The sequence below is a fragment of the Triticum urartu genome, chromosome 7A (genome assembly GCF_056163025.1).
Source record: "Triticum urartu cultivar PI428250 chromosome 7A, HENAU_Tu73, whole genome shotgun sequence".
Classification (NCBI taxonomy): domain Eukaryota; kingdom Viridiplantae; phylum Streptophyta; class Magnoliopsida; order Poales; family Poaceae; genus Triticum; species Triticum urartu.
In genome coordinates, this window is record NC_141879.1 from 711,864,863 (window position 1) to 711,936,951 (window position 72,089).

Here is a 72,089-nt window from a genome sequence, read left to right on the forward strand (position 1 = left end):
ATAACTCATCCAGCTTGGAGGGTTGTACATGGAGAGTCCATCCCGTGGCTTGATGTGGATGAACTCCTCTTCCTCTCCCTTGAACAATTCAGACAGAATTTTTGCTAAAGCGGCAGCGTTGTCCGGACCCTTACGCCCGCAACGGGTGACGTCATCTTCCCCGTTAAAACACCACAAGGGGTGCCCTCAATATTGAAGTGGTTGCACTCCCCGCATTATGCATATTGACATAACCTCGATTACTGTCAATCCTGATTGAGCCAGCGCTTTAATCCGGTTCATCAGGTAAAGGAATTCTCCGTTGTTTCCTCCTGGGGGCTCCGTGGGCGCCAACTTCGGCCTTTCTTCAGAGGAGCATTGCTGAACTCAGGAAGACCCCGCCGAACAGGGTCCGGAAGGGGGACGTCCTCCATATAAAACCATTCCGAAGGCCAGTCTTCGGACGTCTTCTTCGGAGTACCGGACAGGTATCCGGTTTCGGCGATGCGCCATATTTCGGCTCCGCCCACTTGATAAAGTGACCCCTTCTATGTGCGAGGGACGAGGAAAAATAACCTTTTCCACAGCTCTAAATGAGCCTCGCAGCCCAGGAATAACTCGCAGAGGGCAACATAGCCGGCGATGTGTAAAATGGAAGCAGGGGTGAAATTATGCAGTTGGAGGCCGTAAAACTCCAGGAGCCCGCGGAGGAACGGATGAATCGGAAATCCGAGTCCCCTCAATAAATAAGGGACAAGGCATACCCGCTTCCCCGTAGAGGGGTTGGGGAAGCTCTCCACTTGCTCCCCGCCATTGTAGGTGGCGAGCCCAGCTCGGACGGGCACCATATACGCTGGAGGGAGAGATCCCTTAGTCTGCAGTTCGACTAATCGACTGTGTGGGACTGAACACCTCTCCAATCATCGGGCTTAGGGCTATGGGGGCGGGAGGAGGACCTGCGAAGGTCGGCCATGCTGGAGTGGATCTTTCCGAAGCGCGCTCCGATGGATTCTCGCTGGGGGAGGATGGTATGGATTGGATCTAAGAATCCCCACCCCTTTAATAGACAATTTATTTATCTGGCTAGGGGGGCGAATGTAAAAACGCCCCGGCGCCTCGCATTCATTCGACGCGTGGAAGATAGCCCTTATTGGGCGCAGAAGCCAAGAGGTTCAACATTTATGGGACCAGTCACTGCTTAAACAAATGTTCGAAATTTGGAGAAGAATCTGCCTTGCAATGCCAAAGACAACATTGCGTGCCAGACTCATCGTCATTGAAGTCTGGTTCGGGGGCTACTGAGGGAGTCCTGGATTAGGGGGTATCCGGATATCCGGATTATATCCTTTGGCCGGACTGTTGGACCATGAAGATACAAGATTGAAGACTTCGTCCCGTGTCCGGATGGGACTCTACTTGACGTGGAAGGCAAGCTAGGCAATACGGATATGTATATCTCCTCCTTTGTAACCGACCTTGTGTAACCCTAGCCCCCTCCGGTGTCTATATAAATCGGAGGGTTTTAGTCCGTAGGACAACATACAATCATACCATAGGCTAGCTTCTAGGGTTTAGCCTTTCCGATCTCGTGGTAGATCAACTCTTGTACTACTCATATTATTAAGAATAAATCAAGCAGGACGTAGGGTTTCACCTCCATCAAGAGGGCCCGAACCTGGGTAAAACATCGTGTCTCCTGCCTCCTGTTACCATCCGCCTTAGACGCACAGTTTAGGACCCCTACCCGAGATCCACCGGTTTTGACACCGACGGGGCCCCTGACAATTTAAGTCGTACCATGGTGTATATGCCAACTTGAACATATAGTGGGAAAACAAAAAAGTGCCAATGCCAAACAAGGCTAGGCGAAGCTATTTCCATTATAATCTGATTGGTACGTCAAAACATTTTTTTTAATATATGATCAACATTTTTTATACACATTTAAGATTTTCCAAATGCTTGGTTAACATTTTTTAATAATTGTTCTACATTTTCTCAAATGCTTGATTAACATATTTATATACATGATAAAAAACTTCATCATTTTTTAATACACGGAGAACATTTTTCTATACACATTTAACATTTTTAAAATGCTTGATTAACATTTTTTATATACTTGTTCGACATTTTTTCAAATGCTTGAGTAACATTTTTATATATACATGATCAAATAACAGCATCATTTTTAATACATGGTCATCATTTTTTTTCTATACATGTTTTAGATTTTGAAATGTTTGATTAAAAAATTTCAAATACTCGTTCAAGATTTTAATTCAAATGCTTGATTAAAACGTTTTAAATACATGATCAATTTTTTCCACAAACATTATTATATATATATTTTTGTATGCGTCGTAAACATTTTCTCTATATGTATTTAATATTTTTCAAATTGTTGGTCAACATTTTCAAATATTGTTTTGTAGAGTGTTTTTTGTAAAATATAAATAGAATATTTTAAAAGAGTCTTTTTTTGAAAAAAAGGCAAAAAACGGAAACATAAAACATAAAAGAGGAAAAAGAAAAAACGAGGCTGTGGCATCCCGCGCGTCTGGGCCGGGCCATCTCTCTCCCCATTGGGTGAGGGTTCCATAGGTTTCGCTTAATGCGAGGCGCCCTGAGGAGACGCCCATTCGCGCTTGGGCCCGGTTGGGACGGACTCGCTCGCGGCCTGCCTGAGACTGACGCCGGAGAGGGGGAGAGCGGAGATGACAGAACTGCCGGAGGTGGAAGCAGCGCGGCGGGCGCTGGAGGCGCACTGCGTGGGCCACCCCATCACGCGCTGCGCCGTCGCGGACGACTCCAAGTCCAAGCTCGTCGTCGCCGCCGCCTGGGTAAGAACCATGGTGGGCAGGACCATCGTGGCCGCGCGCCGGAGGGGCAAGAACCTCTGGCTCTGCCTCGACGCCCCGCCCTTCCCCTCCTTCCAGTTCGGTCATTACCCACTACTTCCACACGACAGTTCCCCCGACCTACCCTGCCTCGTCCTACTTTGCTAATTGCTTGTTCTGCAGCAAATTGCTTGGTTGGCGATGATTTATGCTCGATTGACGCGGAGAATTCGCTTAATTGCTCGTTGATGATATCCCAATGATAATTATTGCTGATTAATATCTTTCCAAGCGATGGAGAGTTTGGAATGGGAACAATTTGTCGGGCTTGGCCAAACACCGACGACTGACAAGAGCATACTCTGGGTTTGCAGCGATGGCAGGTGCGATCTACATAAAGGGCGTTGCCGTCACAAAGTACAAGAGGCAAGTGCTCTTTTCCGTTTGGTATCTCACCTTGGAAGTTGCGAACATATTGTTTCACTAAGATAGTACTACTCCCCCTTCACCACCCCGCTCTGGCCGGCGTGGTCGGCGCAGGCCCTCGCGGCTCCCGCCGTGCCCGTTGCCCCGCTGGAGCAGCCGCTGCAGCTGCCCCGGCGTCACCGCCGCTCAGCTCCAGGCCAGCTCTGGCCGTGCCGGCGGGAGTCTCGATCCACCAGGTCCGGTTCCCGACCTTGCCGTCATCGCTTCCGGCCTGGTTGGCCGGGTCATAGCCGCATCCGGTCTACACGATGGCCTCGGAACAGCCGGCGCCCACCCTGTAGTACGGCGGGCCCTCCGGTTCCGCGGGTTCCTACGCTGGCCTCGACGGGCTGCTGTTCCATGGGGGACCCCCTGTGTCCACCATCCGGCGCCATCCCCCTCGCTGCTCAGTACCGTCGAGCTATACGCGCACGGCGGTCATACTCAGACACCGCCGGTTTCTTCAAGCTCGACTTCGCCACCTACGACGGCATCGAGGACCACCTGGCTCGCCTCATATCACGTTTGAGGCGCCGGACAAACATGGTACTACGCCCTCGAGCAGGACGAGGGCGGCATGCCCCCATGGGAGCGCTTTCGTGAGCTATGCCTCATTCGCTTTGGGCCGTCGGTACGCGGGAGATGGCTGGCGGAACTCTGCCGCCTCCCCTTCTTCTCCATGGTGCAAGACTTCGCCGACCGCTTTCAGGCCCTGGCATGCCACGCGCCCGGCATGACGGCTCGTCAGCGGACCGAGCTCTTCGTCGGCGGTCTGCCAGATCACATCCGCGTGCACGTGGAGCTTCGGGGACCTCAGGACCTCCAGACGGCCATGTACTACGCCTGCGCCTTCAAGTGTCGCACGCAGGCCTTGCAGCAGGCGTCACCGGCTTGGGGTGGCCGCCAGCCAGCCAGGCCGCCCCCGACACCACCTGTGCCGGGCCGTCCGCCCCCGGCCGCTCCAGTAACCACCACTCCGGCCACAACGCGGCCCTTCCGTCGACTCTCTCCGGTCGAGCAGCTCGAGCGCCGTCGCCAGGGGCTTTGCTATAACTGCGACAAGCCCTACGTGCCGGGCCATGTCTGCCCGTGCCTCTTCTACTTGGAAGCGGCCGACTACGTCGAGGAGGACACACCCGCCGACGGGCTCGACGAGTTGCCTCCATCAGTTGCTACGGAGGCTGCCCCGGCGCCCGCACCGGCGAGGACTCCCGTGGTCTCGCTCCTGCACCCGGACGATGTCGCCAAGACGGCGTTTCGGACTCATCACGGCCACTTCGAGTTCTTGGTGATGCCTTGGCCTCTCCAACGCCCCGGCGACCTTCCAGGCCTTGATGAATGATGTCCTCCGCCCCTACTTGCGTCGGTTTGTGCTCGTTTTCTTTGATGACATTCTTATCTACAACGCCTCGTGGGCGGAGCACCTTCAGCACGTCACCATCGTCTTCAATGAGCTTCGAGCGCACCATCTTCATCTTAAGCGCTCGAAGTGCTCATTCGGCACGCCTTCAGTCGCCTACCTCGGCCATGGCATCTCGGCCAAGGGTGTTGCTATGGACGCCGACAAGGTGGCGGCCGTCGCGGCCTAGCCGACACCGCACTCACCGCGAGCTCTCCGCGGCTTCTTGGGCCTCGCGGAGTACTACCGGAAATTTATCCGGGAGTTCGGCCTCATCGCGTCCCCGCACACGCGCTTGCTGCGACGCGACGCCTTCGCCTGGGATGCGGAGGCAACGGAGGCGTTCGAGGCCCTCAAGGGGGCCCTCACGACGGGTCCCATCCTTCAGATGCCCGACTTCGACCGGCCGCTCGTGGTGCACTACGACGCCTCCGGTGTGGGGTTCGGCGTCGTACTTCATCAGGGAGACGGGCCCCTCGCGTTCTTCAGCAGGCCTTTCACCGCGCGCCATCATAAGCTCGCGGTCTATGAGAGGGAGCTCATTGGCTTGGTGCAGACCGTGCGCCACTGACGGCCATATCTTTGGGGACGGTCGTTCCGGATACGCACGGATCACTACAGCCTCAAGTTCTTATTGGACCAGAGGTTGTCTACCGTACCGCGGCACCAGTGGATCAGCAAGCTCTTTGGCTTCGAATTGACCATCAAGTATCGTCTGGGCCGCCATAACACCGTGGCCGACGCCTTGTCTCGCCGTGATGCCGACCACGACGTAGACGTCGGCGACTCCGATGGGCGCCTCTCTGCATCCGCTTGGGGCCCTCCTTCGCCCTCTTTGGCGCCATCCGCAGGGCCATTGCGGACGCGCCAGATGCTCAGCTCCTTCGACAGTGCCTTGATGCCGGCAACCTGGAGGAGCCGTGGCGTTTGGCGGAGGCTTGCTCCTGCATGGGCGCCGTCTCTTCATGCCAGATCACTGCGACCTCAGTCACCAGGTTCTGCTGCTGGCACACTCGGCCAGCCACGAGGGTGTGCAAAAGACCCTCCACCGTCTCCGCGCTGATTTCTACATCCCCGGTGATCGGGTCATGGTCCGGGACTAGGTGCGGTCTTGTGTTACATGCCAGCGTAACAAGACGGAGACGCTGCGGCCGGCTGGTCTGCTATAGCCCTTGGAGGTGCCTTCAGAGGTCTGGGCTGATATCTCCATGGACTTCATCGAGGGCCTCCCCAAGGTGGGCGGCAAGTCCGTCATCCTCATGGTGGTCGACCGCTTCTCCAAGTACGCGCACTTCATCGCGCCCGGCCATCCCTACACTGCCGCCTCCGTGGCCCGGGCCTTCTTCGACAACATCGTCCGCCTCGACAGGTTTCCCTCTTCGATCGTCAGCGACCGGGACCCGGTGTTCACGTGGCATGTCTGGCGCGATCTCTTTCAGATGGCGGGCTTGAAACTCCGCCTTAGCACGACCTTCCATCCTCAGACGGACAGCCAATCCGAGGTGGTCAACAAGGTGATTGGCATGTATTTGCGTTGCATCACATGTGATCGTCCTCGTGCTTGGGTGGAATGGCTCGCCTGGACGGAGTATTGCTACTAAATCTCTTATCACTCCGCCCTGCACGCCATGCCGTTCGAGGTGTTCTATGGCCGACCGCCCCCGCCCATCCCGCCGGTTGACCCGGAGACGGCTCGGACGGAGGCGGCGAGCGACCTTCCTCTCAGCGGGGACGAGATGCTTGCGGAGGTGCGGCAACGCCTCATTCAGGCCCAGCAGCTGGCCAAGCACTACTATGACGGCCACCATCGCGAGGTAGAGTTCGCGGTGGGTGATTGGGTGTGGCTGCGCCTTCTTCACCGCTCTACTCTACGCAGTCACTTGACCCGCGCGTGAAGCGCAAGCTGGGCCCTCGCTACGCCGGGCCATTTTCCGTGCTGGAGCGCATCGGAAAGGTGGCCTACCGCCTTCAGCTTTCGGCCGGTGCTCGCATCCACGACGTCTTCCATGTGGGGCTACTGAAGCCCTTCCGTGGGGAGCCGCCGGTGCTTCCTCCGACCTCCGACGGACGCGTGCTTCCCGGGCCAGCAAAGGTGTTGTAGGCCCAGCTGCATCGCGGGGTGTGGTACTTGTTGATCCAGTGGGACGGCCTTCCGAAGGAGGACACCACGTGGGAGCAGCGTGACGAGTTCCGCCAACACTATCCAGACTTCCAGCTCGAGGACGAGCTATTTGCGCAGGCGGGGAGAGATGTTATGACCGGCACAACTTATAGCCGGAGGAGGCCCAATGGGCGCGTTTAGTTAGGGGCTTAGCCTAAGTTATCTTATTTTTATTAGCATCGAGATTATATAAATAGCTGTAAGACCCTCTTTTGGAAATTAAGCAATAAGACATATTCTATTGCCCGGCTCCTCAACCCTAACCTAGCCGCCGCCTCCTCCATCGCCACCGCCTCTCCTCCCGCGCGAGACGGCGCCTGCACGCCGGCCACCGCGGTCAAGACCTCGCCCGCATTCCGGCCTAGACCCGGTAGGGCCCTAGCTCCTACCAGTATGGATGGTTTCAGATCAGCTGTCAACTCCGAGGACGAGTGGCCGTACAAGTACTCCAAGTTTTTCGTCGAGGTCAGGAGGCCAAGCACAATGTGCAGATTCTTTTAGGTTTTGTTTTGATGCGGAATTATCGGTGGTTATGTGTTGCTTTTGTGACCGTGCTTGAAGAGACTCCTGAACTTATGATATTATTAGTTCCTAAGTTGAAAGCTAAATAGGATCCCGGCTCTTGTCATATCTTTCTTGGTGAATTGTAGGATCGCTGTGATTGTGATAAGCAGGAATTGTCCTATTCCAGTAGCACAGACCGAGCTTAATGAACACACTGTCAGCCGCACAAACAAACTACTCACTTAATAAAATCCCGGATCAGTGAATTTTAGGATCCGGGGAATGGCAGCAAATCGGATATGGAGGTCCTGGCTCACTCGCCCGGACTATAGTTAGCACCTTGAGGCCCGGGGAGTGGCTAGCACAAATAAGTTCCATGATATCAACGAATTAAGCAGTTACCTCCCTATGATAAAACAAAGTATCTCATCGATAGGTAGCTAGGCCTAGAATTTTCCTACTGGTTAGTCTGTCCTCAATGTGGCTAGGAAGGAGCTCCATGGCTTGGATCTATTGTTGATGTGTTTAAGCTAATTAAATTTTAAGCCATGGCACACTGGCCAGGACTAGAGTTAGCTCCTGAGGGCCTCATGGAGTTGCAGGTAAAAAAAGGTCTGCGATATATCAATGGATAACAGCCAACTCCCTTGTAATAAAACAGTATCTCATCAATTGTTGGCCAGGTCTGGAATTTCCCCACTAGTTAGTCCGTCCTGAAGATTTCTGGGAAGGAGCTCCACGGCTTGGAGTTATTATTGATGTCTCTAACCTGTTAACACTGGGAGCCAAGGCTCATCTGAAGTTGATTTTGAACTTTGATGTGCCTAACCTTTTAAAATTTACGCATTTTACAGCTTGATGATGGCTTGGAGTTTTCCTTCACTGATAAGAGGCGCTTTGCAAGAGTTCGGTTATTTGATTATGTATGTGCAAGTTTCTTTGTAAATTATCTAGAGATACTTGTCCTTTAAATTTTGTACAAGTTCGCTCACTCAATTGTTGTTGGCATCCTGAAACTGTACCTCCAATTTCTGAGCTAGGTCCGGATGCTCTCTTTGAGCCGATGTCCGTTGACAATTTTGTGGACTCACTGACCAAGAAGAAGATTGGAATAAAAGCTCTTTTACACTATCAGGTGATTTTTTTTTGAGGGAAACAGCAGGACTCTGCTGCGTATTTTTATTATTTTTAAAAAATATATAGTACAAAGAATAAGGTCTGAAAAAATAAAAAAATACTATACATCGAAGATACAAACAAAACTAAGGAAAGAAAGAAGAGACGGTAAACAACAAATACAACAGCAGCATAGCAAGTTATCTAAAGGATTTGATCCAAGCCTCAAATCCACTGTATTCCTTCCTCTTGACTCTGTAGATGATCCATTTGAGTTCTTCTTTTAGCTTCTTTCTGCATCTGTATATGCTTGGCTGAATGTGTTGGAATATGTGATCATTCCTAGTTGTCCAGATTGCCCAGCAGGTTAGGATGATGATCTCCATCGCATATGGTACACTCAGCAGTTGCTTTAGGTTGCTAATTTCCTCCTGAATGCCTGTATGTGCTGGCTGCCAGTTGGTGCAAATGTAGCTCCAGCATAATTGTGCAAATTGACAATGAAAGAAAAGGTGATCTCCAGCATACTATCAGGTGATCGCTATCGAACCGATTGCAATTCTTGCCTCTACATTCTATAATAATATTTTCCGATGATATACAGAATTAACTCGTACTATTTTCTTATGATACCATACCATACCTGACATCCTGCCTTTTTTAATGAGCAGAGCTTCATACAAGGCATTGGTAATTGGATTGCACACGAGGTGCTTTACCAGGTACTGGTACAAAAATGTGTGAGGCTTGCACCAAGTGCAGCACTTGAACTCTGAATTTGTTATGGGGATGTACGGGTCCTAGACTTCTGTCAGATTAGATTTGGCACCGCGACTCTGGGGCAACCCTAGCGCTGCCACCGCGGTTCCCCCTCCCCCTCCCTCCTGCTAGAGGGGCGCTCGGCGTTGGCACGCGACCCTGATGGAGGTGGTGGTGGGGATCTGACGCTTCCTCCTCGGATGGAGGGCTACGGCCCCGGTCGGTGGCGCACGGCTCGGCCTGGGCGGCGCGCGGCCTCCCACGACTATGTGGGCAGCGTGGAGGTCGCGGTCGACGGCGCAGCGGTGGCTCATCGCAGTTCGCCGAGCACCATGGTAGAGCTTTGGTGCCGGCCCGATCTGCTCCGATACGTGCCGGCATTGGTCCCTGGTGGCAGCGTTCGTCGTCCCATGGTGCCAGATGGCCGGATCTGGCGTTTGGGTGTGGTTCCGGGGGAAACCCCTAGCCGGCGCGGTGGCCCCCCAAAGTCGACGTCTTTGGCGCCAATCCCCTCCTTGGAGGCTTTGGGGGTGGACCCTCCCCCTCCCGCCTCCTCACTGAGCTCCGTCGAAAGCTGGTTCTCCCTTGGTCTGGGCGTCGACAGCATCTCGGTGGCGTGCTCCTTCTTGAAGGCGGCGGTCGGGATTTGCTCTTAGTGGTGGAGCAGTCGGTGTCTCGGTTCCGAAGCATGACGGCCTGGTTTTCCTGCTACATCCTGCTCGGCCTCGCCCATGCGTTGTGATGCTTCTTCTGTCTTCTTCATGGTTGCGCGCCTTCGTCCGACAGCTCACGTCCCGTGCTCCGTGCTACCTCTGCCGACTTTGGTTCTCGTCTGGTTGGTCTTCCGTTGCTTGTGGGTCAGCGATGTCTGCTTCTCCTATGGTGCTCGGTCACCTTGAGCTGGGCTATGTGGCAGCCACTCTGCTGGGCGCCAGTGCGGCACCCGTCGAGCCTGGGTGAAAATGTAGTGGCCCTTTGCAATGGTGGAGACAGCTCAAGTGTTGCCCAAGTATGACCGTGGATGTAGCCGGCGCTCAATGCTTGCAAGGCGTGTCCCTCCTCCCGAGCACTTAGTTGGCTACTTGGTGTAGGTGTAGTGCTGGTCGTTGGTAACGGTGCTCTGCTGTTGCCATTGTGCTGTTTTGCCTAGCACCTTGTATCTTCTTTCCGCTTTGCTTTGCATTCACCCCCTTTGTAATGTGGTGCCCTTGTAATCCTGGCCGGTTGATGGCTTTGTTAATTCAAAGACAGGCTAGGTTCGAGCTCTCCTCGGGTTCAGCCGGCGCCTTTTCTCTAAAAAATGTACGGGTCCTAGGACCAATGGTTGGACAGTCGCACTTGATTGTTGAGGCCTGATTGTACAAGATGGGAAAGGACTAGGAATTTATTTTGTTATTCTTCGCTTATCTCCAACTAATATTCAAAAGGTATTAATAGCCATGCCATGGACCTGTAGCAATCTGATCTTATCCCTAACAATTTTGCCTAATTAACACACCTAATAGATAAAGCTGCTACTGTTCAATAGATAGAACTGCTGCATCTTCTGCACTTGTGTTTCAGTGCTGCTTGGTCGTAACAGAGTTCATGTTATTCTTTGTAATCGAAAACCCATCCATTGCAGATTGCTTCAAGCCTAACAAGGGAGAGTTGTGAAGCAATACACCAAAGCAGCCAAGAGGTTACTCTAACTTTTTATTGTTTTGAGTAACTGTACTTTACTGTACTACTGTATTTACCTTGCAGAATTGTTGTGTCTTGACCCAAGAAATTATTAGGTTGTGAAATATGCTGTTGATGTTGATGCTGATTGTGATCCCTTTCCTGTGGAATGGTTGTTTCATCACCGCTGGGGCAAGAAGCCTGGTGAAGTCGATGGCGAGTTTCTAAAAAAAACGGGGTAGTCTTGAACAACGTCTCAGCCGTTATTTGAGAAAAAATGGTCACCACCGGAACTCATCGTAGTTTTGCATTTCGTATGATGAACTGTGACAATTATGTTGGATTTATCGGAATTTCAGTAATTATTTGGTCCAGTTTGTTGTCCTTTGGTCCTCGTTAGATTTATCCAATTTCTGGTTATTGCAGGAAAGAACATTGAATTCATAACAGCTGGTGGCAGGTTGAGCAACAGTACTTCACTACCATGCCTTCTACCATCCTAAATCTATCTGACCCTCTGATTTGTTCTCTCTCTATTAGACTACAGCCTATATATGTGCCACAACTACAGAAGCTGTCTGGGACCCAATCTAACAAAAAGGTAGTGGCTAGCCCAGGGCAAGTGAGTGAGGATGGTGATGCCAAGGAAGCAAGGGTAGAAGGAGAAGATGATGACAATTTGAAGCCAAGAAAGAGGGTGGCAACATTCCGGGCTGTCAGGGGACAGCAAAACAAGGATACCATAAGTGCCCCCTCCAAAAAAAAAACAAGGAAAATCTGGTGGCTAGAAGAAACCAAGCATTAAACATGGCGGCAAAGATGATGTCGAGACTATGGAACCAAACAAAACTGTTGCCGATAGCAATGATGAGCATGATTTGGACGGGCCAACTGCACCGTATCAGGCCGAGGTACAGGAAATTTGTCCAAGAATAAATTGAAAACTACCAAATGATTCATCTGGAAGAAGATGAAAGAAATTCAGTGTATGTTGGTTCAACGTTGTCAAACGTCAATTTAGTGTACAGTATGTTGGTTATGTGTTTTACACCATATTACATTCCAGTGGGAATGAAACCATTTGAAATCTTCGGAATTTCATAACCTTGTGTCGATTTCCTGAACTGCAGAAATTAATATCATATTACCGTATGAACAGAAAATGCATCTGTCTGAACTTTCCATCTATGTTTACTATGAAATCCAAATGGTCAGATTCTCCTCTTGAGTTAGGCCATAAATGTGTTGAAAAAATTGGACAGTCTTCATTATAGTTTTTTGTGATATTTGATATATGATGTTGTATCAAATATGAAAATGTTCCAAACAAAATACACTAGAACTGGTCCTATCTAAAGAATATGGTTACCCTTCCTTCTCTACAAAATCACCATCAAAACCAATGCTCTTTTTTTTTAAGAAGAACGACACCCAAGGGCATCTTAAATCTGATAATTATTGAGAAAAACAATAACGAGTACAATGGAAAGACAATTGGATGCTTCACAACCATAAAAAGTTACATTTAAAATCATACTACCCTTCTTCCTCCAATTGTACGCCACACACCAGAGATTAAAAATTGCACTGAACCAACGGTAAATGAAAGGGACACATGCATGTGCTCTCGCCATACCAGGCTTTAAAGACCATAATAGCCACTCCTCATTCAAGACGAGATCTAGAACTCGTTGAAGAAACTTTGGTTTGGAGCATCACCTCATGCACTACAATCTTGCAATCCATCACCACCGGACCATAGAATGGGAGAAAACCAAACCACCTAGCAGAAAAATATGGAAGAAGAGGTCGAAGTTGTTGCACCAATAGCCAGCAAAACTGCACTCATTGATAGAAACACCAACTGTCAAGATTCGAAGACAACCAACAAATCTAATGACACAAACTCTCACATACCCTTCGCCAGTTTTTGATCAAGCATCATCGAGTAGGGAGAGGACAAAGAGTCCTTATTCCACATGCCAACGCCACCATCACCTTGCCAATGACGTCTGGGAAATAAAACCTAAAGAAAAGAAAAATGAAACATGCAGGGTCCCCACTCTTCTTACCGCCGACGAGACCGCTAGACAGGGGAGATGAGGGGGACCAAGGGGGCGTCGTGAAGGTGACCTATGACGGCGGCTGGGATTTGTGGTCATAGGTGACCTATGACAGCCGCTTCAGCTGACTCCACATCCGCGATGTGTTCAAATTTCGCCATGGCAGCTGCTACTGTTGGCAATAAGCCATGCTCCAACGATGACGACTGGCGTCGGGTGCGGCATATGCGGTCTATGCAGGGCGTGGGCATAGGGATCAGTTGGTCCGGCTGTGTTGAGCGCGTACGAGTGCGTGCCATACGCGCGGCCGGGCTATACGGATCACAGTGTGGCGCGGTTGCGTGGTAGCTAGCTTTGCGTGTGATGTGCACATGCATAGAATTAGTTGTGTGCATGCATAGTTTGTTAGTCAGGCCGTGGGTTAGTGGCCCGTGTGGCGTTCTAGTTGGTTAGTGCGTGGGTGGCTCTGATGTGTGTGGCCGTGTGTTATTTAAGCAGCTGTTAGTCACCGTGAAGATGGTGTGGAGCCGAGTGTAGCAATGTAGCCACTGTAAAAAGAAAAGGATTGGGGCGTTTGTGCGCCCGTGGCGGCGTTCGTGCGCCGGCCCGGAATTTCTTATGCCTTGTGTCTTCTTCTACCTCTAGCCGAGAGTGAGAGAGGGCTGCGGTTCCAACATTTGATATCATGAGCTTGGTGTCTTGGGCGTGCTTGCCGTGCCGGAGGCATGGCAGCCATGGCGGCGCTCGCCGGCAGCTGCGCGATGGAGCTCCAGGCCGTGTGTCGGCCCATGGAGGTGGGCGGCGCGGTGGCTGTCATGGCGCGTGGCGCAGGCGGCGGGCGGTGACGTCGTACGTGCGGCGAGCGCGGAGGCCGCCGAAGCGCTACGTGGTGGCGCGGCGGCGCAGCACGGCGTGGAGGCATGGAGGCACTGCATGGCGGCATGGAGGCCGCGGCGGTGCAGGGCAATAAGCCGCGGCGACGAGCAGGGCGCGACCGATTCGTGTTATGGGTGCACACTGGACGCGCCGGGCGCGTCGAGACCGCGAGCGCGCGTACGAGCGTGCGGTTGACGTTGGGAGGAGGCGTATGTCGCCGTTGTGCTCAAGTCCGTGCTCGAGTTCGGCTACATCCTTCCGGCGTTTGTCGCTGGTGGCTGCCATGGCGGACGCGGAGGGCGGCACGCGGTGAGCGTCTGGTGCAGCCGGGCTCGTCGGGCACGTCGGATGCGCGCGGGACGGGCGGGACGCACTGGTGTGGTCGGGCTCGTCGGGCGCGTCTGGTGCGCGCAGGACGTACTGGGGCGTCGGACGCATCGGGTGCGCACGAGACGTGCAGGGCGCAGAGGGACGCCAGACGTGTGTCGCCGGAGTCATGCGTGGCGGTGCGACCGGCATCGTTGCACCAGGTCGGATCCGCGGGCTGGGCCACGCTCGTGACGACGACAACGACAGGAGTTGCAACAACTTCAGCGATGGCAAGGTCATGGCTTAATGAGTGAGTGTTGGCAATAAGCCATGCTCCAGCGATGACGTCGGGTGCGGCATTTGCGGTCTATGCAGGGCGTGGGCATAGGGATCAGTTGGTCCGGCTGTGTTGAGCGCGTACGAGTGCGTGCCATACGCGCGGCCGGGCTATATGGATCACAGTGTGGCGCGCGCGGTTGCGTGGTAGCTAGCTTTGGCGTGTGATGTGCACATGCATAGAATTAGTTGTGTGCATGCATAGTTTGTTAGCCAGGCCGTGGGTTAGTGGCCCGTGTGGCGTTCTAGTTGGTTAGTGCGTGGGTGGCTCTGATGTGTGTGGCCGTGTGTTATTTAAGCAGCTGTTAGTCACTGTAAAGATGGTGTGGAGCCGAGTGTAGCAATATAGCCACTGTAAAAAGAAAAGGATTGGGACGTTCGCGCGCCCGTGGTGGCGTTCGTGCGCCCGCCCGAAATTTCTTATGTCTTGTGTCTTCTTCTACCTCTAGCCGAGAGTGAAAGAGGGTTGCGGTTCCAACAGCTACGAAAAGGCCGCTACTGTCACGAATAATTGCTCCACCTGCACCGGTGTTGTCCTCATCCGACAAAGCAGCATCGACATTAAGCGCCAACTGACCCACCAGGGGCCTCCTCCAATGATTCAGTCTTGGTGTCGCTCTAGGCTTACTGGCCGCACGCGAAAAATTCAGACAGAGTGCCCCTGATGGATTGGCATGACCGCACCGGTGTTTGGACCTCTTCATGCTTAACAATTTGTCTTTGCTGCCATCATAGATACCAGCTCGTCACCGCCACCAGCTCTGGTAGTTCAACAATGCTCATATATTGCTTCTTATGTTCTGGGTCACAGAGAAAGATTTCCATGATTTCTACTCCTGTACGTCCAAGTGCAGCTACTGTAGCCATTATTTCATGTACGCCAAGGCACCTCCATACATCCTTTGCTCTGTTGCATTTGAATGCCATATGAGCTATATCCTCAGCATGCGTGGAGCAAATCCGACATTGAGCTGAGCGAGATATGTGCCTATTTGCTAAAAGACAACAGCAAGGGAGTGCATCATGAAGACATCTCCAAAGATTTTTTTTTTAATTTTGCCTAGTATCTTCAAACTCCAAAGTTTCCTCCAAACTGGATGTGCCAAGGAGCCACTTATGCCGTGAGGTTTTTTTTGAGGGATATGCCGTGAGGGTTTATATTACTTGATTCATAATATTCCTCCCATTGCTTATAATAAGCTGAGTGTACTGAAAAAATACCCGACTTGGTAAGATGCCAAGCAACAAAGTCCTCCGTTTCATGCTGGAAGATCGGGATTCGCAAAATCCTGTCTGCGCCTATACTCCAAAAATTGTCTCGTATCAGCTCCTCGTCCCAGTCCCCAGTGACTGGGTTTATGAGTTCATTCACCGTTGTGAGCACACAGTTGCCCCTCACAGTTATTATCTTCCTTGAATTACTACTAGGGATCCAACAATCTTCCCATATATTAATTTTCATGCCATTGCCAACCCTCCAAATGCATCCTTTCTTGAATGTTTGAATCCCTACCCAAATACTCTACCAAACATATGATCATCCCTTCTTTAGTCCACAGTCCAACAAATCACCTCAGGGGTAGTATTTGACTATGAGAACGCGTGCACATAAGGAATCATAATTATCAATGAGGCGCCAACATTGTTTGGCTAACATGGCCAAATTAAAACTATGGATATCATGAAATCCCATACCTCCCCAACTCTTCGGGACACACATTTTCCACCAAGCAAACCAATGCATTTTCCACTGGTCCTCTCCGTCACCCCACCAAAAATGATATAGCATCAGTGATTCCCTTACATAATTTCTTTGGAAATTTGAATACTCCCATCGCATAGGTCGGGATGGCTTGAGCCACCGTTTTGATTAAGGCCTCTTTCCCTCCATATGATAAGGTTCTTTCCTTCCAGCCATTAACAAGTTTCTGTATTCTTTCTATAAGGTGTTTAAAGCAATCAACTCTATCAACACCAATCATAGACGACAACCCCAAGTATTTATCTGATATTGATTCAGTCATAACATCCAGGATCTGATAAACATCTACCTTATCATCCACACTTGTATTACGACTGAAATACATAGAAGATTTTGCAGAGCTAACCATTTGTCCTGAAGCATCACAGTAGTCATCTAGAATTCTCTTCAGAGTAGTAGCATTCATATCATTTGCTTTCATGAGGATCAAAGAATCATGAGTGAAAAGTAAGTGGGATATAACAGGGGAGTCACAACACACCTGGACCCCTTTGAGCTGCCCAGCTTCCTCCTCATGAGCAATTAATGCGGGCATTCATGGATTTACCACGACCTCGGTTGCGACTCCATAGATAAAAATGGGAAATTCACTCTTCGAGACCATTGAAAAAGGGCATTGAACGAGAAAGAAATCGTCCACAGATAATAAAACTATCATATGACTTGGAAAGTGATATGAGGTGCTCGAAAATGGTTGAAGTAATTGAAGCCTTCTGCACAGAAGAGAAATAGGTAGGGGGAGAGAGGATCCCCTTGCCTAAGGCCCCTAGAAGGAGCAAAAACATCTGTTTCATCAGAATTGATTCTGACCTTGTATTGAAAGGATTTGACACATCCCATAATCAATTGAACCCACCGCATGTCAAAACGAAGTTTTTTGCAATACCGCCTCCAGAAAGACCCACTCAATGCAGTCATACGCCTTGTGCATGTCCAACTTGACAACACATGATCCAACTTTTCCTTTCTTCTTCTTCTTCTTCTTCTTCTTCTTCTTCTTCTTCTTCTTCTTCTTCTTCTTCTTCTTCTTCTTCTTCTTCTTCTTCTTCTTCTTCTTCTTCTTCTTCTTCTTCTTCTTCTTCATGGTATGTAAACACTTGTAAGCCACAATTACATTATTAGTAATTATACGCCCTCGAACAAAAACGCTCTGTGTCTAACTAATAATATCAGGAAGAAAAATCTTTAGCCTAGCTGCCAGCATCTTCGCTATTACTTTGTAAACAACATTACAGAGGCTTATTGGCCTAAACTGTGAGACGTTCTCCGGCGTATCAACTTTGGGAATCGGCACTATCATGGTTGTGTTCCATCCCTCTGGGATGACCCCACTATTCACAACATACAGTACTTCTTTGTAAGATCATCACCGTTTAAACGCCAAAACTTTTTATAAAATATTGTGTGTAAGCCATCTGGCCCAGGAGCCTCTAGATCACCAATGCCAAACAATGCTTTCTTCACTTCCTCGTCAGTGTATGGTGCCAATAAAGCTTCATTCATGTATGGTGTTACTCTTGGTTTAACCTTCTCAAGTACTTCCTGGTTCGCCACATGTACCTCTGCCGTGAACAAGTTCTGGAAGTAGCTGTCAATCAGAGCTCTCATAGCCTCGTTATCCTCCTTCCAATCACCGTTTGCATCCATAAGACACCCGATGAGGTTTCTCTTTTTTCTGGCTATTGCATAATTATTGAAAAAAATGTATTGTGATCACCGAATTTAAGTCGCGCGAGCTCTTTGCACCCAATATATTTCCTCTTTTTCCATTGTTTCCTGAATCTCAATTAGTAGATGTCTCTGCCGATCTGCCGACTCGTCAATAAGTGGGCCCGATCATAGTTTTTCCAACTCCTCCTTCAAGCTTTTCAGTCAGCACTGTGGTGACTTGAGTACTGTTTGATCCCAGTCATGCAAATCCTTGTGTACCTCTGCAGTACGTACAGCAAACGGCATAGTACCTGATGTACGTGACCATGATTCAGTTACCCAGTCCATCATCTCTCCTTCTTGCAATCACCGCACTTCAAACTAGTTATGCTTCCATGTGAGTGATCTATCCTCCACTTCTCATCGGATGAAGTTCCCATCCTTACATCAATGAAATTCTTTGTTTTTCCCATTACTTCCAACACAACAGGATTGCACCAAAGGACTAAAAGACTGCCACTTGCCTCAACACTTTCCACCACTTCCACATGGTCCATCTTAAGTTTTCTCATCAATTTTTCTGCCATCGCTGTGTTCAAATATGTTTTGGATAGAAAAAACACATCCGGCCCCCATTGATTCTGGATGTCCAGAAGCACCCTTACTGCCGCGGTACTGCCCATACCTTGAAAGTTCCAACAAATGGTTTTCATTGGTTCTGGCGATCACCCTCGAGGGGAGTCACCGATGTGTCATTTGTTCCTTGACCCGAGTTGCTGGTTTCAGATCTCAACCTCTTCTGATCTTGAACTTTCTATGGAGTACTAAGTAGACTCTTGTCCACTGGTTTCGTGGTAATGTTCTCCAACAAAGTAAACTTTGTCATTAACAAAGCCAGCTGGTGTATTTGAGGAGACACCGACGCCGAAGCAACCATGCCATCCTGCGATATGAGCCTTTTTCGGGCAGTGGTTACGATCTCACCGTTGGGGTTGTGAGCATCTATGTCCATGGCCAGCCCTTCGTGTGGGTTAGGGTCACCGGGGTTCCCTCTCCCTCTGCCAAAGCCGTCGCCCCTGCCAGCACCATCACCACTCTGCCCCATTCCTCTTCCAGCTCCTTGTCTGCCTCCTGGTCTGTCAAAGTTAACAAGTAACCAGCTGCCCCACTCACAGTCCTCCGGTTTATGTATTCCATCCCCGCATTCAGTCACAACACATGTCCAACAAGTCCACAGAAATCAGAAAAATCTGGCAGTTTCTCGTATTCCACGGGGTACTTCTTTTTCACTTTCAATGTTAGTGGCGCAAAATGTACGAGCGGAGTATCCAGCAAGATGAACACCCTGGCTCGTAGATATTTAGTAGGGTTTATCCGACCCTCATTAACAATTACTTTTATGGGCGGGATCCCTACTTTCCTCGCTATCTTTATCGCCAGCTCAGTGTTCTTCATGAGCCCCTTTGGGATACCCATGATGCGAGCCCACATCGGAATTCGATCCAATTTATAGTCTGTGACGTTGGATATGCCATCATATTCCTCGATCACTACTGGCGCACCACGGAAATCCCATGGGCCTTTGTTCATCACCCGACCCCAGTTGGCCCAAACACAAAAACTGGGACAAGAACAGATAGCTGCCCCTAATTTTGAAGGTAACACCATGAGCAGACAACATTGCGCATCGATTCGAATAAGGCCACATGGCTGAAGGGTTTTTGGGTGTGAACCCTAAAGATCCTGATCCAGCGTGTTTCCTCAATCAGTCCTTCTATTTCTCCTGACAGATCCAGCTCTTCTTCCTCTTCTCCATGTAGATTCAGACCCACGAATCGATCTTCCAAGGAAGAATCATGGTGGTAATCCTCGCTGTACATGCTACTGCCAGTAGCAGTCTCAGGCTGGGCCGATCCCCGATCCCGTCTCCGCCATGTCGCCTAGGACTCGCGTTCGTGGGCTCGGCCACAATCCAATCTCACTGGGATTGGGGAATCACCGGAGATTGGCGATCTTGGTGGACTCAGGCGTTCACCGCCAGAGGGTATAGGGAACCCTAGGAGACCTAGGGGAAGCGGGGTACATGAAAAAAGAGAGGTAGAAACCTACTCCGCTCCGCTCTTTGGTTAATGGAATGAGCAGATTTTCAGTGGAGTTTTTTTTGCCAGTTGCCATCTTCCTTTTATACATGGAGTGAGATTGGCATAATGAGAGTTAGGTGTCAACCCAAAGGATCGCCATTCGATTTTGACCCAAGGGCTCAGAAAAATGGTTGCGTATTTAAAAAGGGCGCCACGCCAATGTGAGGACAAACTCCAGTCTTAGGATGCAATGCCGTGCAGCTTTTCGTCTTCCTCCGACTCCTTGACGCGTCCTCCCTCCTCATCCCGTGACCTCCTTTGTTGCCAAGTTTGCCAACGTCCTTAGATTCATCGCCGTCTAGTCCAGATAAGGTGTTCTTCTAATGTTGTTGGGACACTCATTAACCATCTAGCACCTGTGAAATCTCATCGCCGCGGGGCGTCGGTGCCAACCTTTGCCCTCGTCGCCTCGTCGTTTGCCCCTCATCTTCTTCCTAGCACACACCAGACGCCGAGTCGAGACGGCGAGCTTCATACAACACTTTTTTTCCTTTTAAGAAAATCAGACATAGCAGACATACATTCTGGGCCGGGCTTATTCTAAAACCAAAAGGACCATAAGTGGAATGTTGGTGGAACCCTCGTACTGGCCTAGAGTAGTGGTCGTCCGCCAGTCTACAGCATTAGTTCAGTCCCCACCTGGTAGCAAAATTCTAGGGTTTTATCGTTCCGTCCCGTCGGAGAGACAGCGCCGGCGTCCCCATCAACTCGCTGCTCCGCGCTGCCGCGCGGCTCGATCCGGAGAAGCTCGACTTCCGCCTCCCCTCCGGCTTAATCGACCGTACACTCGCTGTCGATCTGCCTTGCTTCCAGCGCCGCCACCTCCATCACGCTGGACCTTTCCCCCATCACCCTGGCCGTGCCGGCCGGCGCCAATTTCCCCGCACTCGAGACGCTGTCCCTGGCGCGTTGCAGTACCGACCTCGACGCCTTGCTCTCCTTCTGCCCGAGCTTGCACATGCTCCGCCTCAGCACGGCCCGCGACATTAGGGTCAACTCGCCGTCGCTCCAGGAGCTTGTCGTCTGCTGTGAGATCAGTGCGACACGACATGTCGACATCGTTGCTCCAGCGCTTAAGCAGTTGGCCATCTCATTGACGGCGGTGGACCACAGCATCTCCGTCTTGGCACCAATGGTGGAGAAGGTCTCGTGGCACTGCCAATACTTGGGGCCGCGTATTGTGTTTGGTGTTTGGAGCCTCAACAAGGTGCAGCTACAGTCGGCGGAGATACAAGGAGAGCCATCGTCGCTGTGTATTTATGCCTGTGCGGTGCGTCCCTTTTACTGTTCAATCTGCTCCAAGGCTCTGACTAAACTTCTTTTGTGAATGATATCTAACTATCGTGGCAAATTGTTTTTTCAGTACTCTGCATTTTTTCGCGCTCAAGCGAGCGACTTTAAGCAGGAGATCGAGAAACATATGGTTGCTGCTTTCTCTTGTTTAGAGCTTCATCTCATGACGACGGGGCATGCTTTTGGAGCTTTAGTGTTTCATCTTCTTGGAATGAATCGAATTCGTACTGCTACGCGGAGGCTTAAGGTCGTCCTACAGAGATCAGCGGTAATTCTCAGCTCTGATTATATAACCCAATAATACATTGTGTATTTGTGTGGTTATTCATATATGTACATTTTTTGTTTTATTAGTTGAAAGAAGTATGCACGCCATACTGTCCTTGTGAGTCGAACTGGAGGTCCCAGACTATATCCTTGGATGCTCTCGAAGAAGTGGAGTTCAATGGATTCGACGGAGCGGATCATGAGTTTGATTTATTGAAATTGATACTTGGATGTGCATCAACACTAAAAAGAATGATTGTCAAGCTGTCCGATGAGACCTCGGCAAGTAATGATGGATGCGCAAAGATAGTCAACATCTTAAAGGCATGTTCTTCCGTGGAATGTGATGTTTATCACAGCTCGGGTGAGTATATATTTGGCATGCATTATTAGTATCTTCCTAATGAAACACAGATATACTTCCCCCCGTTTCCGAAAACAAGTCTTATACATTTCCTCCTAAGACAAACCGTGCAAAGTTTGACCAAGTTTGTAAAAAGGCCATAGTCATACTAATTTTGTGTTGTGGTTGTTGATATTTTTTCTTATATAAGTTTGTTCAAATTTTTCACGATTTGACTTGAGACAAAATTATAGTCCTTTTAGGAGACGGAGGAAGTAACTGTTAATCGTTGTGTAAGATTTGACTGATTTGTCGAATACATGGAGTTGACATGCCAATTATATAGTTTTGCTGTGGACGTCTAATTTATTAGCTAATTAAACATTTTATATTTCTGCCAAATTTGTGTGCTCAGATGCTCATGTTTTTTTTTATAGAAACTGAAATTGGATGATAAGAAAAATTAAGTATTTTTACTCAGGCTTCCTTACCTGAATTGCTCTTTTGCATTTCACAATCTTCTTCATTGATCTTGCCCATTTGTTTTACACCTGCATTTGGGTTTCTTATTTAGGTTATCCCATCTGAATTCATCGGCCTTGGGGTTTGGTACAAATTTTAGTTTGATTTAAACATTGTTCAGCAATTACTTTTATTTCTTTCTGCTGTCAGCATGTATTCCGTTATATTTCTGGTTTTGCATCTGTATTCAGTAGCAAAAATACAGTTCCCAGATAACTTAAAGTTTGTTGTCCCATCTAGGTTTTTCATTGGCCTTCGGGTTTCTTTCTGCTTTCATCATATTGTGTTTTATTTGACAGCATATAAGAATAATAAAGGGGGAGTGTCCCCTCTGTTTTCATTCTTTTTTGATACTGACTTGAGCTTGTTTTTATTTGTCTCCTCTTCAGGGTTAATGCACGGCAGCCAAAATTGCCCGTCGACATGATTCTCATCCTTGGGTCTCTTGATCCTGTGGTGCGCATTGACAAGATCATCCTTAGGTCTGTGGATTCCTGGTGCAGATTGACAAGGTCTCAGGACTTTGCTTGGTTGCTTGAACTGATCATGTGGCGTGTTTTTTTGCAAGTGTACTGTACTGGTTATATATAAGGTGCTTAGTTGTATCTTGTGGTTCCAATGCCGTTTGACTATTGAATTAATGCACTCTACCTATGTTGTGAGTCAATTACTCAAAGTCGACTATCATGTTAAGCCTATGGTTTCAGTTCTCATTTTGCGCTGTTTCATTGTGATGACGACATTGCATGTTTTCAGCGGTAGTAAAATTATCTGCAGTGAATGCTCCCCTTACTGCTCTTAGTGCTTATACAGCTGTGGTTGGATGAACCAGACGGCTCTGTGAGATAGCTCAGTACCTTAAACGTGGAATCATCCTCTCTTTTCTAACTGCTGCACTGCACCCTATATGATGGATTGAAGATGCATCTTTGTGTCACTTTTGTTTTAGCAGAATCTGCGTCATCTTGTGTAGATATGCAAGGTGCAAGTTGATTCCTGGCAATACTAGTTGATTGAGTGCATATATGGCAAGAAGTATCTGGGCTCTTGTTAGTTCTGAACTTTGTGAAGCTCTGATTTTGCTGAAACAATGCCCGTGGCAAAGGCTTGGCTGTCTGGCTTGAGTGAGGAACTACAGCAAGATGAGTTCGTCATAGCAATTGTAATTAACAATGTGGGCAGTCTAGTTGTGCCTCGTTTTGTGAAGGGATACATGTATGGCTTTCGGATCCTTCAGATCCTTTGTGTATCCCCATGAACATCATTAGGCAATGAAGCTCTCTAATGAGAGTATGGTTTATTTTATCTAATGAATGGTTGGATGTTTCATCTTTTTTGAGATTTTCCAGTGCCTTATTCTTTTGTTTTCTTGTAGCTCATCATCTTCTTAGGGCGTCTCTAACCAGACCCTTATCCTGTAACTCCTCAAATGATCTGTCAAACTTTAATGCCTGAAATATAAGGCGTTAAAATGTGGCTGGAACCTAACCGAACTTGTATATTTAACTCTCCATTTTTTTAAACTAATTCTTCCATCCTTTGTGACATACACATTTCAAACAATTGCATGGTGTTTCACCAATTTTTTGAATAGTTCAAGTTTGTCTAATCGAACAATTCAAATTATAACATGCATATACTTCATTGAAAAGACACAAAATCAATCAAGTCTACCCAAAGAATCGGTGGAGCCGGTAGGCAGCAGTCGGTGGGGCAACCTGGGAAGCAGTCGGTGGGGCAGTTGGTGTCGCAATAGATGGTGGGAGTTCAAAAAAAAAAAGAAATCTTCTAAGGGGGCCGCAGGCGCTGCCCCGAGGTTCTCTCTCTCTCTCCATGGACGGGACATGGTCTACATCCATGTGCTGGGGTGGGACTTCTTCGTGGGCATGTGTCTTTGGTTGCCGGCTCCCTCCGGTGCAATAGAGTCGACAGCCTAGGGAGCCGTGGAAGCAACCCGCATAGCCGGTTCAGCCAATGGGGCCGGCTGAGCAGAAGGCGGGGTCTTGCTGATGGTCTTTTTGGTATTCGTGAAGATAGATCTCTGCTTGCCGGATCCAATAAAAAAAGACAACTGTCAGGCCTTCAGCCAAATTCAACAAATCAAGTACAAGCAAATATCGAAGTTGTAACTAGAACTACCGTGATAATTAAAGTAATGAATATTACTGCAATTTCGGACGCATGGAGGCATGCGGACAGTGCGGACACATCCGACTGTATCCCTAGAAAAGAGGACCAGTTAGGGTTTCCCTAGGTGAGCAGCACATCCCTGAATCTACCAGGGATTCAGGGCATTGGACATATTTCTGTTGGAGTAATTTTCCTTTTATTTTCTGTTATTCTGTTGTGTTAACCCTTATTTTGCCATGCTCTTTTTAGCTGGACCAGAAAAGTGATGGCACCTGGTTTTGTTTCGACCACGATACTAGAGACTCCGAGGGGTTTTGCCTACTTCAGTGTGTACGGACCTGCAACTTCTGGACCAGAGGTTTGTATACAACCATTTCCAAACCGTCCTTGCATGCATACCAGTCACTTCCATTCTGCTTCTTATGATGCTTCACTTTGTTATTACAGAGTATATGGTCATTTTTTTTATCAAGAAGAGCTTTGCTACAAAAGTTAGTTCTGATTCTATCTACCATGCTTTCATTAGCGTTTGCTTTGGTTGTGCTCTATTATTTAATTTGCACTCAGGACTCAGGATTGATCATAATCTATATATTATCACCATTATTAAAGAGTTAGGCAGCTTGCAACTAAAAAGTACATCCAAAATATCTTGCACAACAAAATAATCTGTTGGAGAAATGCAGGGTTACTGTGCTTCATTTGTAAGTTTTCTCTCTAATAATAACACTCTGTTACTTTCTTACCAGGTTATGAGTTTGCGTGAGTTTGTAAAGGTCGATAAGAAGTCTGTTGCGCTTGCGCTTAAGGATGGTATTGGTAAGAGGCTTGCTGATACAACCAGGAAGTGTTGTTCTGATGGAGGACAGTTAGTTGTTGAGAATGAGGATCTTAGAGATGCCATCAAGTCCAAACTGGCCAGTAGATATCTTTTTAGTAGTTTGTCTGTGCCTTTCTCTTTCCATGAATTACTGGTCACTGCAAATGTATCAGTAAAATATTTTTTGGTAGAAATTGATTGCTTTGACGACAAGGAAGTTACTCATGAAATGATGTGGGCGTTAAGGAATGTGCTGTATGATTGTGTATGCCGAGAAAGATGCAACATCATTTGTCAGTATCTTCTCCCTTTATCCAAAGTATTGATAGATTGCATGGAAAAATATGGAATCGTTATTCCTATAGAAGCAGTAAGAACTGAATTGTACCCTTCGTTTTTTTCTGCTTTTGCTCTTACTGTTGTGCTTTGTTGTTATGCCTTTGTGTACAGATGCTAGTGCTGACACTAATGGGTAATATTGGGTCATTTAGCTAGTTATATATACTAACCACTCTCCTTGCTTCAAACCCAAACTTGTTCAATGGGTTTTTGGTTGCCCCCTCGACCGGATCTCCACTTCTGCCTCACTCACTACAATACCATCTAGGATTTTAATTTGTAATGCTTGTTTATTTTGCATTTTTCTCTTTGTTGTTTCTGCTTTGAATTATCCTTTGCAGCTTGACCAAGTTGATGTTATGCTTTGTTCATGTCGAAAATAAAAAGTTGATGCAATGCTTGTCTATTGACCATGTTCTTGTTGATCCCATGCAGGTTGATAGAAACATCATAATCCTTGTTGGTTTAGTGGATCGATGCGGTACAAGGTTCAAGCATTCTGCCAAGACGATACGTGAGATATGTGACAAGCTGGTTCCTGATATTGGTTGAGTTATCAAGGATGATAGGCTCTATGCAGAAGCTGTGTCAAAGATTCTGACCCCTGAATTTGTCAAAGAATGGCATCACACACAGGTTATTAAAGCTCATTACTAAATAAGCTATTGTTTCCAATAAAATATTTTTGAATATACCAGTTATTGGTGTCGATAAACTGAATGTTCATCTGTGTTTTCGTACAGTGGTTTCCGGATGATGTGGTGAAGAAGAAAGATGCAGCAGCTTCTGCAGCAGATGATGCACGAAACACGATTGATTTTAAAATGTATTCCCTAATATATGACTGCCTTGTTAAACTTAGGCTTTTACCTGGAGTGAAATCTCGATTTCTTAAGGAGGTCAAGTGTTTGGCAGATGAAATTTCTAGAGCTCCAAAAGAGGAGCTACACTGAGGTAGCTCAAGGGACAACCGAGAATTGCGATGATGCTTGCCTGCCTGCTGGGAAGAAAATGAGGTATTTCGGTGGTGGTGAAGCACTCGTTTAGAAAATTTATGTATTATCTTGTACGCTGCCAGTTGTATTGCTAGTTTCTTATAGCATCTCTAGCGGATGCGTCAAAAGTTATATTCAAGAAGAAACTTTTTGTTGCTTTATAATCTAAAGCAGGGGAAACCCTGTTTTGTCAGAAGAAAGTTTTTGTTTTGAGGCCTCCAAAGTCACATATTTGAGAAGAAACTTTTTGTTTTAAGGGATTAGACCCTATCTAGTAGACCCCCCTGAATGATTAGTGCATCAAAAACATGATTTCTACCCCCCAGAAGCTGCCTCCACTTGACTAAATTTAGTTTTAAGAACTTTTTGCACTAGAAGCTATGTTTCACCTGACACTGTCATGGTATGTTGTAACTGCAACCTATATATGTACTTTCTTAATGTTGTGTAAGTCTATTGCTGTCCAGACTGTCTTAGTGAAATTTTTGTAGCAGCCATACCTCTTGTTTTCATCATGGTAGGACTCAACTTTATCAAATGGCCCGTTGCATTCATGATGCAAAGCCAAATAGAACCAAGAAGCTAGCCAAACTATACATCACATGTTATATGTATTATCCGCAAAGTACGATCATATTTTTTTTATTTATAACCCTATATTTTTTTGAGGGATCGCCATCATGGCTTACTTTATGATCTCAAATGACATTTAAATCGTTTAAGAGAGAGTTAAGGATAAATCAAGGGGCTCATCGATTATTACAAGAAATCTTAATCTCAAAACAAAATCTAGCAATCTCTTGAGTAGTACAAGTTGTTTCATGTAAACAATGCTTGAAATGGATGTTCCCACTCCACAATATATAAGATCCATTTTTTTTAGAATAACAAGGAGGTCTCTCCCCGGTTCCAGAGTGAAATGCGCCATTAGTCTATTAACTCAAATAGAATGCACACTTTAGGCCACCAACTCGAAAAGTGACCAGATTTAGTCCATAAACTCATTTATTTGATCAAATCAGGCCAAACGAAAATGTTGCTTGGGACCATGGTCCACCCGAACCCATGCTCAGAACCATTCATCTCAGGACACCGCGTATGGAGATATGTGCATGGTGAGTAAACTATTGCATGGCGGGAACAATTTAGTGTGATGGCGGGAACAATTTAGAGGGTTAGAAGCCATGCATGTGCCAAATATGATCATATTTGATGCTATACCATAGCTAATAAAATAGTCATGTTGCATTGGGCAATGAAATGTTGTCTCTTATGCACACTGTTCACTATTGTTTATTGCCTCATTATGCTCGTCGAGCTCTGTCCCCAACACATGCATGAAGTAGGCTGGCAAGGAATGCTATGCAATTGAAACTTGAAAGTACGCTCAAGATAATTCGTGCATAGATAATTTTTCATAGATATTTCCGCAACTCTTTTTCCTTCAATTTTGTATCCCATGAAACCTACAATCTTCTTGTGCATGATTGATGACCTGCTGTTCAGACATATAGCAAAGCCAATAATATCTAGAATTTTTAGTTGCTGAACAGATAAATTTTCGTAGTTGATGTGTCTACATCTCTTTTTCCAAAATATCAGTACTAATTTCCTACTTAATATTGTATTGAAAGTATTATGGGTACATGCTAAATTCCTCTCACCTGACATAAGCTTATCAAAGACTTTAAAGTTGTCTCCATGCAGCCGCACTGTTCACAATTGTTTAATGCACGCCAATTCTGCCCCCAGGACATGCATGCCAACATAAAATTCAATTTTTCTTTGTTTTTCAAAAAATCATGAAAAAATTCACACATGTAGTAACCTGAATAATCAGTGAACTAATTTTTTAAACATTTTTTCCAAATGGATGCGATCTGTGGAAGAATATTTTTTCCATAACCATATGAAACAATAATAATAGATAAAAAAACAGATTGCTTCAGGTGTTGCTACAGTAACATAGAGGCGTGTGCCAGCCCTTCCCTTAAAAAATGCAAGCCTACGCAGGCCTAGACCAAGCTGACAAGAGAAGGATTAAGCTAATCAAAGAAATTTGAATGCTAACCAGGCCCAAATCCACATGGAGACCATTACTAGATCTAACGGCATTGACTATAGGTTCGGCTGGACCATGGTCCTAAATATCTCCTCTCTCAGGCCAAAACCGATTTAAAAGGGAAAATAGAATAAACGGCCACGTGATGTGTGGAACTTGAACCTACGACCTGAGGGAAAAACGAACTCTCAGTGACCAGAAGCTACTAAATAGCTTCTTATGTTTACTAATTGGATGCACCTTACGAGCCTCCACGTTAATCCTCACAAACTAAGCAAACTAGCCGTCTGATCTTGAAATTAATTATCTCTAACCATCGAATGTGATGCCTTATGGAGTCCTCCGCTGTTGTCCCACTTCAGCGAAAAAACCCATCTCTAGGACTCTCCTTCCTCCGCAGATGCAACACCCACCACCTAAAAAAACACCAAGGCAGAGCCCTAGCGCCCTAGCGCTGCTCCTTTCCTCCTATCCAATCTTCCATCTTCAGCTCAACCCCAATCACACAGCAACACATCGTGGCTAAGGAGAAGGTCCTTTCAATCCCCTCAGATATCATGCCCGGACCACCCCCTTCTCCATGTCCCCTTCCTTCGTCACGTTGTCTGTGAAGCCTCACATAGTCCATATTAGAATCTCTAAAAAGACTTATATTTAGGAATGGAGGAAGTATATGTACAACTGCTTATCCTTTTATTTCATTTGAATTATAATATCAGTCAACCATGCCTCATATGCACTTTCAAATGAAGTGAGTAAAATGACCTGTCAGATTGAGCTACCATGAGCTATTTGTATGCCAGTGTCAACAGAACGAAGGTTCTGCATTTGAACTAATTAACTAAAAAAATTTAGTACACTGTCAGTTGCGCTCTAGCGAACCAAATACGTTATTGGTAATGTAACGGAATGTCTTCAGAAAATACTCCTATATATGCATGAGTCCTGGATGATGGAATGGTTAAGAGTTTTGTAGTGTAATGCTTAATACAATGAGTGAATTCCCTAGGTTACAAGAGGATGGTCTAAAGAAAGCAGGACCAATTGTTAACGTTGATCATAATTTACTCAACCATTTTTAGATGAGTGTGTTGCAGACTAGTCATATTGAAGCTGCGAGTTAACATGGTCCACTTCATTTATTATCTCCCCTCAAATTTGTTGTGTATGGTTGCAGATTGCCACCTTTTAATTTTCAACCAATTATTTGTATGCGAGTGTTCTGTACTATTTTATGTTATCTTGCGCTAAATAAGCCAATTATTTTATAACTACCAAATCCACTTCTCAAGAGTGGATCTTCTCCTGAGTGCACTACACCTGAGTTTGCAAAAAAAAAGAGAAAACATGATTAAAGAAAATTGAAAAATCTGAAATTTTGAGACATCAAAATTTATCAAATGTCCGAGCATCTTGCAAATTTTCGGCCAAAATAACATCTGAGGAGCTCTCATGAACAAAAAATCAATGTTCAAAGTTTTGCTCACTTTTTAAGCATTGATTTTTTTTTGCGAGAGCTCCTCGGATGTTATTTTTGACGGACAATTTGCAAGAAGCTCGAACATTTGATTAGGTTTGCTGTCTCAACTTTTTAGATGTTGTTTGATCATGTTTTTTTTTAAAAAAAATGCACTTCTGGCTCCCTTATATAGGAGTATTTATGATCATGCTTTTCGTTTTTAGATTTTGTTTGATTATGTTTTTCATTTTTAGATTTTTTGGATATTGTTTGATCACGCTTTTTCAATTACAGATTTTTTCGGAGGGAACACTTGATGGACTTAACTGTCTACGTGTGTAACCATTTTCCGAACATGATTTATGATAATTCATTATTTGAAGTGTCAAATTTCCTGAAAGACATCTAATCATTTGTATATAGTATATTTGAGTCAATGTTTTGACCTGTGTGCAGTTTCACATGGTATTCCTAAAATAATTAATGCATGAATTTTTTTTAATATCCAAGTACAATAAAGGCTTGCATTTTACTCATGTGCTTTGCAGAATCAAAATGTTGGCCGACCTAGAGGTTGTAATTAAACAATTATGTGGGCAAGTATGTTTTTCTTGCTCATCAGCATGAGCATTGTTTTACATATGCAGTTCTTCTTCCAAAAAATAAAAGAATTCTCTGCTTTAACTTTCGAAGCAGTTGAATGAATGAGTATATGCAGTTGAAATGGACTGATTAATGTAATGAATAAGCTTTGGTTATGATGCTAAAATGTTTTATATCAACAGAAACATGCAAACATGATTACCTTTCCTTTATTTATCTTCTCATAGATCTCTAATCAAAACTTACCATCAATTCCAATTTTGTTAAAGGCAAGGGATAATTGGTCACAATATACCAAGTTGACATCTAGATACTGATTTAATACATTAACAATGCTCAGTCGGAAGCAGTGTTGCAGAGATGGGTGAGTAGCGATTCCAAGGAAACTTTCATGGTAGCAAAAAGAAGATAATAGGGTGGCCACTGGTGATACAACAAAGATGCAATAAACTCTGTACGTCAGGCTATGCTTACAAGCTACTTCTCTAAAATATATGTTATGGTCTAAAATAGTTGTAACAGAATGGGTATTTATTTGGACCTCTCATACAATTGACTAATTTGTGACCCAAAAGGTGCATTATGATTTTTATGTTTGCTACACCATCATCCACTGGTGAAACACCATTTTCGATGATACATTTACATAAATGTATTAGTCTCTTGATTTGGAAATGTAAGCGCGCATGCTTCTCATTATTTATCTTAATTATTCAACAATATGTGTTGATCACGTGATACAAAACTGATATTTTCCTTTCATATCAAAATAAGTTTTAACAGTATTAATTTAGTACCAAATTCTATAGATACGTTTCTAATAATTAAATGCTGAAAACACATGTGCCTTATATATTTATACTGGAAGAACGTATGCTTTTATGGTATACAATATGTGGTATCTTTTCCGTGAAGGTTCTGTGTCTTATTTTATTTATTTGAATGGATGTCGTATTTGTTATTTTTTGTTTATCGCCATATTTATAAATGCAGCGACATTTCTCACTCCTATATATAAAATGAAATTAGCAATATGAATTATATTGTTTCTATAATTATTGGACATATGTACTTATTCTATTCAAGACTTATATTTTAAAAATTAGATATATGTGAAAGAGATTTTAATTTATTTGTTATGGAATATCTAGCCCTTGATGACTAGTTTGTATTAAATAAGTTACATCTATACATTTGTATTTGGCACATCAACCTGGACCGATTTTGAAAAAAAAAGTTAAAAGGCCACTCGTATTATGTAGGACTTGAACGGGCTTTGTGTATTGATTAAGTTATATAGTTCTGTATATATATTTTTATGTGACACCACTAAGCATAAACGTAATGAGCAATATTAAGCGCAATATATCTCAAAAAGGCTAAGTGTGTTCAAAATCATGTTTCATGTATGCACGCTCTGTTGGAAAAGGCAGTGCCTAGGAGTCGCTTAGGCACGCTTAGACGTTAGGCAATGGCCAAACGCCTCTCCTAGGGCATAAGCGGAAGTCTAGGCAGGGCAAGCAATAAATTGTTTACCCAAACAAGAAATGGTGCCATATTGCACTAATATGCCAAATGGGAATATATTCCAATGGCAGTAGCAGGTAGTTAAGTTATGTATATGCCTTGAATTAATATAATACACATATGATAACCATGGACACATCCTGGTAGTAAAAACTACATTACCGCCTAGGCCGCTCCTAGGGGGCACGAGGCAAATACCAATTGCCGCTTTTTACAACCTTGTACGCACGTAGTTATACATGAATCTCGCTAGGTACATCCAACCTCTAAGCGTATGATCGTGTTTTATCTTCACTAGATGACCCGTTTCGCCGATGGCGCAAAGGGTGAGAGCGAACCGAGCTTTAAAACCATGCAAGTAAGAATATTTAGAGACTGATCATAAAATCCTTGAAGCATAAGGAAATAGATATCTAGGTATGATGTTCATACATACGTTATATATTACATTGCATTGTAGGTTTATAAGCCAAAAGAAAGGCATGAGATCAGTTCATGATAAACTTTGCTCATTCAGCTTATGGTAACTAAGATATGCAGTCATTTACATGAGGTAGTCATCATTGCATGTGCCATCGGTATCGAAAATGACGTCATTGTCTAAGCAGCTCTTCATGGTGGGTGTGTTTGGTTGGTTGTCATTGGGAACAGCAAAAATGTCTTCCATATCATCGTTCAATCCACAATAATGCTTGTTTGTTTTTTGTTTATTATTTGTTGAAATGATGCAACGTGAGATAAGAATTAGGACATCATAAATAAGGTGAGTAATAACCTTTCTTGATATGAGATATAAAAAAGGAAGCTAGCAAAGAATAAGTAGACAACAAGTGATGTTTGATGGACCAAGCCGTACCAATATCATAGAACCATAACGGTTGCATCTAACTATCATGATGTTGCCTATTTCTATTGTTTTACTGAACTGTACCAAAAGGAAAATCGTAATTATTTTTCAAACGCAAGCCGATAGATAAATCATGGTAACCAGTTCTGGTTAGATCAAACAAAACCACGTGCTGAAAACAAATGCAAAAGAATTACGACAGGTTTCCCTCTTCGATCGTCAGCGACCGGGACCCGGTGTTCACGTGGCATGTCTGGCGCGATCTCTTTCAGATGGCGGGCTTGAAACTCCGCCTTAGCACGACCTTCCATCCTCAGACGGACAGCCAATCCGAGGTGGTCAACAAGGTGATTGGCATGTATTTGCGTTGCATCACATGTGATCGTCCTCGTGCTTGGGTGGAATGGCTCGCCTGGACGGAGTATTGCTACTAAATCTCTTATCACTCCGCCCTGCACGCCATGCCGTTCGAGGTGTTCTATGGCCGACCGCCCCCGCCCATCCCGCCGGTTGACCCGGAGACGGCTCGGACGGAGGCGGCGAGCGACCTTCCTCTCAGCGGGGACGAGATGCTTGCGGAGGTGCGGCAACGCCTCATTCAGGCCCAGCAGCTGGCCAAGCACTACTATGACGGCCACCATCGCGAGGTAGAGTTCGCGGTGGGTGATTGGGTGTGGCTGCGCCTTCTTCACCGCTCTACTCTACGCAGTCACTTGACCCGCGCGTGAAGCGCAAGCTGGGCCCTCGCTACGCCGGGCCATTTTCCGTGCTGGAGCGCATCGGAAAGGTGGCCTACCGCCTTCAGCTTTCGGCCGGTGCTCGCATCCACGACGTCTTCCATGTGGGGCTACTGAAGCCCTTCCGTGGGGAGCCGCCGGTGCTTCCTCCGACCTCCGACGGACGCGTGCTTCCCGGGCCAGCAAAGGTGTTGTAGGCCCAGCTGCATCGCGGGGTGTGGTACTTGTTGATCCAGTGGGACGGCCTTCCGAAGGAGGACACCACGTGGGAGCAGCGTGACGAGTTCCGCCAACACTATCCAGACTTCCAGCTCGAGGACGAGCTATTTGCGCAGGCGGGGAGAGATGTTATGACCGGCACAACTTATAGCCGGAGGAGGCCCAATGGGCGCGTTTAGTTAGGGGCTTAGCCTAAGTTATCTTATTTTTATTAGCATCGAGATTATATAAATAGCTGTAAGACCCTCTTTTGGAAATTAAGCAATAAGACATATTCTATTGCCCGGCTCCTCAACCCTAACCTAGCCGCCGCCTCCTCCATCGCCACCGCCTCTCCTCCCGCGCGAGACGGCGCCTGCACGCCGGCCACCGCGGTCAAGACCTCGCCCGCATTCCGGCCTAGACCCGGTAGGGCCCTAGCTCCTACCAGTATGGATGGTTTCAGATCAGCTGTCAACTCCGAGGACGAGTGGCCGTACAAGTACTCCAAGTTTTTCGTCGAGGTCAGGAGGCCAAGCACAATGTGCAGATTCTTTTAGGTTTTGTTTTGATGCGGAATTATCGGTGGTTATGTGTTGCTTTTGTGACCGTGCTTGAAGAGACTCCTGAACTTATGATATTATTAGTTCCTAAGTTGAAAGCTAAATAGGATCCCGGCTCTTGTCATATCTTTCTTGGTGAATTGTAGGATCGCTGTGATTGTGATAAGCAGGAATTGTCCTATTCCAGTAGCACAGACCGAGCTTAATGAACACACTGTCAGCCGCACAAACAAACTACTCACTTAATAAAATCCCGGATCAGTGAATTTTAGGATCCGGGGAATGGCAGCAAATCGGATATGGAGGTCCTGGCTCACTCGCCCGGACTATAGTTAGCACCTTGAGGCCCGGGGAGTGGCTAGCACAAATAAGTTCCATGATATCAACGAATTAAGCAGTTACCTCCCTATGATAAAACAAAGTATCTCATCGATAGGTAGCTAGGCCTAGAATTTTCCTACTGGTTAGTCTGTCCTCAATGTGGCTAGGAAGGAGCTCCATGGCTTGGATCTATTGTTGATGTGTTTAAGCTAATTAAATTTTAAGCCATGGCACACTGGCCAGGACTAGAGTTAGCTCCTGAGGGCCTCATGGAGTTGCAGGTAAAAAAAGGTCTGCGATATATCAATGGATAACAGCCAACTCCCTTGTAATAAAACAGTATCTCATCAATTGTTGGCCAGGTCTGGAATTTCCCCACTAGTTAGTCCGTCCTGAAGATTTCTGGGAAGGAGCTCCACGGCTTGGAGTTATTATTGATGTCTCTAACCTGTTAACACTGGGAGCCAAGGCTCATCTGAAGTTGATTTTGAACTTTGATGTGCCTAACCTTTTAAAATTTACGCATTTTACAGCTTGATGATGGCTTGGAGTTTTCCTTCACTGATAAGAGGCGCTTTGCAAGAGTTCGGTTATTTGATTATGTATGTGCAAGTTTCTTTGTAAATTATCTAGAGATACTTGTCCTTTAAATTTTGTACAAGTTCGCTCACTCAATTGTTGTTGGCATCCTGAAACTGTACCTCCAATTTCTGAGCTAGGTCCGGATGCTCTCTTTGAGCCGATGTCCGTTGACAATTTTGTGGACTCACTGACCAAGAAGAAGATTGGAATAAAAGCTCTTTTACACTATCAGGTGATTTTTTTTTTGAGGGAAACAGCAGGACTCTGCTGCGTATTTTTATTATTTTTAAAAAATATATAGTACAAAGAATAAGGTCTGAAAAAATAAAAAAATACTATACATCGAAGATACAAACAAAACTAAGGAAAGAAAGAAGAGACGGTAAACAACAAATACAACAGCAGCATAGCAAGTTATCTAAAGGATTTGATCCAAGCCTCAAATCCACTGTATTCCTTCCTCTTGACTCTGTAGATGATCCATTTGAGTTCTTCTTTTAGCTTCTTTCTGCATCTGTATATGCTTGGCTGAATGTGTTGGAATATGTGATCATTCCTAGTTGTCCAGATTGCCCAGCAGGTTAGGATGATGATCTCCATCGCATATGGTACACTCAGCAGTTGCTTTAGGTTGCTAATTTCCTCCTGAATGCCTGTATGTGCTGGCTGCCAGTTGGTGCAAATGTAGCTCCAGCATAATTGTGCAAATTGACAATGAAAGAAAAGGTGATCTCCAGCATACTATCAGGTGATCGCTATCGAACCGATTGCAATTCTTGCCTCTACATTCTATAATAATATTTTCCGATGATATACAGAATTAACTCGTACTATTTTCTTATGATACCATACCATACCTGACATCCTGCCTTTTTTAATGAGCAGAGCTTCATACAAGGCATTGGTAATTGGATTGCACACGAGGTGCTTTACCAGGTACTGGTACAAAAATGTGTGAGGCTTGCACCAAGTGCAGCACTTGAACTCTGAATTTGTTATGGGGATGTACGGGTCCTAGACTTCTGTCAGATTAGATTTGGCACCGCGACTCTGGGGCAACCCTAGCGCTGCCACCGCGGTTCCCCCTCCCCCTCCCTCCTGCTAGAGGGGCGCTCGGCGTTGGCACGCGACCCTGATGGAGGTGGTGGTGGGGATCTGACGCTTCCTCCTCGGATGGAGGGCTACGGCCCCGGTCGGTGGCGCACGGCTCGGCCTGGGCGGCGCGCGGCCTCCCACGACTATGTGGGCAGCGTGGAGGTCGCGGTCGACGGCGCAGCGGTGGCTCATCGCAGTTCGCCGAGCACCATGGTAGAGCTTTGGTGCCGGCCCGATCTGCTCCGATACGTGCCGGCATTGGTCCCTGGTGGCAGCGTTCGTCGTCCCATGGTGCCAGATGGCCGGATCTGGCGTTTGGGTGTGGTTCCGGGGGAAACCCCTAGCCGGCGCGGTGGCCCCCCAAAGTCGACGTCTTTGGCGCCAATCCCCTCCTTGGAGGCTTTGGGGGTGGACCCTCCCCCTCCCGCCTCCTCACTGAGCTCCGTCGAAAGCTGGTTCTCCCTTGGTCTGGGCGTCGACAGCATCTCGGTGGCGTGCTCCTTCTTGAAGGCGGCGGTCGGGATTTGCTCTTAGTGGTGGAGCAGTCGGTGTCTCGGTTCCGAAGCATGACGGCCTGGTTTTCCTGCTACATCCTGCTCGGCCTCGCCCATGCGTTGTGATGCTTCTTCTGTCTTCTTCATGGTTGCGCGCCTTCGTCCGACAGCTCACGTCCCGTGCTCCGTGCTACCTCTGCCGACTTTGGTTCTCGTCTGGTTGGTCTTCCGTTGCTTGTGGGTCAGCGATGTCTGCTTCTCCTATGGTGCTCGGTCACCTTGAGCTGGGCTATGTGGCAGCCACTCTGCTGGGCGCCAGTGCGGCACCCGTCGAGCCTGGGTGAAAATGTAGTGGCCCTTTGCAATGGTGGAGACAGCTCAAGTGTTGCCCAAGTATGACCGTGGATGTAGCCGGCGCTCAATGCTTGCAAGGCGTGTCCCTCCTCCCGAGCACTTAGTTGGCTACTTGGTGTAGGTGTAGTGCTGGTCGTTGGTAACGGTGGTCTGCTGTTGCCATTGTGCTGTTTTGCCTAGCACCTTGTATCTTCTTTCCGCTTTGCTTTGCATTCACCCCCTTTGTAATGTGGTGCCCTTGTAATCCTGGCCGGTTGATGGCTTTGTTAATTCAAAGACAGGCTAGGTTCGAGCTCTCCTCGGGTTCAGCCGGCGCCTTTTCTCTAAAAAATGTACGGGTCCTAGGACCAATGGTTGGACAGTCGCACTTGATTGTTGAGGCCTGATTGTACAAGATGGGAAAGGACTAGGAATTTATTTTGTTATTCTTCGCTTATCTCCAACTAATATTCAAAAGGTATTAATAGCCATGCCATGGACCTGTAGCAATCTGATCTTATCCCTAACAATTTTGCCTAATTAACACACCTAATAGATAAAGCTGCTACTGTTCAATAGATAGAACTGCTGCATCTTCTGCACTTGTGTTTCAGTGCTGCTTGGTCGTAACAGAGTTCATGTTATTCTTTGTAATCGAAAACCCATCCATTGCAGATTGCTTCAAGCCTAACAAGGGAGAGTTGTGAAGCAATACACCAAAGCAGCCAAGAGGTTACTCTAACTTTTTATTGTTTTGAGTAACTGTACTTTACTGTACTACTGTATTTACCTTGCAGAATTGTTGTGTCTTGACCCAAGAAATTATTAGGTTGTGAAATATGCTGTTGATGTTGATGCTGATTGTGATCCCTTTCCTGTGGAATGGTTGTTTCATCACCGCTGGGGCAAGAAGCCTGGTGAAGTCGATGGCGAGTTTCTAAAAAAAACGGGGTAGTCTTGAACAACGTCTCAGCCGTTATTTGAGAAAAAATGGTCACCACCGGAACTCATCGTAGTTTTGCATTTCGTATGATGAACTGTGACAATTATGTTGGATTTATCGGAATTTCAGTAATTATTTGGTCCAGTTTGTTGTCCTTTGGTCCTCGTTAGATTTATCCAATTTCTGGTTATTGCAGGAAAGAACATTGAATTCATAACAGCTGGTGGCAGGTTGAGCAACAGTACTTCACTACCATGCCTTCTACCATCCTAAATCTATCTGACCCTCTGATTTGTTCTCTCTCTATTAGACTACAGCCTATATATGTGCCACAACTACAGAAGCTGTCTGGGACCCAATCTAACAAAAAGGTAGTGGCTAGCCCAGGGCAAGTGAGTGAGGATGGTGATGCCAAGGAAGCAAGGGTAGAAGGAGAAGATGATGACAATTTGAAGCCAAGAAAGAGGGTGGCAACATTCCGGGCTGTCAGGGGACAGCAAAACAAGGATACCATAAGTGCCCCCTCCAAAAAAAAAACAAGGAAAATCTGGTGGCTAGAAGAAACCAAGCATTAAACATGGCGGCAAAGATGATGTCGAGACTATGGAACCAAACAAAACTGTTGCCGATAGCAATGATGAGCATGATTTGGACGGGCCAACTGCACCGTATCAGGCCGAGGTACAGGAAATTTGTCCAAGAATAAATTGAAAACTACCAAATGATTCATCTGGAAGAAGATGAAAGAAATTCAGTGTATGTTGGTTCAACGTTGTCAAACGTCAATTTAGTGTACAGTATGTTGGTTATGTGTTTTACACCATATTACATTCCAGTGGGAATGAAACCATTTGAAATCTTCGGAATTTCATAACCTTGTGTCGATTTCCTGAACTGCAGAAATTAATATCATATTACCGTATGAACAGAAAATGCATCTGTCTGAACTTTCCATCTATGTTTACTATGAAATCCAAATGGTCAGATTCTCCTCTTGAGTTAGGCCATAAATGTGTTGAAAAAATTGGACAGTCTTCATTATAGTTTTTTGTGATATTTGATATATGATGTTGTATCAAATATGAAAATGTTCCAAACAAAATACACTAGAACTGGTCCTATCTAAAGAATATGGTTACCCTTCCTTCTCTACAAAATCACCATCAAAACCAATGCTCTTTTTTTTTAAGAAGAACGACACCCAAGGGCATCTTAAATCTGATAATTATTGAGAAAAACAATAACGAGTACAATGGAAAGACAATTGGATGCTTCACAACCATAAAAAGTTACATTTAAAATCATACTACCCTTCTTCCTCCAATTGTACGCCACACACCAGAGATTAAAAATTGCACTGAACCAACGGTAAATGAAAGGGACACATGCATGTGCTCTCGCCATACCAGGCTTTAAAGACCATAATAGCCACTCCTCATTCAAGACGAGATCTAGAACTCGTTGAAGAAACTTTGGTTTGGAGCATCACCTCATGCACTACAATCTTGCAATCCATCACCACCGGACCATAGAATGGGAGAAAACCAAACCACCTAGCAGAAAAATATGGAAGAAGAGGTCGAAGTTGTTGCACCAATAGCCAGCAAAACTGCACTCATTGATAGAAACACCAACTGTCAAGATTCGAAGACAACCAACAAATCTAATGACACAAACTCTCACATACCCTTCGCCAGTTTTTGATCAAGCATCATCGAGTAGGGAGAGGACAAAGAGTCCTTATTCCACATGCCAACGCCACCATCACCTTGCCAATGACGTCTGGGAAATAAAACCTAAAGAAAAGAAAAATGAAACATGCAGGGTCCCCACTCTTCTTACCGCCGACGAGACCGCTAGACAGGGGAGATGAGGGGGACCAAGGGGGCGTCGTGAAGGTGACCTATGACGGCGGCTGGGATTTGTGGTCATAGGTGACCTATGACAGCCGCTTCAGCTGACTCCACATCCGCGATGTGTTCAAATTTCGCCATGGCAGCTGCTACTGTTGGCAATAAGCCATGCTCCAACGATGACGACTGGCGTCGGGTGCGGCATATGCGGTCTATGCAGGGCGTGGGCATAGGGATCAGTTGGTCCGGCTGTGTTGAGCGCGTACGAGTGCGTGCCATACGCGCGGCCGGGCTATACGGATCACAGTGTGGCGCGGTTGCGTGGTAGCTAGCTTTGCGTGTGATGTGCACATGCATAGAATTAGTTGTGTGCATGCATAGTTTGTTAGTCAGGCCGTGGGTTAGTGGCCCGTGTGGCGTTCTAGTTGGTTAGTGCGTGGGTGGCTCTGATGTGTGTGGCCGTGTGTTATTTAAGCAGCTGTTAGTCACCGTGAAGATGGTGTGGAGCCGAGTGTAGCAATGTAGCCACTGTAAAAAGAAAAGGATTGGGGCGTTTGTGCGCCCGTGGCGGCGTTCGTGCGCCGGCCCGGAATTTCTTATGCCTTGTGTCTTCTTCTACCTCTAGCCGAGAGTGAGAGAGGGCTGCGGTTCCAACATTTGATATCATGAGCTTGGTGTCTTGGGCGTGCTTGCCGTGCCGGAGGCATGGCAGCCATGGCGGCGCTCGCCGGCAGCTGCGCGATGGAGCTCCGGGCCGTGTGTCGGCCCATGGAGGTGGGCGGCGCGGTGGCTGTCATGGCGCGTGGCGCAGGCGGCGGGCGGTGACGTCGTACGTGCGGCGAGCGCGGAGGCCGCCGAAGCGCTACGTGGTGGCGCGGCGGCGCAGCACGGCGTGGAGGCATGGAGGCACTGCATGGCGGCATGGAGGCCGCGGCGGTGCAGGGCAATAAGCCGCGGCGACGAGCAGGGCGCGACCGATTCGTGTTATGGGTGCACACTGGACGCGCCGGGCGCGTCGAGACCGCGAGCGCGCGTACGAGCGTGCGGTTGACGTTGGGAGGAGGCGTATGTCGCCGTTGTGCTCAAGTCCGTGCTCGAGTTCGGCTACATCCTTCCGGCGTTTGTCGCTGGTGGCTGCCATGGCGGACGCGGAGGGCGGCACGCGGTGAGCGTCTGGTGCAGCCGGGCTCGTCGGGCACGTCGGATGCGCGCGGGACGGGCGGGACGCACTGGTGTGGTCGGGCTCGTCGGGCGCGTCTGGTGCGCGCAGGACGTACTGGGGCGTCGGACGCATCGGGTGCGCACGAGACGTGCAGGGCGCAGAGGGACGCCAGACGTGTGTCGCCGGAGTCATGCGTGGCGGTGCGACCGGCATCGTTGCACCAGGTCGGATCCGCGGGCTGGGCCACGCTCGTGACGACGACAACGACAGGAGTTGCAACAACTTCAGCGATGGCAAGGTCATGGCTTAATGAGTGAGTGTTGGCAATAAGCCATGCTCCAGCGATGACGTCGGGTGCGGCATTTGCGGTCTATGCAGGGCGTGGGCATAGGGATCAGTTGGTCCGGCTGTGTTGAGCGCGTACGAGTGCGTGCCATACGCGCGGCCGGGCTATATGGATCACAGTGTGGCGCGCGCGGTTGCGTGGTAGCTAGCTTTGGCGTGTGATGTGCACATGCATAGAATTAGTTGTGTGCATGCATAGTTTGTTAGCCAGGCCGTGGGTTAGTGGCCCGTGTGGCGTTCTAGTTGGTTAGTGCGTGGGTGGCTCTGATGTGTATGGCCGTGTGTTATTTAAGCAGCTGTTAGTCACTGTAAAGATGGTGTGGAGCCGAGTGTAGCAATATAGCCACTGTAAAAAGAAAAGGATTGGGACGTTCGCGCGCCCGTGGTGGCGTTCGTGCGCCCGCCCGAAATTTCTTATGTCTTGTGTCTTCTTCTACCTCTAGCCGAGAGTGAAAGAGGGTTGCGGTTCCAACAGCTACGAAAAGGCCGCTACTGTCACGAATAATTGCTCCACCTGCACCGGTGTTGTCCTCATCCGAGAAAGCAGCATCGACATTAAGCGCCAACTGACCCACCAGGGGCCTCCTCCAATGATTCAGTCTTGGTGTCGCTCTAGGCTTACTGGCCGCACGCGAAAAATTCAGACAGAGTGCCCCTGATGGATTGGCATGACCGCACCGGTGTTTGGACCTCTTCATGCTTAACAATTTGTCTTTGCTGCCATCATAGATACCAGCTCGTCACCGCCACCAGCTCTGGTAGTTCAACAATGCTCATATATTGCTTCTTATGTTCTGGGTCACAGAGAAAGATTTCCATGATTTCTACTCCTGTACGTCCAAGTGCAGCTACTGTAGCCATTATTTCATGTACGCCAAGGCACCTCCATACATCCTTTGCTCTGTTGCATTTGAATGCCATATGAGCTATATCCTCAGCATGCGTGGAGCAAATCCGACATTGAGCTGAGCGAGATATGTGCCTATTTGCTAAAAGACAACAGCAAGGGAGTGCATCATGAAGACATCTCCAAAGATTTTTTTTTTAATTTTGCCTAGTATCTTCAAACTCCAAAGTTTCCTCCAAACTGGATGTGCCAAGGAGCCACTTATGCCGTGAGGTTTTTTTTGAGGGATATGCCGTGAGGGTTTATATTACTTGATTCATAATATTCCTCCCATTGCTTATAATAAGCTGAGTGTACTGAAAAAATACCCGACTTGGTAAGATGCCAAGCAACAAAGTCCTCCGTTTCATGCTGGAAGATCGGGATTCGCAAAATCCTGTCTGCGCCTATACTCCAAAAATTGTCTCGTATCAGCTCCTCGTCCCAGTCCCCAGTGACTGGGTTTATGAGTTCATTCACCGTTGTGAGCACACAGTTGCCCCTCACAGTTATTATCTTCCTTGAATTACTACTAGGGATCCAACAATCTTCCCATATATTAATTTTCATGCCATTGCCAACCCTCCAAATGCATCCTTTCTTGAATGTTTGAATCCCTACCCAAATACTCTACCAAACATATGATCATCCCTTCTTTAGTCCACAGTCCAACAAATCACCTCAGGGGTAGTATTTGACTATGAGAACGCGTGCACATAAGGAATCATAATTATCAATGAGGCGCCAACATTGTTTGGCTAACATGGCCAAATTAAAACTATGGATATCATGAAATCCCATACCTCCCCAACTCTTCGGGACACACATTTTCCACCAAGCAAACCAATGCATTTTCCACTGGTCCTCTCCGTCACCCCACCAAAAATGATATAGCATCAGTGATTCCCTTACATAATTTCTTTGGAAATTTGAATACTCCCATCGCATAGGTCGGGATGGCTTGAGCCACCGTTTTGATTAAGGCCTCTTTCCCTCCATATGATAAGGTTCTTTCCTTCCAGCCATTAACAAGTTTCTGTATTCTTTCTATAAGGTGTTTAAAGCAATCAACTCTATCAACACCAATCATAGACGACAACCCCAAGTATTTATCTGATATTGATTCAGTCATAACATCCAGGATCTGATAAACATCTACCTTATCATCCACACTTGTATTACGACTGAAATACATAGAAGATTTTGCAGAGCTAACCATTTGTCCTGAAGCATCACAGTAGTCATCTAGAATTCTCTTCAGAGTAGTAGCATTCATATCATTTGCTTTCATGAGGATCAAAGAATCATGAGTGAAAAGTAAGTGGGATATAACAGGGGAGTCACAACACACCTGGACCCCTTTGAGCTGCCCAGCTTCCTCCTCATGAGCAATTAATGCGGGCATTCATGGATTTACCACGACCTCGGTTGCGACTCCATAGATAAAAATGGGAAATTCACTCTTCGAGACCATTGAAAAAGGGCATTGAACGAGAAAGAAATCGTCCACAGATAATAAAACTATCATATGACTTGGAAAGTGATATGAGGTGCTCGAAAATGGTTGAAGTAATTGAAGCCTTCTGCACAGAAGAGAAATAGGTAGGGGGAGAGAGGATCCCCTTGCCTAAGGCCCCTAGAAGGAGCAAAAACATCTGTTTCATCAGAATTGATTCTGACCTTGTATTGAAAGGATTTGACACATCCCATAATCAATTGAACCCACCGCATGTCAAAACGAAGTTTTTTGCAATACCGCCTCCAGAAAGACCCACTCAATGCAGTCATACGCCTTGTGCATGTCCAACTTGACAACACATGATCCAACTTTTCCTTTCTTCTTCTTCTTCTTCTTCTTCTTCTTCTTCTTCTTCTTCTTCTTCTTCTTCTTCTTCTTCTTCTTCTTCTTCTTCTTCTTCTTCATGGTATGTAAACACTTGTAAGCCACAATTACATTATTAGTAATTATACGCCCTCGAACAAAAACGCTCTGTGTCTAACTAATAATATCAGGAAGAAAAATCTTTAGCCTAGCTGCCAGCATCTTCGCTATTACTTTGTAAACAACATTACAGAGGCTTATTGGCCTAAACTGTGAGACGTTCTCCGGCGTATCAACTTTGGGAATCGGCACTATCATGGTTGTGTTCCATCCCTCTGGGATGACCCCACTATTCACAACATACAGTACTTCTTTGTAAGATCATCACCGTTTAAACGCCAAAACTTTTTATAAAATATTGTGTGTAAGCCATCTGGCCCAGGAGCCTCTAGATCACCAATGCCAAACAATGCTTTCTTCACTTCCTCGTCAGTGTATGGTGCCAATAAAGCTTCATTCATGTATGGTGTTACTCTTGGTTTAACCTTCTCAAGTACTTCCTGGTTCGCCACATGTACCTCTGCCGTGAACAAGTTCTGGAAGTAGCTGTCAATCAGAGCTCTCATAGCCTCGTTATCCTCCTTCCAATCACCGTTTGCATCCATAAGACACCCGATGAGGTTTCTCTTTTTTCTGGCTATTGCATAATTATTGAAAAAAATGTATTGTGATCACCGAATTTAAGTCGCGCGAGCTCTTTGCACCCAATATATTTCCTCTTTTTCCATTGTTTCCTGAATCTCAATTAGTAGATGTCTCTGCCGATCTGCCGACTCGTCAATAAGTGGGCCCGATCATAGTTTTTCCAACTCCTCCTTCAAGCTTTTCAGTCAGCACTGTGGTGACTTGAGTACTGTTTGATCCCAGTCATGCAAATCCTTGTGTACCTCTGCAGTACGTACAGCAAACGGCATAGTACCTGATGTACGTGACCATGATTCAGTTACCCAGTCCATCATCTCTCCTTCTTGCAATCACCGCACTTCAAACTAGTTATGCTTCCATGTGAGTGATCTATCCTCCACTTCTCATCGGATGAAGTTCCCATCCTTACATCAATGAAATTCTTTGTTTTTCCCATTACTTCCAACACAACAGGATTGCACCAAAGGACTAAAAGACTGCCACTTGCCTCAACACTTTCCACCACTTCCACATGGTCCATCTTAAGTTTTCTCATCAATTTTTCTGCCATCGCTGTGTTCAAATATGTTTTGGATAGAAAAAACACATCCGGCCCCCATTGATTCTGGATGTCCAGAAGCACCCTTACTGCCGCGGTACTGCCCATACCTTGAAAGTTCCAACAAATGGTTTTCATTGGTTCTGGCGATCACCCTCGAGGGGAGTCACCGATGTGTCATTTGTTCCTTGACCCGAGTTGCTGGTTTCAGATCTCAACCTCTTCTGATCTTGAACTTTCTATGGAGTACTAAGTAGACTCTTGTCCACTGGTTTCGTGGTAATGTTCTCCAACAAAGTAAACTTTGTCATTAACAAAGCCAGCTGGTGTATTTGAGGAGACACCGACGCCGAAGCAACCATGCCATCCTGCGATATGAGCCTTTTTCGGGCAGTGGTTACGATCTCACCGTTGGGGTTGTGAGCATCTATGTCCATGGCCAGCCCTTCGTGTGGGTTAGGGTCACCGGGGTTCCCTCTCCCTCTGCCAAAGCCGTCGCCCCTGCCAGCACCATCACCACTCTGCCCCATTCCTCTTCCAGCTCCTTGTCTGCCTCCTGGTCTGTCAAAGTTAACAAGTAACCAGCTGCCCCACTCACAGTCCTCCGGTTTATGTATTCCATCCCCGCATTCAGTCACAACACATGTCCAACAAGTCCACAGAAATCAGAAAAATCTGGCAGTTTCTCGTATTCCACGGGGTACTTCTTTTTCACTTTCAATGTTAGTGGCGCAAAATGTACGAGCGGAGTATCCAGCAAGATGAACACCCTGGCTCGTAGATATTTAGTAGGGTTTATCCGACCCTCATTAACAATTACTTTTATGGGCGGGATCCCTACTTTCCTCGCTATCTTTATCGCCAGCTCAGTGTTCTTCATGAGCCCCTTTGGGATACCCATGATGCGAGCCCACATCGGAATTCGATCCAATTTATAGTCTGTGACGTTGGATATGCCATCATATTCCTCGATCACTACTGGCGCACCACGGAAATCCCATGGGCCTTTGTTCATCACCCGACCCCAGTTGGCCCAAACACAAAAACTGGGACAAGAACAGATAGCTGCCCCTAATTTTGAAGGTAACACCATGAGCAGACAACATTGCGCATCGATTCGAATAAGGCCACATGGCTGAAGGGTTTTTGGGTGTGAACCCTAAAGATCCTGATCCAGCGTGTTTCCTCAATCAGTCCTTCTATTTCTCCTGACAGATCCAGCTCTTCTTCCTCTTCTCCATGTAGATTCAGACCCACGAATCGATCTTCCAAGGAAGAATCATGGTGGTAATCCTCGCTGTACATGCTACTGCCAGTAGCAGTCTCAGGCTGGGCCGATCCCCGATCCCGTCTCCGCCATGTCGCCTAGGACTCGCGTTCGTGGGCTCGGCCACAATCCAATCTCACTGGGATTGGGGAATCACCGGAGATTGGCGATCTTGGTGGACTCAGGCGTTCACCGCCAGAGGGTATAGGGAACCCTAGGAGACCTAGGGGAAGCGGGGTACATGAAAAAAGAGAGGTAGAAACCTACTCCGCTCCGCTCTTTGGTTAATGGAATGAGCAGATTTTCAGTGGAGTTTTTTTTGCCAGTTGCCATCTTCCTTTTATACATGGAGTGAGATTGGCATAATGAGAGTTAGGTGTCAACCCAAAGGATCGCCATTCGATTTTGACCCAAGGGCTCAGAAAAATGGTTGCGTATTTAAAAAGGGCGCCACGCCAATGTGAGGACAAACTCCAGTCTTAGGATGCAATGCCGTGCAGCTTTTCGTCTTCCTCCGACTCCTTGACGCGTCCTCCCTCCTCATCCCGTGACCTCCTTTGTTGCCAAGTTTGCCAACGTCCTTAGATTCATCGCCGTCTAGTCCAGATAAGGTGTTCTTCTAATGTTGTTGGGACACTCATTAACCATCTAGCACCTGTGAAATCTCATCGCCGCGGGGCGTCGGTGCCAACCTTTGCCCTCGTCGCCTCGTCGTTTGCCCCTCATCTTCTTCCTAGCACACACCAGACGCCGAGTCGAGACGGCGAGCTTCATACAACACTTTTTTTCCTTTTAAGAAAATCAGACATAGCAGACATACATTCTGGGCCGGGCTTATTCTAAAACCAAAAGGACCATAAGTGGAATGTTGGTGGAACCCTCGTACTGGCCTAGAGTAGTGGTCGTCCGCCAGTCTACAGCATTAGTTCAGTCCCCACCTGGTAGCAAAATTCTAGGGTTTTATCGTTCCGTCCCGTCGGAGAGACAGCGCCGGCGTCCCCATCAACTCGCTGCTCCGCGCTGCCGCGCGGCTCGATCCGGAGAAGCTCGACTTCCGCCTCCCCTCCGGCTTAATCGACCGTACACTCGCTGTCGATCTGCCTTGCTTCCAGCGCCGCCACCTCCATCACGCTGGACCTTTCCCCCATCACCCTGGCCGTGCCGGCCGGCGCCAATTTCCCCGCACTCGAGACGCTGTCCCTGGCGCGTTGCAGTACCGACCTCGACGCCTTGCTCTCCTTCTGCCCGAGCTTGCACATGCTCCGCCTCAGCACGGCCCGCGACATTAGGGTCAACTCGCCGTCGCTCCAGGAGCTTGTCGTCTGCTGTGAGATCAGTGCGACACGACATGTCGACATCGTTGCTCCAGCGCTTAAGCAGTTGGCCATCTCATTGACGGCGGTGGACCACAGCATCTCCGTCTTGGCACCAATGGTGGAGAAGGTCTCGTGGCACTGCCAATACTTGGGGCCGCGTATTGTGTTTGGTGTTTGGAGCCTCAACAAGGTGCAGCTACAGTCGGCGGAGATACAAGGAGAGCCATCGTCGCTGTGTATTTATGCCTGTGCGGTGCGTCCCTTTTACTGTTCAATCTGCTCCAAGGCTCTGACTAAACTTCTTTTGTGAATGATATCTAACTATCGTGGCAAATTGTTTTTTCAGTACTCTGCATTTTTTCGCGCTCAAGCGAGCCACTTTAAGCAGGAGATCGAGAAACATATGGTTGCTGCTTTCTCTTGTTTAGAGCTTCATCTCATGACGACGGGGCATGCTTTTGGAGCTTTAGTGTTTCATCTTCTTGGAATGAATCGAATTCGTACTGCTACGCGGAGGCTTAAGGTCGTCCTACAGAGATCAGCGGTAATTCTCAGCTCTGATTATATAACCCAATAATACATTGTGTATTTGTGTGGTTATTCATATATGTACATTTTTTGTTTTATTAGTTGAAAGAAGTATGCACGCCATACTGTCCTTGTGAGTCGAACTGGAGGTCCCAGACTATATCCTTGGATGCTCTCGAAGAAGTGGAGTTCAATGGATTCGACGGAGCGGATCATGAGTTTGATTTATTGAAATTGATACTTGGATGTGCATCAACACTAAAAAGAATGATTGTCAAGCTGTCCGATGAGACCTCGGCAAGTAATGATGGATGCGCAAAGATAGTCAACATCTTAAAGGCATGTTCTTCCGTGGAATGTGATGTTTATCACAGCTCGGGTGAGTATATATTTGGCATGCATTATTAGTATCTTCCTAATGAAACACAGATATACTTCCCCCCGTTTCCGAAAACAAGTCTTATACATTTCCTCCTAAGACAAACCGTGCAAAGTTTGACCAAGTTTGTAAAAAGGCCATAGTCATACTAATTTTGTGTTGTGGTTGTTGATATTTTTTCTTATATAAGTTTGTTCAAATTTTTCACGATTTGACTTGAGACAAAATTATAGTCCTTTTAGGAGACGGAGGAAGTAACTGTTAATCGTTGTGTAAGATTTGACTGATTTGTCGAATACATGGAGTTGACATGCCAATTATATAGTTTTGCTGTGGACGTCTAATTTATTAGCTAATTAAACATTTTATATTTCTGCCAAATTTGTGTGCTCAGATGCTCATGTTTTTTTTTATAGAAACTGAAATTGGATGATAAGAAAAATTAAGTATTTTTACTCAGGCTTCCTTACCTGAATTGCTCTTTTGCATTTCACAATCTTCTTCATTGATCTTGCCCATTTGTTTTACACCTGCATTTGGGTTTCTTATTTAGGTTATCCCATCTGAATTCATCGGCCTTGGGGTTTGGTACAAATTTTAGTTTGATTTAAACATTGTTCAGCAATTACTTTTATTTCTTTCTGCTGTCAGCATGTATTCCGTTATATTTCTGGTTTTGCATCTGTATTCAGTAGCAAAAATACAGTTCCCAGATAACTTAAAGTTTGTTGTCCCATCTAGGTTTTTCATTGGCCTTCGGGTTTCTTTCTGCTTTCATCATATTGTGTTTTATTTGACAGCATATAAGAATAATAAAGGGGGAGTGTCCCCTCTGTTTTCATTCTTTTTTGATACTGACTTGAGCTTGTTTTTATTTGTCTCCTCTTCAGGGTTAATGCACGGCAGCCAAAATTGCCCGTCGACATGATTCTCATCCTTGGGTCTCTTGATCCTGTGGTGCGCATTGACAAGATCATCCTTAGGTCTGTGGATTCCTGGTGCAGATTGACAAGGTCTCAGGACTTTGCTTGGTTGCTTGAACTGATCATGTGGCGTGTTTTTTTGCAAGTGTACTGTACTGGTTATATATAAGGTGCTTAGTTGTATCTTGTGGTTCCAATGCCGTTTGACTATTGAATTAATGCACTCTACCTATGTTGTGAGTCAATTACTCAAAGTCGACTATCATGTTAAGCCTATGGTTTCAGTTCTCATTTTGCGCTGTTTCATTGTGATGACGACATTGCATGTTTTCAGCGGTAGTAAAATTATCTGCAGTGAATGCTCCCCTTACTGCTCTTAGTGCTTATACAGCTGTGGTTGGATGAACCAGACGGCTCTGTGAGATAGCTCAGTACCTTAAACGTGGAATCATCCTCTCTTTTCTAACTGCTGCACTGCACCCTATATGATGGATTGAAGATGCATCTTTGTGTCACTTTTGTTTTAGCAGAATCTGCGTCATCTTGTGTAGATATGCAAGGTGCAAGTTGATTCCTGGCAATACTAGTTGATTGAGTGCATATATGGCAAGAAGTATCTGGGCTCTTGTTAGTTCTGAACTTTGTGAAGCTCTGATTTTGCTGAAACAATGCCCGTGGCAAAGGCTTGGCTGTCTGGCTTGAGTGAGGAACTACAGCAAGATGAGTTCGTCATAGCAATTGTAATTAACAATGTGGGCAGTCTAGTTGTGCCTCGTTTTGTGAAGGGATACATGTATGGCTTTCGGATCCTTCAGATCCTTTGTGTATCCCCATGAACATCATTAGGCAATGAAGCTCTCTAATGAGAGTATGGTTTATTTTATCTAATGAATGGTTGGATGTTTCATCTTTTTTGAGATTTTCCAGTGCCTTATTCTTTTGTTTTCTTGTAGCTCATCATCTTCTTAGGGCGTCTCTAACCAGACCCTTATCCTGTAACTCCTCAAATGATCTGTCAAACTTTAATGCCTGAAATATAAGGCGTTAAAATGTGGCTGGAACCTAACCGAACTTGTATATTTAACTCTCCATTTTTTTAAACTAATTCTTCCATCCTTTGTGACATACACATTTCAAACAATTGCATGGTGTTTCACCAATTTTTTGAATAGTTCAAGTTTGTCTAATCGAACAATTCAAATTATAACATGCATATACTTCATTGAAAAGACACAAAATCAATCAAGTCTACCCAAAGAATCGGTGGAGCCGGTAGGCAGCAGTCGGTGGGGCAACCTGGGAAGCAGTCGGTGGGGCAGTTGGTGTCGCAATAGATGGTGGGAGTTCAAAAAAAAAAGAAATCTTCTAAGGGGGCCGCAGGCGCTGCCCCGAGGTTCTCTCTCTCTCTCCATGGACGGGACATGGTCTACATCCATGTGCTGGGGTGGGACTTCTTCGTGGGCATGTGTCTTTGGTTGCCGGCTCCCTCCGGTGCAATAGAGTCGACAGCCTAGGGAGCCGTGGAAGCAACCCGCATAGCCGGTTCAGCCAATGGGGCCGGCTGAGCAGAAGGCGGGGTCTTGCTGATGGTCTTTTTGGTATTCGTGAAGATAGATCTCTGCTTGCCGGATCCAATAAAAAAAGACAACTGTCAGGCCTTCAGCCAAATTCAACAAATCAAGTACAAGCAAATATCGAAGTTGTAACTAGAACTACCGTGATAATTAAAGTAATGAATATTACTGCAATTTCGGACGCATGGAGGCATGCGGACAGTGCGGACGCATCCGACTGTATCCCTAGAAAAGAGGACCAGTTAGGGTTTCCCTAGGTGAGCAGCACATCCCTGAATCTACCAGGGATTCAGGGCATTGGACATATTTCTGTTGGAGTAATTTTCCTTTTATTTTCTGTTATTCTGTTGTGTTAACCCTTATTTTGCCATGCTCTTTTTAGCTGGACCAGAAAAGTGATGGCACCTGGTTTTGTTTCGACCACGATACTAGAGACTCCGAGGGGTTTTGCCTACTTCAGTGTGTATGGACCTGCAACTTCTGGACCAGAGGTTTGTATACAACCATTTCCAAACCGTCCTTGCATGCATACCAGTCACTTCCATTCTGCTTCTTATGATGCTTCACTTTGTTATTACAGAGTATATGGTCATTTTTTTATCAAGAAGAGCTTTGCTACAAAAGTTAGTTCTGATTCTATCTACCATGCTTTCATTAGCGTTTGCTTTGGTTGTGCTCTATTATTTAATTTGCACTCAGGACTCAGGATTGATCATAATCTATATATTATCACCATTATTAAAGAGTTAGGCAGCTTGCAACTAAAAAGTACATCCAAAATATCTTGCACAACAAAATAATCTGTTGGAGAAATGCAGGGTTACTGTGCTTCATTTGTAAGTTTTCTCTCTAATAATAACACTCTGTTACTTTCTTACCAGGTTATGAGTTTGCGTGAGTTTGTAAAGGTCGATAAGAAGTCTGTTGCGCTTGCGCTTAAGGATGGTATTGGTAAGAGGCTTGCTGATACAACCAGGAAGTGTTGTTCTGATGGAGGACAGTTAGTTGTTGAGAATGAGGATCTTAGAGATGCCATCAAGTCCAAACTGGCCAGTAGATATCTTTTTAGTAGTTTGTCTGTGCCTTTCTCTTTCCATGAATTACTGGTCACTGCAAATGTATCAGTAAAATATTTTTTGGTAGAAATTGATTGCTTTGACGACAAGGAAGTTACTCATGAAATGATGTGGGCGTTAAGGAATGTGCTGTATGATTGTGTATGCCGAGAAAGATGCAACATCATTTGTCAGTATCTTCTCCCTTTATCCAAAGTATTGATAGATTGCATGGAAAAATATGGAATCGTTATTCCTATAGAAGCAGTAAGAACTGAATTGTACCCTTCGTTTTTTTCTGCTTTTGCTCTTACTGTTGTGCTTTGTTGTTATGCCTTTGTGTACAGATGCTAGTGCTGACACTAATGGGTAATATTGGGTCATTTAGCTAGTTATATATACTAACCACTCTCCTTGCTTCAAACCCAAACTTGTTCAATGGGTTTTTGGTTGCCCCCTCGACCGGATCTCCACTTCTGCCTCACTCACTACAATACCATCTAGGATTTTAATTTGTAATGCTTGTTTATTTTGCATTTTTCTCTTTGTTGTTTCTGCTTTGAATTATCCTTTGCAGCTTGACCAAGTTGATGTTATGCTTTGTTCATGTCGAAAATAAAAAGTTGATGCAATGCTTGTCTATTGACCATGTTCTTGTTGATCCCATGCAGGTTGATAGAAACATCATAATCCTTGTTGGTTTAGTGGATCGATGCGGTACAAGGTTCAAGCATTCTGCCAAGACGATACGTGAGATATGTGACAAGCTGGTTCCTGATATTGGTTGAGTTATCAAGGATGATAGGCTCTATGCAGAAGCTGTGTCAAAGATTCTGACCCCTGAATTTGTCAAAGAATGGCATCACACACAGGTTATTAAAGCTCATTACTAAATAAGCTATTGTTTCCAATAAAATATTTTTGAATATACCAGTTATTGGTGTCGATAAACTGAATGTTCATCTGTGTTTTCGTACAGTGGTTTCCGGATGATGTGGTGAAGAAGAAAGATGCAGCAGCTTCTGCAGCAGATGATGCACGAAACACGATTGATTTTAAAATGTATTCCCTAATATATGACTGCCTTGTTAAACTTAGGCTTTTACCTGGAGTGAAATCTCGATTTCTTAAGGAGGTCAAGTGTTTGGCAGATGAAATTTCTAGAGCTCCAAAAGAGGAGCTACACTGAGGTAGCTCAAGGGACAACCGAGAATTGCGATGATGCTTGCCTGCCTGCTGGGAAGAAAATGAGGTATTTCGGTGGTGGTGAAGCACTCGTTTAGAAAATTTATGTATTATCTTGTACGCTGCCAGTTGTATTGCTAGTTTCTTATAGCATCTCTAGCGGATGCGTCAAAAGTTATATTCAAGAAGAAACTTTTTGTTGCTTTATAATCTAAAGCAGGGGAAACCCTGTTTTGTCAGAAGAAAGTTTTTGTTTTGAGGCCTCCAAAGTCACATATTTGAGAAGAAACTTTTTGTTTTAAGGGATTAGACCCTATCTAGTAGACCCCCCTGAATGATTAGTGCATCAAAAACATGATTTCTACCCCCCAGAAGCTGCCTCCACTTGACTAAATTTAGTTTTAAGAACTTTTTGCACTAGAAGCTATGTTTCACCTGACACTGTCATGGTATGTTGTAACTGCAACCTATATATGTACTTTCTTAATGTTGTGTAAGTCTATTGCTGTCCAGACTGTCTTAGTGAAATTTTTGTAGCAGCCATACCTCTTGTTTTCATCATGGTAGGACTCAACTTTATCAAATGGCCCGTTGCATTCATGATGCAAAGCCAAATAGAACCAAGAAGCTAGCCAAACTATACATCACATGTTATATGTATTATCCGCAAAGTACGATCATATTTTTTTTATTTATAACCCTATATTTTTTTGAGGGATCGCCATCATGGCTTACTTTATGATCTCAAATGACATTTAAATCGTTTAAGAGAGAGTTAAGGATAAATCAAGGGGCTCATCGATTATTACAAGAAATCTTAATCTCAAAACAAAATCTAGCAATCTCTTGAGTAGTACAAGTTGTTTCATGTAAACAATGCTTGAAATGGATGTTCCCACTCCACAATATATAAGATCCATTTTTTTTAGAATAACAAGGAGGTCTCTCCCCGGTTCCAGAGTGAAATGCGCCATTAGTCTATTAACTCAAATAGAATGCACACTTTAGGCCACCAACTCGAAAAGTGACCAGATTTAGTCCATAAACTCATTTATTTGATCAAATCAGGCCAAACGAAAATGTTGCTTGGGACCATGGTCCACCCGAACCCATGCTCAGAACCATTCATCTCAGGACACCGCGTATGGAGATATGTGCATGGTGAGTAAACTATTGCATGGCGGGAACAATTTAGTGTGATGGCGGGAACAATTTAGAGGGTTAGAAGCCATGCATGTGCCAAATATGATCATATTTGATGCTATACCATAGCTAATAAAATAGTCATGTTGCATTGGGCAATGAAATGTTGTCTCTTATGCACACTGTTCACTATTGTTTATTGCCTCATTATGCTCGTCGAGCTCTGTCCCCAACACATGCATGAAGTAGGCTGGCAAGGAATGCTATGCAATTGAAACTTGAAAGTACGCTCAAGATAATTCGTGCATAGATAATTTTTCATAGATATTTCCGCAACTCTTTTTCCTTCAATTTTGTATCCCATGAAACCTACAATCTTCTTGTGCATGATTGATGACCTGCTGTTCAGACATATAGCAAAGCCAATAATATCTAGAATTTTTAGTTGCTGAACAGATAAATTTTCGTAGTTGATGTGTCTACATCTCTTTTTCCAAAATATCAGTACTAATTTCCTACTTAATATTGTATTGAAAGTATTATGGGTACATGCTAAATTCCTCTCACCTGACATAAGCTTATCAAAGACTTTAAAGTTGTCTCCATGCAGCCGCACTGTTCACAATTGTTTAATGCACGCCAATTCTGCCCCCAGGACATGCATGCCAACATAAAATTCAATTTTTCTTTGTTTTTCAAAAAATCATGAAAAAATTCACACATGTAGTAACCTGAATAATCAGTGAACTAATTTTTTAAACATTTTTTCCAAATGGATGCGATCTGTGGAAGAATATTTTTTCCATAACCATATGAAACAATAATAATAGATAAAAAAACAGATTGCTTCAGGTGTTGCTACAGTAACATAGAGGCGTGTGCCAGCCCTTCCCTTAAAAAATGCAAGCCTACGCAGGCCTAGACCAAGCTGACAAGAGAAGGATTAAGCTAATCAAAGAAATTTGAATGCTAACCAGGCCCAAATCCACATGGAGACCATTACTAGATCTAACGGCATTGACTATAGGTTCGGCTGGACCATGGTCCTAAATATCTCCTCTCTCAGGCCAAAACCGATTTAAAAGGGAAAATAGAATAAACGGCCACGTGATGTGTGGAACTTGAACCTACGACCTGAGGGAAAAACGAACTCTCAGTGACCAGAAGCTACTAAATAGCTTCTTATGTTTACTAATTGGATGCACCTTACGAGCCTCCACGTTAATCCTCACAAACTAAGCAAACTAGCCGTCTGATCTTGAAATTAATTATCTCTAACCATCGAATGTGATGCCTTATGGAGTCCTCCGCTGTTGTCCCACTTCAGCGAAAAAACCCATCTCTAGGACTCTCCTTCCTCCGCAGATGCAACACCCACCACCTAAAAAAACACCAAGGCAGAGCCCTAGCGCCCTAGCGCTGCTCCTTTCCTCCTATCCAATCTTCCATCTTCAGCTCAACCCCAATCACACAGCAACACATCGTGGCTAAGGAGAAGGTCCTTTCAATCCCCTCAGATATCATGCCCGGACCACCCCCTTCTCCATGTCCCCTTCCTTCGTCACGTTGTCTGTGAAGCCTCACATAGTCCATATTAGAATCTCTAAAAAGACTTATATTTAGGAATGGAGGAAGTATATGTACAACTGCTTATCCTTTTATTTCATTTGAATTATAATATCAGTCAACCATGCCTCATATGCACTTTCAAATGAAGTGAGTAAAATGACCTGTCAGATTGAGCTACCATGAGCTATTTGTATGCCAGTGTCAACAGAACGAAGGTTCTGCATTTGAACTAATTAACTAAAAAAATTTAGTACACTGTCAGTTGCGCTCTAGCGAACCAAATACGTTATTGGTAATGTAACGGAATGTCTTCAGAAAATACTCCTATATATGCATGAGTCCTGGATGATGGAATGGTTAAGAGTTTTGTAGTGTAATGCTTAATACAATGAGTGAATTCCCTAGGTTACAAGAGGATGGTCTAAAGAAAGCAGGACCAATTGTTAACGTTGATCATAATTTACTCAACCATTTTTAGATGAGTGTGTTGCAGACTAGTCATATTGAAGCTGCGAGTTAACATGGTCCACTTCATTTATTATCTCCCCTCAAATTTGTTGTGTATGGTTGCAGATTGCCACCTTTTAATTTTCAACCAATTATTTGTATGCGAGTGTTCTGTACTATTTTATGTTATCTTGCGCTAAATAAGCCAATTATTTTATAACTACCAAATCCACTTCTCAAGAGTGGATCTTCTCCTGAGTGCACTACACCTGAGTTTGCAAAAAAAAAGAGAAAACATGATTAAAGAAAATTGAAAAATCTGAAATTTTGAGACATCAAAATTTATCAAATGTCCGAGCATCTTGCAAATTTTCGGCCAAAATAACATCTGAGGAGCTCTCATGAACAAAAAATCAATGTTCAAAGTTTTGCTCACTTTTTAAGCATTGATTTTTTTTTGCGAGAGCTCCTCGGATGTTATTTTTGACGGACAATTTGCAAGAAGCTCGAACATTTGATTAGGTTTGCTGTCTCAACTTTTTAGATGTTGTTTGATCATGTTTTTTTTAAAAAAAAATGCACTTCTGGCTCCCTTATATAGGAGTATTTATGATCATGCTTTTCGTTTTTAGATTTTGTTTGATTATGTTTTTCATTTTTAGATTTTTTGGATATTGTTTGATCACGCTTTTTCAATTACAGATTTTTTCGGAGGGAACACTTGATGGACTTAACTGTCTACGTGTGTAACCATTTTCCGAACATGATTTATGATAATTCATTATTTGAAGTGTCAAATTTCCTGAAAGACATCTAATCATTTGTATATAGTATATTTGAGTCAATGTTTTGACCTGTGTGCAGTTTCACATGGTATTCCTAAAATAATTAATGCATGAATTTTTTTAATATCCAAGTACAATAAAGGCTTGCATTTTACTCATGTGCTTTGCAGAATCAAAATGTTGGCCGACCTAGAGGTTGTAATTAAACAATTATGTGGGCAAGTATGTTTTTCTTGCTCATCAGCATGAGCATTGTTTTACATATGCAGTTCTTCTTCCAAAAAATAAAAGAATTCTCTGCTTTAACTTTCGAAGCAGTTGAATGAATGAGTATATGCAGTTGAAATGGACTGATTAATGTAATGAATAAGCTTTGGTTATGATGCTAAAATGTTTTATATCAACAGAAACATGCAAACATGATTACCTTTCCTTTATTTATCTTCTCATAGATCTCTAATCAAAACTTACCATCAATTCCAATTTTGTTAAAGGCAAGGGATAATTGGTCACAATATACCAAGTTGACATCTAGATACTGATTTAATACATTAACAATGCTCAGTCGGAAGCAGTGTTGCAGAGATGGGTGAGTAGCGATTCCAAGGAAACTTTCATGGTAGCAAAAAGAAGATAATAGGGTGGCCACTGGTGATACAACAAAGATGCAATAAACTCTGTACGTCAGGCTATGCTTACAAGCTACTTCTCTAAAATATATGTTATGGTCTAAAATAGTTGTAACAGAATGGGTATTTATTTGGACCTCTCATACAATTGACTAATTTGTGACCCAAAAGGTGCATTATGATTTTTATGTTTGCTACACCATCATCCACTGGTGAAACACCATTTTCGATGATACATTTACATAAATGTATTAGTCTCTTGATTTGGAAATGTAAGCGCGCATGCTTCTCATTATTTATCTTAATTATTCAACAATATGTGTTGATCACGTGATACAAAACTGATATTTTCCTTTCATATCAAAATAAGTTTTAACAGTATTAATTTAGTACCAAATTCTATAGATACGTTTCTAATAATTAAATGCTGAAAACACATGTGCCTTATATATTTATACTGGAAGAACGTATGCTTTTATGGTATACAATATGTGGTATCTTTTCCGTGAAGGTTCTGTGTCTTATTTTATTTATTTGAATGGATGTCGTATTTGTTATTTTTTGTTTATCGCCATATTTATAAATGCAGCGACATTTCTCACTCCTATATATAAAATGAAATTAGCAATATGAATTATATTGTTTCTATAATTATTGGACATATGTACTTATTCTATTCAAGACTTATATTTTAAAAATTAGATATATGTGAAAGAGATTTTAATTTATTTGTTATGGAATATCTAGCCCTTGATGACTAGTTTGTATTAAATAAGTTACATCTATACATTTGTATTTGGCACATCAACCTGGACCGATTTTGAAAAAAAAAGTTAAAAGGCCACTCGTATTATGTAGGACTTGAACGGGCTTTGTGTATTGATTAAGTTATATAGTTCTGTATATATATTTTTATGTGACACCACTAAGCATAAACGTAATGAGCAATATTAAGCGCAATATATCTCAAAAAGGCTAAGTGTGTTCAAAATCATGTTTCATGTATGCACGCTCTGTTGGAAAAGGCAGTGCCTAGGAGTCGCTTAGGCACGCTTAGACGTTAGGCAATGGCCAAACGCCTCTCCTAGGGCATAAGCGGAAGTCTAGGCAGGGCAAGCAATAAATTGTTTACCCAAACAAGAAATGGTGCCATATTGCACTAATATGCCAAATGGGAATATATTCCAATGGCAGTAGCAGGTAGTTAAGTTATGTATATGCCTTGAATTAATATAATACACATATGATAACCATGGACACATCCTGGTAGTAAAAACTACATTACCGCCTAGGCCGCTCCTAGGGGGCACGAGGCAAATACCAATTGCCGCTTTTTACAACCTTGTACGCACGTAGTTATACATGAATCTCGCTAGGTACATCCAACCTCTAAGCGTATGATCGTGTTTTATCTTCACTAGATGACCCGTTTCGCCGATGGCGCAAAGGGTGAGAGCGAACCGAGCTTTAAAACCATGCAAGTAAGAATATTTAGAGACTGATCATAAAATCCTTGAAGCATAAGGAAATAGATATCTAGGTATGATGTTCATACATACGTTATATATTACATTGCATTGTAGGTTTATAAGCCAAAAGAAAGGCATGAGATCAGTTCATGATAAACTTTGCTCATTCAGCTTATGGTAACTAAGATATGCAGTCATTTACATGAGGTAGTCATCATTGCATGTGCCATCGGTATCGAAAATGACGTCATTGTCTAAGCAGCTCTTCATGGTGGGTGTGTTTGGTTGGTTGTCATTGGGAACAGCAAAAATGTCTTCCATATCATCGTTCAATCCACAATAATGCTTGTTTGTTTTTTGTTTATTATTTGTTGAAATGATGCAACGTGAGATAAGAATTAGGACATCATAAATAAGGTGAGTAATAACCTTTCTTGATATGAGATATAAAAAAGGAAGCTAGCAAAGAATAAGTAGACAACAAGTGATGTTTGATGGACCAAGCCGTACCAATATCATAGAACCATAACGGTTGCATCTAACTATCATGATGTTGCCTATTTCTATTGTTTTACTGAACTGTACCAAAAGGAAAATCGTAATTATTTTTCAAACGCAAGCCGATAGATAAATCATGGTAACCAGTTCTGGTTAGATCAAACAAAACCACGTGCTGAAAACAAATGCAAAAGAATTTCTTATAAAGAATAGAAGATGGAATCTTTATATCTAAGGTTACTGACTAAATTCCTACCCTTCTTGCCTGTGAACTGTGGAGGGTGAGTAGGCAACGACGACTTTTTCCTAATTTTTTGAAGACGATGAGAAAAAAGATGCAAATGTTTAGCTACATGGGACATGCTTATGCAGCAGTACTATTGATTCGAGTGTACCTCTTCTTTTTTTACACTATGTTAGTCATCACCAAATCATCATTTTCTTCAGTTGCTAGTTGCAACCACAACAACATACACAATGAATCAAAAGAAGGTGAGACATTGGTGGGTGGCCGAGGAGTGACTTGGTATTACCAAGAGAAAGGCAAATGACCTTATCAGGTTTTGTTCCATCTGGCTTCTCCTTAAAGAGACCCCGAACATTTGGGTCATCAAGGTAGCACCACATAATCTTGATGAAGTAGATGTAGTGCATGCATGTAGTCTAAAAAAATCTGTTACACACAATCGAATGCATCAATCTATTAATTTGGTGAAATAGACTTCGCTGACAATATTTGTACCATTAACAATGTACAAAACTCACTGCTTTAAATATGAAAATCGATGAAAGGGCACTCTGATACACTGCTGAAACTATATTATCAAATTATGAGTAAGTAGCAGGTCTCCGGAACTGCAAATGAAAGATCATGCACATTATTAAAAACGAACATAAGAAATATGGATTCCATGGTCACATTTGCAGAAAATATTCATATGAATGTTAAACATTAAAAACATATCTGGTTCCATTATCAAAATACCATAAATGTGTGTGGTGTCAATAAAAACCTGTATATCTGCAAGTACACCATGCATTACTACTGATATACCAAGGAAAGATTATACACTCTGTTAGAGTGATTTTAAGAAATCGGCAAGCTCATAAAACTTTAATGCCAACTGACATTCTGTTAATTAATATTCAAAGAGAGAATTATTAGATATATACTACGAATATTATTAGAGAGTATTATTAATCTGAGAGTTACCGTTTATTGGTTTTGAAGAAATAATATACGACATCCGAATCCTCTCCATGTAAGAACCATCAACTAACACTGTTGGCAAACACAGGCGTCCACAATGCAGGGCCATGGCCATCTCAAGATCAATCTATGGGTGACTTCCTTGTCTGCTAGCACCACAAGGCAAGGCTCGACGTCAACTCTAGATCAAGCAAAAGCTAGCTTTCACAATTTTAAGACCATGACATCATGACAGTACTCTTCGAAGCAACAAACCATAAGTTACATATCATGGTGCCTACAAAAGTCAAAGAATTTCAAATTCTGTCATAACAGTAGATTCAGGACTTCACTATGTAACAAAATATTGGTAGGTTTAATAAACAGAAAGACCTTATGATAGCACGAAGTGAAACCAAAAGTTTGTCATGCTTAAAGCTCAACAAATGAATTTATTTCAAAATGGTTCAACGGAATATGACTTGCAAATTACATCAAACTTGAAGCATTGTCTCGCAGATGTACGATATCTTTATCAGTTGACTTCTGCTCACACTTTAAACACTTTTTTCATCCTTTAAAATCTCCTGAACGAATCTTCTTCAAATTCCTGGCAATGACTAAATTCTGAAGGTGACAGGGCAACCAAGCTCCATCAGGTAATTTACAGTATAACATGTCAGGAATAATGACACTTCTGAAAAAAATATCGCACTCTTCTAAGACTGAGAACCATTTGGGACAACGAAGGGAACTCACAATGGGATGAATAACAGTAAAATACATACAGATATATAACAGAGTGAAAGACACAGATAATTAGGCCACTTGTGAGAAACATCTAGTTTAGCAACTCTAATCAACATCTTAAATGAAACTAAAACAGAAATGAAAAAGGTAATTTGGGTGCTACACATGCAGATAAAATATCAGATTCTGATACAAAAAGTCGGCTTCATTCATGTATGGTGTTACTCTTGGTTTAACATCTCGAGTACTTCCTGGTTCGTCACATGTACCTTTGCCGTGAACAAGTTCTGGAAGTAGCTGTCAATCAGAGCTCTCATAGCCTCATTATCCTCCTTCCAATCACCGTTTGCATCCATAAGACGCCGGATGAGGTTTCTATTTTTTCTGGCTGTTGCAAAATTATTGAACAAATATTGTATTGTGATCACCGATTTTAAGCCAGTTCGCGCGAGCTCTTTGCACCCAGTATATTTCCTCCTTTTCCATTGTTTCCTCAATCTCAAATAGTAGATGTCTCTGCCGATGTGCCAACTTGTCAGTAAGTGGGCCCGATCACAGTTTTTCCAACTCCTCCAAGCTTTTCAATCGGTGCTGTGGTGACTTGAGTACTGTTCGATCCCAGTCATGCAAATCCTTGTGTACCTCTGCAGTACGTTTAGCAAACAGCATAGTACCTGATGTACGTGACCATGATTCAGTTAGTCGGTCCATCATTTGTCCTTCTTGCAACCACTGCACTCCAAACTGTTTCTCCTTCTTGCATTACTGCCTAGAACTATCCGCCTCACCCTCGGTGTCCAGTACTAGCGGTTATCACTGCATTTGGAAACAAACCATGGAAGCCCGCATTACAAACAACCCGCTCCAAACGTTCCCCGATGCCTCGCCTTCTTCATGTAAATTGTTCACCGGTATATCGCATGTCATCTAGTTTGCAATCCACTAGGGCATCACGGACATTTTTCATCATGCGTACAGGTCGCGCTGCACCTCCCTCCTTTTCATGAGAGTATACAATCTCAATAAAATCGCCTACGACAACCCAAGGTAGAGATGCCTGAAGGTACAGATCTCTCAAGTAGTTCCATGTGAGTGATATATCCTCCCATTTGGGTTCACCATAAAAAACTGTAAATCTCCACTTCTCATCGGATGAAGTTCCCATCCTTACATCGCTGAAATTCTTTGTTTTTCCCATTACTTCCAACACAACAGGATTGCGCCAAAGGAGTAAAAGACCACCACTTTCCCCAACACTTTCCACCACTTCCACATGGTCCATCTTAAGTTTTCTCATCAATTTTTCTGCCCTCAGTGTGTTCAAATGTTTTTCGGACAGAAAAAACACATCCAGCCCCCATTGCTTCTAGAAGTCCAGAAGCGCCCTTACTACCGCAGTATTGGCAACAGATGGTTTTCATTGGTTTTGGCGATCACCCTCGAGGGAAGTCACCGATGTGTCATTTGTTCCTTGACCCGAGTTGCTGGTTTCGGATCTCAACCTCTTCTAATATTGAACTTTCTATGGAGTACTAAGCAGACTCTTGTCCACTGATTCCGTGGAAATGTTCTCCAACAAGTGAACTTTGTCATTAACAAAGCCAGCTGGTGGTATTTGAGGAGACACTGGCGCTGAAGCAACAGTGCCATCCTGCGATACGAGCCTTTCCGGGCCAGTGGGTACGATCGCGCCATTTGGGTTGTTAGCATCTATGTCCATGCCAAGCCCTTCTTGTGGGTTAGGGTCACCGGGGTTCCCTCTCCCTCTGCCAAAGCCGCCGGCCCTGCCAGCACCATCACCATTCCGCCCCATTCGACTTCCAGCTCCTTGTCTTCCAACTAGTCTGTCAAAGTTAACAAGTAACCAGATGCCCCACTCACAGTCCTCCGGTTAAGTATTCCATCCCTGCATTCAGTCACAACATGTCCAACAAGTCCACAGAAATCACAAAAATCTGGCAGTTTCTCGTATTCCATGGGGTACTTTTTTTCTTTCATTGTCAGTTGACAAAACATACGAGCGGAGTATCCAGCAAGATGAACACCTTGGCTCATAGATATTTAGCAGGGTTTATCCGAGCCTCATTAAAAATTACTTTTATGGGCGGGATCCCTACTTTCCTCACTATCTTTGTTGCTAGCTCAGTGTTCTTCATGAGCCTCTCTGGGATACCCACGATGCGAGCCCACACCGGAATTTGATCTAATTTATAGTATGTGGCGCTGGATATGCCATCATATTCTTCGATCACCACTGGCGCACCACGGAACTCCCACGAGCCGGGCCTTCGTTCATCACCCGGTTCCAGTCGCCCAAACAAAAAAACTGGGCCAAGAACAGATTGCTGCCCCTGGTTTTGAAGGTAACACCCTGAGCAGACGCCCATGCATTGCGCACACTAGTAGAGAACATGGCTTTGATTGATTCCTGGGTAAGGGCATTAATCCCGGTTCACTCACGAATCGGGACCAAATGGGGCATCAGTCCCGGTTCATGAGGCTAGGGCACCGGCCGGGCCTCGGGGGCCATTGGTCCTGATTCGTCTGACCCATTGAGTCCCGGTTCCAGACACGAACCGGGACCAATGATCCTCGCTCCTGGCCCACAACCTTTAGTTCTGGTTGGTTGCTGGAGCCGGGACCAAAGGTTTTCCTTTAGTCCCGGTTTTATCCACAAACCGGGACTAAAGAGAGGCCTATATATACCCTCGCCCCCGCCCGCGAGCAGAGCCACTGCTCTGTTTTTTTTGGCCGGCCGTGGGAGAGCTTTGTGGTGCTCTAGCTCACCTCCTATGCACATGAGGTGTTTGATGAAATGCTCAAGCCACACTTAAGCTTTGTCCTCTCGAACTCCTTGCCCAAACTCCATTTTCCTCAAGATTTGTCTAGGTTTGGCGTTCCGTCCTGTCTCGTCCCCGTCCTCACCACTGTCGATCACCCGCGCCGATCTCGTCGCCGACACCACCATAGTGAGCCTCTTGTTCTTATCTTCTTTCTAAAAGAAAAAAAATTCTTGTATGATTTAGATATATACTTGCATAATTTTCTTACTTTTATTATTGTTTGTTATAATATAGTGCGATGGTTTTGGTATCCACCTCCGCCGGCCCTCGTCCTGTATATGATTCGGATGTGGTATATATTTTCTTTTATAACTATTTGTTTCATTTAGTGTTTATGAAAATTATGCTGGCCAATGTGACACAGATTTTTTTTATCTAGGAGGTATTTGAACCAGAAATTTCAGCCGACCCTATTGTCGAGAGGTTAAATTTGGTTGAAGAAGAAAACAAATACTTGAAGAGAAAATTGAAAAGAATTGATGAGAAGATGATATTGGAGTTGCATGTTGCGGATGTCGTCGATGATCACAAGATCAAGATGGATGCAATGCACTAGAAGATTAGAAAGATTAGAAAATATGCCATTCATACTGAGGCTTGGTATCATTATGCCGTTGGATCAATTGTTACCTTGGCTGCGATTATGATCACATTTGTTGTTGCATTGAAATATTTTACATAGTTTCAATGTATGATTTAATTAGATGCTCTGGAGAGCTATATGTTGTTCAATGAGAACTATGTATGTACTTTGGTTTTAATGTGATGATGAACTACAATTAATTTGGTCACTTATCTATTCATGATGTTCTATAATGGTTTTTGACACACTTAATTATATATAATGCACGCAGATGAACCGACAATGGATGTACGGTAACAAACGCACCTCCGAGCACATTAAGGGCATGCATAATTTTCTCAAAGTGACCGAGGCAAACAAGCAGAATGGTTTTATGTGTTGTCCATGCCCTAGATGTGGGAATACAAGTCTTACTCTGACTCGAAAACCCTTCATGTCCACCTGCTTGAGAAGGGTTTCATGCCACACTCTAATGTTTGGACCAAGCATGGAGAAAAAGGGATTATGATGGAAGACAACAAAGAAGAAGAGGATGATGACAACTATGTGCCCACCGAATATGGTGATGCTGCAATGGGGGAAGCCGAAGATCAAGAGGAACCAGCCGATGTGCCCGATGATGATCTTCGCCGGGTCATTGTTGATGCAAAGAGACAATGCGAAAGTGAAAAGGAGAAGTTGAAGTTTGATAGCATGTTAGAGGATCACAAAAAAGGGTTGTACCCCAATTGCGAAGATGGAAATACAAAGCTCGGTACCACACTGGAATTGCTGCAATGAGGCAGACAATGGTGTATCTGGCAAAGGATTTGAGAAGCTAGTAAAAATATTGAATAATAAGCTTCCAAAGGATAACGAATTGCCCGACAGTGCATACGGATCAAAGAAGGTTCTATGCCCTCTAGGATTGGAGATGTAGAAGATACATGCATGCCCTAATGACTGCATCCTCTACCGTGGTGCGTACGAGGATTTGAACGCATGCCCGGTATGCGGTGCATTGCGGTATAAGATCAGATGAGATGACCCTGGTGATGTTGACGGTGAGCGCACCAGCAAGAGGGTTCCTGCCAAGGTGATGTGGTATGCTCCTATAATACCACAGTTGAAACGTCTGTTCAGAAATAAAGAGCATGCCAAGTTGATTGCGATGGCACAAAGAGGACCGTAAGAAAGACATGAAGTTGAGAGCACCCGCTGATGGGTCGCAGTGGAGAAAAATCGAGAAAAAGTGGGGGGACTTTGCAGGTGACGCAAGGAATGTATGGTTTGATTTAAGCATGGATGGCATTAATCGTTTTGGGGAGCAGAGCAGCAATCATAGCACCTGGCCCGTGACTCGATGTATCTATAACCTTCGTCCTTGGCTGTGCATGAAGAGGAAGTTCATTATGATGCCGCATCTCATCCAAGGACCTAAGCAACTCGACAACGACATTGATGTGTACCTAAGGTGATTAGTTGAAGAACTTTTACAGCTATGGAATGGAAAAGGTGTACGTGTGTGGGATGAGCACGACCAGCAGGAATTTGACCTACATGTGTTGTTGTTTGTAACCATCAATGATTGGCCTACTCTCAGTAACCTTTCAGGACAAACAAACAAGGGATACCATGCATGCACGCACTATTTAGATGGCACCGAAAGTATATATTTGGACAAATGTAGAAAGAATGTGTACCTGGGGCATCGTCGATTTCTTCCGACCAACCATCAGTGTCGAAAGAAAGGCAAGCATTTTAAAGGCGAGGTAGAACACCGGAAGAATCCCGCCCTCTGTACTGGTGATCACATACTTGCTATGGTCAATGATTTACAAGTAATCTTTGAAAAGGGTCCCGACGGACTATTTGTTCCGAATGACGCTGAGGGACGCGCACCCATGTGGAAGAAGAAATATATATTTTGGGACCTACCCTATTGGAAAGACCTAGAGGTCCGCTCTGCAATCGATGTGTTGCACGTGACGAAGAATCTTTGCATGAACCTGCTAGGCTTCTTGGGCGTGTATGAGAAGATAAAAGATACACCGGAGGCACGAGAGGACCAGCATGTGTGCACGAAAAAGACGGCATGCCTCCAAAGCAGTATCAAGGTCCTGCCAGCTACGCTCTTACCAAAGAAAAGAAGGAAATACTCTTTGAATGCCTACTCAGTATGAAGGTCCCATCTGGCTTCTCGTTGAATATAAAGGGAATAATAAATATGGCTGAGAAAAAGTTCTAGAACTTATAGTCTCATGACTACCACGTGATTATGACGCAACTGCTTCCGGTTGCATTGAGGGGGCTTCTACCGGAAGACGTTCGATTAGCCATTGTGAAGCTATGTGCATTTCTCAATGCAATCTCTCATAAGGTGATCGATCCAGAAATCATTCCAAGGTTAAGGAGTGATTTGATGCAATGTCTTGTCAGTCTCGAGCTGGTGTTTCCACCATCCTTCTTCAATATCATGACACACGTCCTAATTCATCTAGTCAATGAGACTGCCATTTTGGGCCCTATATTTCTACACAATATGTTCATCCAGCGTGTTTCCTCAATCAGTCCCTCTATTTCTCCTCACAGATCTAACTATTCTTCCTTTTCTCCATGTAGATTCAGACCCACGAATCGATCTTCCAAAGAAGAATCATGGTGGTAATCCTCGCTGTACATGCCGCCGTCAGCGTCAGCCCCAGTCTAGGCCGATCCCGATTCTGTCTCCGCCGTGTCTCCTGGGAGGGGTACTCGCGTTTGTGGGCTCGACCACAATGCAATCTCATTGGGGTTGATGTGGGGAATCACCGGAGATCTACGATCTATGGTGGACTCAGGCGTTCGCCGCCAGAGGATATAGGGAACCCTAGGAGACCTAGGGGAAGCGGGGTACGTGAAAAAAGAGAGGTAGAAACCTACTCTATGCCGCTCTTTGGTTAATGGAATGAGCAGATTTTCAGTTGAGTTTTTCTTTGCCAGTTGCCATCTTCCTTTTATACATGAAGTGAGATTGAGACAATGATAGTTAGGTGTCAACCCAAAGGATCGCCATTCGATTTTGATTCAAGGGCTCGGAAATTTTTTCGCGTATTTTAAAAAGGGCGCCACGCCAGTGTGACAACAAACTCTAGTCTTAGGATGCAATGCCGTACGGCTCTTCGTCTTCCTCCGACTCCTTGACGCTTCCTCCCTCCTCATCCCGTGACCTCCTTTGTTGCCAAATTTGCCCCCGTCCTTAGATTCATCACGGTTTAGTCTAGATAAGGTGTTCTTCTAATGATGTTGGGACACTCATTAACCATCTAGCACCTATGAAATCTCATCGCCGCGGGTCGTCAGTGCCAACCTTTGCCCTCGTCGCCTCGTCGTTCGCCTTCTCAGCTTCTTCCCAGCACACACCGGACGCCGAGTCAAGACGGCGAGCTTCATACAGCAGTTTTTTTTCCTGTTAAGAAAAATCAGACATAGCAGACATACATTCTGGGCCGGGCTTATTCTAAAACCAAAATGACCATAAGTGGAATGTTGGTGGAACCCTCGTACTGGCTCAGATTAGTGGTCGTCCGCCAGTCTACTGCATCAGTTTCAGTCCCCACCTGGTAGCACAATTCTAGGGTTTTGTCACTCCGTCCCGTCCCGTCGGAGAGGTGAGATCCGGGCGTCCATGGAGGCGAACTCGGGGCCTGGCCGGAGTTCCGCCCAGGAGCCAGATGGCCCAGGCGACGGAGCGGACCTCATCAGCGCCCTCCCCGACGAGCTGCTCCTCCTCGTCCTCGCCCGCCTCCCCTGCGCCGCCACCGCCGCCCGCACCGGAGTCCTCTCCCGCCGGTGGCTCGGCCTCTGGGCCGGCCTCCGCCAGATCGTCTTCCGCGGCGTGGCCCTCCCCTCGCTCGAGGAGGCGCTCCGCCGCGTCACGCCTGCGGTTTCCCTCCTCAAGATCCGCGTCCCCATCAAGCAGCAGCGTGGACCCGTCCCCAGGGAGCACCGGACAGACAGCGCCGGCGTCCCCATTAACTCGCTGCTCCGCGCCGCCGCGCGGCTCGATCCGGAGAAGCTCGACTTCCGCCTCCCCTCTGGCTTAATCGACCGTACACTCGCTGTCGATCTGCCTTGCTTCCAGCGCGCCACCTCCATCGCGCTGGACCTTTGCCCCATCACCCTGGCCATGCCGGCCGGCGCCGATTTCCCCGCACTCGAGACGCTGTCCCTGGCGCGTTGCAGTACCGACCTCGACGCCTTGCTCTCCTGCTGCCCGCGCTTGCGCACGCTCCGCCTCAGCACGGCCCGCGACATTAGGGTCAACTCGCCGTCGCTCCAGGAGCTTGTCGTCTGCTGTGAGATCAGTGCGACACGACATGTCGACATCATTGCTCCCGCGCTTAAGCAGTTGATCATCTCATTGACGGCGGTGGACCACAGCATCTTCGTCTTGGCACCAATGGCGGAGAAGGTCTCGTGGCACTGCCAATACTTGGGGCCGCGTATTGTGTTTGGTGTTTGGAGCCTCAACAAGGTGCAGCTACAGTCGGCGGAGATACAAGGAGAGCCATCGTCCCTGTGTATTTATGCCTGTGCGGTGCGTCCCTTTTACTGTTCAATCTGCTCCAAGGCTCTGACTAAACTTATTTTGTGAATGATATCTAACTATCGTGGCAAATTGTTTTTTCAGTACTCTGCATTTTTTCCGCTCAAGCGAGCCACTTTAAGCAGGAGATCGAGAAACATATGGTTGCTGCTTTCTCTTGTTTAGAGCTTCATCTCATGACGACGGGGCATGCTTTTGGAGCTTTAGTGTTTCATCTTCTTGGACTGAATCGAATTCGTACTGCTACGCGGAGGCTTAAGGTCGTCCTACAGAGATCAGCGGTAATTCTCAGCTCTGATTATATAACCCAATAATACATTGTGTATTTGTGTGGTTATTCATATATGTACATTTTTTGTTTTATTAGTTGAAAGAAGTATGCACGCCATACTGTCCTTGTGAGTCGAACTGGAGGTCCCAGACTATATCCTTGGATGCTCTCGAAGAAGTGGAGTTCAATGGATTCGACGGAGCGGATCATGAGTTTGATTTATTGAAATTGATACTTGGATGTGCACCAACACTAAAAAGAATGATTGTCAAGCTGTCCGATGAGACCTCGGCAAGTAATGATGGATGCGCAAAGATAGTCAACATCTTAAAGACATGTTCTTCCGTGGAATGTGATGTTTATCACAGCTCGGGTGAGTATATATTTGGCATGCATTATTAGTATCTTCCTAATGAAACACAGATATACTCCCCCCCGTTTCCGAAAACAAGTCTTATACATTTCCTCCTAAGACAAACCGTGCAAAGTTTGACCAAGTTTGTAAAAAGGCCACAGTGATACTAATTTTGTATTGTAATTGTTGATATTTTTTCTTATATAAGTTTGTTCAAATTTTGCATGATTTGACTTGAGAAAAAATTATAGTCCTTTTAGGAGACGGAGGAAGTAACTGTTAATCATTGTGTAAGATTTGACTGATTTGTCTAATATGTGGCATTGACATGCCAATTATATAGTTTGGTCATGCATCTCCGATTTATTAGCTAATTACACATGTTATATTCCTGCCAAATTTCTGTGTTCAGACCCTCATATTTTTTTATAGAAACTGTAACTGAATGGTGGATTGGATGATAAGAAAAAAAATCAGTATTTTTACTCAGGCTTCCTTTCCTAAATTGCTCTTTTTCATTTCACAATCTTCTTCACTGATCTTGCCATTTTGTTTTGCACCTGCATTTGAGTTTCTTATTTAGGTTATCCCATCTGAAATCATCGGCCTTGGGGTTTGGTACAAATTTTAGTTCGATTTAAACTTTATTCAGCAATTACTTTCCTATTTCTTTCTGCAGTCAGCGTGTAATATTCTGTTTCATTTGTGGTTTTGCATCCGTATTCAGTAGCAAAAATACAGTTCCCAGATAACCTGAAGTTGTTGTCCCATCTAAGTTTTTCATTGGCCTTCGGGTTTCTTTCTGCTCTCATCATATTGTGTTTTATTTGACAGCATACAAGAATAATAGAGGGGGAGTCTCCCCTCTGTTCTCATTCTTTTTTGATACTGACTTGAGCTTGTTTCTATTTGTCTTCTCTTCAGGGTTAATTTATGGCAGCCAAAATTGCCCGTCGAC

The 72,089-nt window shown here is 45.0% G+C and overlaps 1 protein-coding gene and 4 pseudogenes across 1 annotated transcript in view; all 5 read left to right on the forward strand.

Annotated features, from left to right (window-relative positions):
- The first annotated feature begins 2,667 nt into the window (after positions 1–2,667).
- On the forward strand, positions 2,668–11,840 carry LOC125524789 (formamidopyrimidine-DNA glycosylase-like; annotated as a pseudogene).
- Positions 11,841–14,320: 2,480 nt separating this feature from the next.
- On the forward strand, positions 14,321–26,689 carry LOC125519432 (uncharacterized; annotated as a pseudogene).
- Positions 26,690–33,690: 7,001 nt separating this feature from the next.
- LOC147961959 (uncharacterized) lies at positions 33,691–39,206 on the forward strand (annotated as a pseudogene).
- Positions 39,207–41,700: 2,494 nt separating this feature from the next.
- LOC147961960 (uncharacterized) lies at positions 41,701–54,037 on the forward strand (annotated as a pseudogene).
- A 15,469-nt stretch (positions 54,038–69,506) lies between these two features.
- The window catches only part of LOC125519433 (uncharacterized), a 2,852-nt gene continuing 269 nt past the window's right edge, over positions 69,507–72,089 (forward strand). Inside the window, exons 1-4 of the mRNA XM_048684243.2 lie at positions 69,507–70,500; positions 70,590–70,786; positions 70,873–71,149; positions 72,056–72,089. The exon at positions 72,056–72,089 is cut by the window's right edge and continues 269 nt beyond it. Of these exons, the coding sequence (XP_048540200.1) occupies positions 69,585–70,500; positions 70,590–70,786; positions 70,873–71,149; positions 72,056–72,089 (1,424 nt within the window). The 5' untranslated portion in view covers positions 69,507–69,584. The remainder of the gene's footprint in view (positions 70,501–70,589; positions 70,787–70,872; positions 71,150–72,055) is intronic.